The sequence below is a fragment of the Acipenser ruthenus genome, chromosome 53 (genome assembly GCF_902713425.1).
Source record: "Acipenser ruthenus chromosome 53, fAciRut3.2 maternal haplotype, whole genome shotgun sequence".
Lineage (NCBI taxonomy): Eukaryota > Metazoa > Chordata > Actinopteri > Acipenseriformes > Acipenseridae > Acipenser > Acipenser ruthenus.
This window is the reverse complement of record NC_081241.1, coordinates 5610243-5678243: the sequence shown is the minus strand read 5'-3', so window position 1 is coordinate 5678243 and position 68001 is coordinate 5610243. Positions and strand designations below refer to the sequence as shown.

The following is a 68001-nucleotide window of genomic DNA, read 5'->3' as shown; positions in this document are numbered from 1 at the left end:
GTACACAGAAAGAGTACTTGGAACTGCAAACGCAAGTCAAAAAGGAAGTTAGAAAGGCCAAAAGAAAGATAGAAATCAATATTGCTAAGGGTGCTAAAACCAATTCCAAAATGTTTTTGAAATATTATAACTGCAAGAGAACATTAAAAGAGGAGATTAAATGTCTAAGAGACACAAATGGCAAAATCATAGATGAAGAAAAAAAAATAGCAAATATATTAAATGATTACTTTTCACAGGTTTTTACAAAGGAGGACATGGACAACTTGCCCCACATGTCGACCTGTTCCTATCCAATTTTAAATAACTTTAGCATAAGAGAGGCAGAAGTGTTAAAGGGACTAGGAGCTCTTAAAATAAACAAATCCCCTGGGCCAGATGAGACCCTCCCAATAGTACTCAAAGAAATGAAAGTTATTTACAAACCACTAACCAAGATCATGCAACAGTCCCTTGACACAGGGGTTGTACCGACAGACTGGAAAATTTCAAATGTAATACTGATCCACAAAAAGGGAGACAAAACCGAACCAGGTAACTACAGACCAATAAGCCTGACTTCTATTATATATAAACTTATGGAAACTATAATAAGATCTAAAATGGAAAATTACCTATAGGGTAACAATATCCTGGGAGACAGTAAGCATGGTTTTAGGAAAGGGAGATCGTGTCTAACTAACCTGCTTGACTTTTTTGAGGATGCAACATTGACAATGGATAATTGCAAAGCATACGACATGGTTTATTTAGATTTCCAGAAAGCTTTTGACAAAGTCCTGCATAAAAGATTAATTCTCAAACTGAACACAGTAGGGATTCAAGGAAATGCATGCACATGAATTAGGGAGTGGTTAACATGTAGAAAACAGAAAGTACTGATTAGAGGAGAAACCTCAACATGGAACGAGGTAACCAGTGGTGTACCACAGGGATCAGTATTAGGTCCTCTGCTATTCCTAATCTACATTAATGATTTAGATTCTGGCATAGTTTAGGTATAGGACAGGTTTAGACAAGCAAGGGGAGCAGAAACTGCTGAATCAGTGTGAGAGGGTTGGACAGGAGAGAGTTGGAGGGGAGTTTCTACAGAAAGATAGCCAAGCAGACAGATCAAATGTTCTCTACATTTATGCATGCATAGACAGTTTGTTTGCTTGTTAATATTTGTGGCTGCCTGTTTTATCAGTTTATTACAGGTTCAGTCAGTCATGCGTTGGTCAGAGTCCATTGCAGAGATAATGGAGACGGTCACCATGGCAACCAGCACAGGGCCCCTCCTGTGGTGGAATGGCATCCAGCAGATGTTCCTGTTCCATGCTGCTAACATGGAGCCTCCCTCCCTGCTCTCAGTGTGTGTTTAAACAGGAGCAGTGAGTAATGTGGGAGGAGAGGATATGAACTCATGTTACCATTTAGAAAATATACATATTGAAATGAGTTTTCGAGCTGTGTTTTATTAGTTTTGTATTTCCATTTAAGGATAATAATCACTGTGACCTATTAGAATGTACAGTCATTATGAATAATAAAACATTCGCCATTCAAATATTCTAGCAGGACTTTGAGAGTGAATAGAGCAAGTGTTCATGGCATCAGAGCCTCATCTCTGCTTCTCTTATGTCATGAAAACTGATTCTCACTTAATTGAAAGAAGGCTTTGCACTCGAAACCCAGAAACAGAGAATATCACATGAAAAAAAAATGGCTTTTGAAACACATCAGAAATGCCGCTCCATTTCTGATTGATAGTTAGTCGTTATCTAGTGTTATAGAGACATCACATGTATTATTTCTATAGTAATAGAATATTATTGATATCATGATGAGACACGTTTGCCACAGCAGATAAAAAACAGAAATGAAATGGCAGCGAGCCAGCAAGGAGGGGTTAACTTGCAGAAGAAACTATTAATATTGCTTATGCCTTGGTAAAGTGATGTATACATCTATGCTCTAAAGAAAAGGTACCATAGATTTGAAAACGAGATTTAGGCTCAGATGTAGGGCTGTGCTGTGCGTTTTCGGATTTCAATTTGACCCTATTTCGATTTTAGATTCTTGTCATTTCTTTACATTTTCTTTAAAAATATGTAAGTATAATTTATTTTAAGAATAAGAACGATGTTGACAAAGTGCAACATGCTAGGCCAGCAGTGTGAAGTAGTGGTTAGGGCTCCGGACTCTTGACTGGAGGGTCGTGGGTTCAATCCCAGGTGGGGGACACTGTTGTGCTTTACCTCGATTGCTCCAGTAAAAACCCAACTGTATAAATGAATTGTATCTAAAAATAATGTGATATCTTGTAACAATTGTAAATTGCCCTGGATAAGGACGTCTGCTAATAAATAAAAAATAATAATAATCCTGTTTTAAACAGACCCAATTACTGTCTGTTTTTTTTTCTCATTCATGATGCTATTTGGGACAGAGAATGTTAAATTCTGACACAACTTTGTCTCCCTCCCAGAATTGTTCTGAAATGACGCCCCTGTTATCCAGTAATGAGTTGAGCTGTGGGTAAATCTGTTCCTTATCCAGTAATGAGTTGAGCTGTGTGTAAATCTGTTCCTTATCCCGTAATGAGTTGAGCTGTGTGTAAATCTGTTCCTTATCCAGTAATGAGCTGAGCTGTGTGTAAATCTGTTCCTTATCCAGTAATGAGCTGAGCTGTGTGTAAATCTGTTCCTTATCCAGTAATGAGCTGAGCTGTGTGTGAATCTGTTCCTTATCCAGTAATGAGTTGAGCTGTGTGTAAATCTGTTCCTTATCCAGTAATGAGTTGAGCTGTGTGTAAATCTGTTCCTTATCCAGTAATGAGTTGAGCTGTGTGTAAATCTGTTCCTTATCCAGTAATGAGTTGAGCTGTGTGTAAGTCTGTTCCTTATCCAGTAATGAGTTGAGCTGTGTGTGAATCTGTTCCTTATCCAGTAATGAGTTGAGCTGTGTGTAAATCTGTTCCTTATCCAGTAATGAGTTGAGCTGTGTGTAAATCTGTTCCTTATCCAGTAATGAGTTGAGCTGTGTGTAAATCTGTTCCTTATCCAGTAATGAGTTGAGCTGTGTGTAAATCTGTTCCTTATCCAGTAATGAGTTGAGCTGTGTGTAAATCTGTTCCTTATCCAGTAATGAGTTGAGCTGTGTGTAAATCTGTTCCTTATCCAGTAATGAGTTGAGCTGTGTTTAAGTCTGTTCCTTATCCAGTAATGAGTTGAGCTGTGTGTGAATCTGTTCCTTATCCAGTAATGAGTTGAGCTGTGTGTGAATCTGTTCCTTATCCAGTAATGAGTTGAGCTGTGTGTAAATCTGTTCCTTATCCAGTAATGAGTTGAGCTGTGTGTAAATCTGTTCCTTATCCAGTAATGAGTTGAGCTGTGTGTAAATCTGTTCCTTATCCAGTAATGAGTTGAGCTGTGTGTAAATCTGTTCCTTATCCAGTAATGAGTTGAGCTGTGTGTAAATCTGTTCCTTATCCAGTAATGAGTTGAGCTGTGTGTAAATCTGTTCCTTATCCAGTAATGAGTTGAGCTGTGTGTAAATCTGTTCCTTATCCAGTAATGAGTTGAGCTGTGTGTAAGTCTGTTCCTTATCCAGTAATGAGTTGAGCTGTGTGTAAGTCTGTTCCTTATCCAGTAATGAGTTGAGCTGTGTGTGAATCTGTTCCTTATCCAGTAATGAGTTGAGCTGTGTGTAAATCTGTTCCTTATCCAGTAATGAGTTGAGCTGTGTGTAAATCTGTTCCTTATACAGTAATGAGTTGAGCTGTGTGTAAATCTGTTCCTTATCCAGTAATGAGTTGAGCTGTGTGTAAATCTGTTCCTTATCCAGTAATGAGTTGAGCTGTGTGTAAATCTGTTCCTTATCCAGTAATGAGTTGAGCTGTGTGTAAATCTGTTCCTTATCCAGTAATGAGTTGAGCTGTGTGTAAATCTGTTCCTTATCCAGTAATGAGTTGAGCTGTGTGTGAATCTGTTCCTTATCCAGTAATGAGTTGAGCTGTGTGTAAATCTGTTCCTTATCCAGTAATGAGTTGAGCTGTGTGTGAATCTGTTCGTTATCCAGTAATGAGTTGAGCTGTGTGTAAATCTGTTCCTTATCCAGTAATGAGTTGAGCTGTGTGTAAATCTGTTCCTTATCCAGTAATGAGTTGAGCTGTGTGTAAATCTGTTCCTTATCCAGTAATGAGTTGAGCTGTGTGTAAATCTGTTCCTTATCCAGTAATGAGTTGAGCTGTGTGTAAATCTGTTCCTTATGCAGTAATGAGTTGAGCTGTGTGTAAATCTGCTCCTTATCCAGTAATGAGTTAAAAGAACTCACAAGCCTTGTTGGGATCTTATTGTTTTAAACACGACACTACATTTGAGTTCTGCATTTGGCTTACACAGCAAAAGACCCAGTTATTGTTCATTTATCAATCTGCCCCAATACTGGAGGGGAGCGTAGATTGATACAGACAGCAACACAGACAAGCAGACAGGTTGACGTTTTGCAAGTCTGTGCTTGTATGGAAAGCACCCTTATGTATTGTGATTGCTGGTTAGTGTTTATGGTGAAGTTTCTGCACTCTTACCTGTTGTATATTGTGTTATTGCTTATTTTGCAGGGCTGTCCTGATAAAGCCAACTAAGCTCATTTACGCTCCTTGTTTGAACTGGAGTGCCCAAGGTACAGTTCCTGTTTGTACGAGGTGAGGGTGCAGCAGCTGAGGAAAGAGGACTTTGAACTTTGTTTACTTTCTGACCACTGGAATTAGTCTCCGAATATCTTTCTATTTCCTTGTCATTCCTTATCCTCATGAAGCAAACCAAGCTAAATAAACACTATTGTTCCAAATGTTTCCAACGTGTGCTTTCATTGAACTGTTTCTCACTGATCTGTTCTGCAACCTGAATGCCTTTAAACGTGTCTGAACCAAGACATTCCAATCCTCTCATTACAGAACAACCTTCTCTTCTCTTTAGTGTTTCCAGCCTTGGCAGTACTTGGTTTGCTCTCCCCACTCACTGCCCTGCTGTGTTACAGGTAATAGGACCCCAGACCCCAGTGCAGGACTCAAGAGGGGTCCTGGTACAGGAAGAAACAAAGTGAAGGAGAGAGGTAACAAAGCACAGCTCTGTGGTACAATAACAAGGGGAAATAGTACCAGCATGTACTGGACCTGCTGTGCCAAATGGAAAGTTTACATTGCTCAATAAAATGATTCATATAATGAAATGAAAACTTTGAACACCTGTTGCAGCTGGAGAGTGTTTGTCAGCAATTCATCTGCAGCTTCAGAAAACCGTGCTGTCAAATCCCAGGCTGGGGTTACACATTGTTTATACATAGAATCTTAACAATAGATCTATGAAGAGATCTCTCCTGATCAGAACATTATTTTTGTTTTCCAGACTTGGTCGTACTTGGTTTCCTCTCCCAATTCAAGTGGGGACCCTATTACCTGTGACACAGGAAGGAAGTCAGTGGTGAGAGGAAACAAAGTAACATTCAGGACAGGATAAAAACTGGAAATACCAGCAGACCAGCCTATTTCATACAGTTCTTTGTAACTAAACTATACCAGCAGATCAGCCTATTTCATACAGGTCTTTGTAACTGAACAATACCAGCAGACCAGCCTATTTCATACAGGTCTTTGTAACTAAACAATACCAGCAGACCAGCCTGTTTCATACAGGTCTTTGTAACTAAACAATACCAGCAGACCAGCCTATTTCATACAGGTCTTTGTAACTAAACAATACCAGCAGACCAGCATATTTCATACAGGTCTATGTAACTAAACTATACCAGAAGACCACCCTATTTTATACAAGTCTTTATCAAGTGACTGCTGGGTCTGATGTACAGAGCGATTCAGCCTATTGTATCTTTCAAAGGTTTGCCTGCCAGTTGAAGGAGCCAATGATAGCAGGGTAATACTATTGAGAAGCTGCTCAAAGAACACTAATCCTCCCAGAAGCTGAGGGTGTGAAGTATAGAACAAATGAAATGTCCGCTCTGGATAGACAAACACCAGAAAGATAACAAAGTTACAAACTGAATGTAAGGAGGCAGTACAGTATTGTGGGATCAATTAAAAGCAGGTTTTTCACATCTTCAGCATGCCCAGCTGGCACAAGCCCATGAGGCTCTGTTCTCTTCAGAGCGCAAGCTCGGGTTCAAATGATTTCAGTGGGTTACCTACCGGGGAGCAGTGTGTTCATGAGCACTGAGATATACACCCCTTCCCTTTAGACCTCTCTCCCTCTCTCTTTCTCAAGCACTTAGCCTGGGTAGACTGGCTGCACAGGGCTTTCATGTGTTTTAAATTGGATGTTTTAGTCTTTCAGGAAGTGTCTGATAGCTTGATCTCAGAGTCAAGAAGCAACTGAAATCATTAAAATTTGAACTTGATTTGAACCGGGGACCTCCTGGTTACAAGCCCTTGTCTTTAACCACCGGACCACACAGCCTCCTATATACACACTTTAAAGAAAAAAAATATGTCAAAGGAATTAGGTATGGATCTGAAATATCACAGGTATCATAACTACAGTCATCTTTTCGTTTAGATTCACTTTGTATATCAAAGTTTGTGCTGCTATTAAAGCACCCACTGCCTCAATAGAGCTCTCACAGTGTTGTCTAACCTCTAAGTACATCAGATATACAAGAGGGTAACCCTAACCCTGCCCCCTCACAAAATCCATAGCATTCTGTGTTCAGTCATCATATAAAAGCCTGCAGACAGCAAACTGACCAAAACTGAAACAGTACTTTGTACCTTATTTCAGTCCTGTAAATCTACAGTGCCTATAGAAAGTCTACACCCCCTTGAACTTTTTTCACATTTTGTTGTGTCAGTGGCTGAGTTTCATGCATTTAAATGAGGATATTTTTCCACTTACCTACACACCATACTCCACACTGTTAAGGGGAAAAAGGTTTTATTGAGAAAGAAAATTATATATTAAAAATACAAAACTGAAACATCATAACTGGATAAGTCTCCACCTCCCTGAGTTAATACTTGGTGGAAGCACCTTTGGAAGCAATTACAGCTTTGAGTCTGTTGGGATAGGTCTCCATCAACTTTGCACACCTAGATTTGGCAATATTTGACCGTTCTTCTTTGCAAAACTGTTCAAGCTCTGTCAAGTTCCATGGGGAGCATTGATGGACAGCAATCTTCAAGTCATGCAATAAATTTTCGATTGGATTTAGGTCAGGGCTCTGACTGGGCCACTCAAGGACATTTACCTTTTTGTTCCTTAGCCACTCCAGTGTAGTTTTGGCTGTGTGCTTTGGGTCGTTGTCATGCTGAAAGGTGAACTTTTGTCCCAGTTTCAGTTTCAGCTTTCTTCCAGAGGGCAGCAGGTTTTCCTCAAGGACTTCTCTGTACTTTGCTCCATTCATTTTCCCTTCTATCCTGACAAGTGCCCCAGTCCCTGCCGATAAGAAACATCACCATAATATGATGCTGCCACCACCATGCTTCACAGTAGGGATGATGTTCTTTGGGTGATGCGCTGTGTTGGGTTTGCGTCAAACAAAACGCTTTGCATTTAGGCCAAAAAGTTCAATTTTAGTTTTGTCAGACCACAAAACTTTTTGCCACATGGCTACAGAATCTCCTGAGTGTTTTTTTGCATACTTCAAACGGGATTCAAGGTGGGCTTTCTTGAGTAATGGCTTCCTTCTTGCCACTCTACCACACAGGCCAGATTTGTGGAGTGCTTGGGATATTGTTGTCACATGCATACTTTGACCAGTCTTCGCCATAAAAGCCTGTAGCTCTTCCAAAGTTGCTATTGACCTCTTGGTAGCCTCTCTGATCAATGTCCTTCTTGCTCAGTCATCCAGTTTGGAGGGACGGCCTGATCTAGGCAGGGTCATGGTGGTGCCATACACCTTCCACTTCTTAATAATCATCTTGACCGTGCTCCAAGGGATATTCAAGGCCTTTGATATTTTTTTATACCCATCCCCTGATCTGTTCCTTTCAACAACTTTGTCCCGGAGTTCTTTTGAAAGCGCCTTGGTGCTCATGGTTGAGTCTTTGCTTTGAAATGCACTACCCAGCAGAGGGAACCTACAGGAACTGCTGAATTTATCCTGAAATCATGTGAATCACTACAATTTAAAACAGGTGGAGGCCGCTTAACTTGATGTGTGATTTTGAAAGCGATTGGTTACACCTGAGCTAATTTAGGATTGCTATTACAAGGGGGTGGATACTTATCCAACCAAGCTATTTCAGTTTTTATTTTTAATTATTTTTCTACAATTTTCTAGAATATTATTTTCACTTGGAAGTTGTGGGGTAGGATGTGTAGATAAATGAAAAAAAAAAAAATATATATATATATATATATATATATATATATATATATATATATATATATATATATATATATATATTTAAATGCATTTTAATTCCATGCTATAAGGCAACAAAAGGACTGTGTGTGTAGAATTTCTATCTTGTAAATAAAGCAGCCTGGCTGCAATCAAGCTGCTGCAGTGCTTGTCTGAGTGTTAGGCAGCCCCTTCTTCCCGGCTTTACTCCAGGATGAACCCCATGACTGCTGCTGCTCTGGTGCTGGCTGTGGCTGCTCATGCCTGGTACCAGCAGACGTTTGTACCCCAGTGCCTACTCTGTAGGGAGAGTGTCAGGGCTGCTACTGTGGCTTGGGTGGCCTCATGCCAGCCGTTGCAGTCGCAGTGAGGAAGGGCCCACTGCCTTGAACACGAGTCCCAATCTGGACCAGTCTTGGCCGACTGAAGAGGAGAATCCTGGGCACTCGAACCCAGGTCACAGCAGTCACGTTATGCCTGTGATTGAGCCACAACTCTGGGAACTGGATCAGGTGAGTTACAGCAAGACAGAGAGAGACAAGCTCCATGATGTATCTCTAAGCATGGTGTAGCTTAGAGATACATGGTGAAGCATAGGGAAGCATGGAGAGACATAGGGAAGCATGGAGAGAAATAGTGAAGCATGGAAAGACATCGGGAAGCATGGAAAGACATAGGTAAGCATGGCACAATCAGGATGAAGGGTCATGTTACAGCACAGCACAGGTGAGAAGAGTAAAGGTTAGGGGTGCATGGCAATAAACAGAGAGTGGCACTACAATGGTTCTGTATTACACTAAGGGGAACTGGGGTGAGGCTGGTAGAATGAGACCACAGTGTGCTAACTATACCCTAAATGGCAGACAGACAGCAGCACTGCAATTGCTTTGTATTACACTGAGGGGCAATGGTAGCACAAGTATAGGGCAGCTACAATGGGGTGTGGCTGGTAGAATGGGTAGAATGGTAGCACAAGTATAGGGCAGTTACTATAAGACTAGGCTGCTATTTGTAGAATGGTACTGCAGTATCCTAACTACATCCTTCTCAAATTATCTTCAGTGGTAATGCAGACAGAGTGGCACTGCAATATAATACTCTGTGCAATGTTGGTCACCTCACTACAAAAAATACATCATTGCACTGGAAAAAGTACAGAGAAGGGCAACTAGGCTGATCCCAGGACTGAATGACATGAGCTATGAGGACAGGTTAAAAAAAAGAGAAACAGAGGACTTGATTGAAGTCTTTAAAATCATAACTGGTCTAGATAATGTTAACCCAGGACACAACTTCACATTCAGCACAGAGAGGAGAACAAGAGGGCATAAGTGGAAGCTGAGTGAAAGTGAGTTTAAAACAGAAGGTAGGAAGCACTTTTTTTACACAGAGAGTTATAATTGCATGGAATAGCCTTCCAGGTGAAGAAGTAGGATCTAAAACCCTGGGAACATTAAAAAAAAAGATTGGATTCTGTGTTTTTAACAGATTCCCAAACTTTTATTATGTTCTCATGTTCTCAGGAACAATGGTTGTGGTAGCACCTTGTTGAATGGCTCCAGTTCTGATGGTATCACACTGGTATGAACTGCAGTACCACGGGTCCATATCATTACCTGACCAACTGACAAATAACTGACCATATCATTATCTGACAAACTGTCTGCCAGTGTCACTGTCAGGACTGCTGTGCATATATCGGTCCCAAATACAATGTGTTTCCATTGCTGGTAATGCCAGTGGTTTTGGTAAAGTATCTTCTTAGGTAATAGTGGGATGATAATAAGATGTATTCTGGTAAGAAGATTTATTCTGATAAGAAGATTTTGTTATTTTTCTTACTCTTTTAATTGTTCTATTTTTACAAACTATTTTTTTTTATCGTATTTTCTTTAATTTTACAATTAAAACCTAATTGTTTATCTATTTTTAGTTTTTTTATATATATATATTAGTCACAGCATCTATAATTGTCTGCTATACTTTCTGTTTTTCAAAGTCTTGGTAGGGCAACTTCTCTTACCCCATATAGTTCACATTGGGTAACACTTTACATTATTATTATTATTATTATTATTATTATTATTGATATTATGATGATGATGATGCATAGTTACAATGTACTTAACGTGTACATTTTTTTGCATGATATATTTAAGTACACAATTGTATCCGAAAAGGGAAAAGTTTAGAGTTAGGGTTATGGTTACAGCATGCAAAAAAAAAACTTACACATTAAGTACATTGTAACTATGCATAATAGCATTGTAATTATGTGTAAGTGCACATGTATTTACTAAGTAACTACACAGTAATTAGAGACACTTAATGTAGTGGTACCAAAAATAGTGACTGAAACAAACAATATTTATATTTTCTGTGTCTCTTATCTGGGAAAATGTGAGATATTTTACTTAATTGAATACGCTTTTTCCCCCTTTTTGCAAAGACAATATATGAGATTGACTGATATGCTATAGCAACTATGACATCATTATTCTTCTGAAGCCCTTTCTAAATGTCAAATACAGGTAGATGTCCTTTTCCCACACATGCACTGTTTTATTATTACTGCAATAAATCTGAGTGGTTATGAATTCCTTAAGAGTTGTAATAATATTTCTCAACATATCTTTTTACCAATGCATGGCAATCAGGATTCTTCAGCATGGCCAAAAGTTTTGCATCACCCTATAGAATGAACCAATTTTGCTTCATAAAGTCGAATGAAACCTGCTGAATAATGTTATGATAACAAATTGAATTGCATACCGCTTTGTAGTTTTCCAAATACTTAACAAAAAACTGACAATAATTAAAATACTGTACAACTATTATGGCTTCCGGTAGACTTTTGCAATATCATTTTGTAGTTTATTTGATTACATGATGTTAAATAAAATATCTAAATTATGTTCCTATCAGGGGGTTAAACCGAACCGGAATCGGAACAGTGAAGACGGTTGAAGATAGATCCAAGTTCGTTGTTCGTTGTTTGAATTACAAAAAGCGAACAAGGAACCAGTTTGTTTTTTGTTGTTCCTTTTTCAACTTTTGAAAATCAAAAAACGAACTGGTTCTGTTTTTGTTTTTCAGCTTTTGAATGAAGAAACATGAATAATGTGCCAGTTTGTTATTCAGGGGACTCTGGTGACGCGGGACTCAGGCGGCACTGGACCCTCCTTCTCCGGCGGCGCGGGTCAGTCTCTCATGGGCAGCGTGGGACACTCTCTCGCTGGTGACTGGGGAGCAGAGATATCTGGCGGTAGCTACGGGCTCTCTGGTGGCGTTTGTGGGCTCGCTCTCTGGGGTGGAACAGGACACTCTCTTGCTGGCTAGTGAGGGGCGGCGGTCTCTGCACAGCACCTGTGGAGGGAGAATACTGCTGACAGAGAACCCGCAGCTGCCGCCAGAGATCTCCACCCCTCAGCAGCCAGCGAGAGAGTGTCCTGCACTGCCCCAGAGAGCTTTTGAATGAGAAGACATGAATAAGGTGCTAGTTTGTTATTCAGCTTTTGAAAAACGAAAAACAAACTGGTTTTTCGTTTTTCAGCTTTTGAATAAGGACACATGAACAAGGTGCCAGTTTGTTATTCAGCTTTTTATACATTCCATTGGCTATGCAAACTTTTGACTACGACTGTATATACAAACATTTCTTCAAAAACGAGAGCATCTGCAATCTTGATACATTAAACATTAAATCGTATCACAGATTGTATTTTATCATTATTTGGTTTTCCTGTCCAAGATTAAGACAATGCAATGCATATCTCCAAACAAATCCAGTTGAAGAGCCTGTGAAGCAGTGATCTGTAAAATGAATACATGCACACATTAATTCATATTGAGGTGGATACTTTATATAGGTTTGCTACGCCTACAATACAGTAATCTTGGTAGGAGGCATGTTTAAATAAGGATTACATTAGGATACTGTAGGTTTAGGGGCATGTTCAATTAACACGCCCCTAATTCTCTATTCTATGGTGACACAGTACAAAAGGGAGCCAATAATTGAAACTGTATACAAACCATTCTCTATTGTTGCTGTCACTTGTCCCCCTTGATAATTAAGGGTAGAGTGGTGTATATCTCCAGCACAGTCAGATTGATAAGAAGGCCTTTTATCACAGCAGTCATGAACTGGTAAAAACAAATACATATGAAGGTATTCACTAGGGGTGTGCCTAAACCCGAATGCAGATTCCAGAAATGCCAGGGAAAGTGTTTCTTTATGTCAGTCTTTAAGTGCATCTATTGTTAGGGGAGACTCCTGGCTAACACTGTACATGAAGTGTCTCTAATTACTGTGTATTTACATAGTAGTTACTTAGTAAATACATGGGTACTTACACATAATTACAATGTTATTATGCATAGTTACAATGTACTTAATGTGTAAATCTTTTTGCATGATATAACCCTAATCCTAACCTCTACCCTTACCCTAACCCAAGCCTTAACTCTAAAACTAACCCTAACACTTTTCTGATACAATTGTGTACTTACATATATCGTCCAAGACATTTTACACATTAAATATATTGTAACTCTGAATAATAACACTGCAATTATGTGTAAGTACACATGTATTTACTAAGTAACCACTATGTAAATACATAGTAATTAAAGACACTTAATATAAAATGTGACTGAAGCTTCCACTTACACTTAGCTGATCCTCATTGCTGTATGAATTCCAAAAGAACATATCCACACAATACAAAACTATTCCGATCCCAGCAGAAAGAGAACTTCCTAAGCTCATTTTTAAACAGACCTGAGCAAAGAGGAAATAACATATTACTGTGACATTATTTTTATAGGAAAGTCCTACAACTGACCCAGACCTTTTTTGAAACAATTAAATGTGTTTGTTAACAGCACACTGATCAGAACATTATGAAGGACTGCCGTCCCATTAATACGGATAAGTAGTCAGTCAACTAGCAAGTATTATACTTAATGGATAAGTAGTTAAATCAATACTGAGACATGAATACGCTTGATATACATATTAGTATATTAGATTAGTGCACTGGTTTGATTTTTGAGTAGTGCCATTGTTAATATAATACTGGAGTGGAGTTATCTTTCTTGTATCTGTATACAGGTGTGCAGATTGTATTTTCATATGCCTCTGGGCTGCCGAGACTGTAATAATGCTTTTTAATCATTTCACTTTTGAAACACAGGCCCTCAGAGGTTTAAGTCATGAGGCACGTGAAACATAGGCCCTCAGAGGTTGAAGTGTGAAATTTCTTGCTGTGCCACCACTATTCATACCTAATAATCCACTTACCCATAATATTTTTGGATACTTTTCTACTGCAGCAGATAGAGATCCACACACCAAAAACTGCCAAGAAGAATACATGTATTTGTTCTATAATATTTTATTATGTATACAAATACAAGTAAAAATTTAGCTCACACACAAGCACTAATGTAGAAGTCAGCAGGAATTGTCCTGGCTGATTGTATTCTCTAACCTAAACATGATATTTTCAAACTCGAAATATACTTCATATGTACACATGTACACATGTGTTAAATCTGTAAAATACTACTACTAAGACTACTACTACTACTACTACTAATAATAATAATAATAATAATAATAGAGCATATCATTGAAAATAAGTTGCAGAGACTTAGAAAATGCATTAAAAAGTATTTAGAAGATATGGAAATTGTAATGGTCAAATTATAAATGCATTTGACAGCGATATTATGGACATATTTAGAAATAAGAATTGTATTTACCAAGAAACCAGTCAAAAAGGGTAATTTGATAATGATAACAAGTGAAGGAGGACACATCGCCAGAACGATGCCAAGTCCAATGGTTACCAACCCAATCATGATCTGAGCAGCCTTGAAGAGAAAGAACAAGCAATGCAATGAAGGGATGGAGACAGAGTACCAATGCTGAACCAGAAGGTAACCTGCTCTCCTGAGGGTCCCTGACATTAGAGACGTTCAATAAAACTCACAATAGCATATCATGTGATCCACTAAACCTATATGACTGTTTGAGAGCTGTGTGCAACTATTCAGCAACAGGGAAATCAGAAAGATCTCAGTGACTTCACAAGGGGCAACCAGCTCTTCCCTCAACACAGAGGCTGATTGACCAACTGATTAAAGTGTAGGGTGAAAATGTATTGGAAATATCATATGCAAGTAAAATGTATTGGGAATGTTAAACCAGTTTGCTGAAGTAGAACATGTTTAAAATGATTGAAGAGATAAGGCATGTGTGGAAATGTATGGAATGAAAGATGGTAAACAATTAACCACGGTAACCTTCTAAAGAGATTGATTAGTGGTTGGTTGCACTTGAATGAAGTAACAGCTAAAGGGCCTAATTCTACTGATAATTAGTAAGATAACAGAAACAGACTGTAGTCACGTATGTCCTAAGCCCATATGGTATAAATACCGGGCATGGAGGCAACACAGACAGAGAAGCTTCCAATACCTCCAGGATCATCGTGGACCACCGTGAATCGGTCTGAGGGCTCTCTCCAAGGGTTCAGGTAATCTGATCAATTGCCTCTCTGTTAATACTAGTGGCACGTATTGTATCTAAACAATAATGTTCAATGTAGAATGTAATGTGGGTATTTGGAAAAAATACATGGCAAACATTGTTAAAATTTGAAAATGATCTGGTCTCATCCTTATAGCAAAACAATGTAGTTAATTCCATGTTTACATTAATGCATAAACCTTACACTGGTGACTCTGACGTACCTTACAAAAGAATACCTTTTATTATATAAATATCTAACTTTAGAGAAATCAGAGTTCCATAGATCAGAACATGCTGAACACTCCCTCTAAACCCAAGAGTTACATAGATCAGAACGTGCTGAACACTCCCTCTAAACCCAGTCAAGAGTTACATAGATCAGAACCGTGCTGAACACTCCCTCTAAACCCAAGAGTTACATAGATCAGAACGTGCTGAACACTCCCTCTAAATCCAGTCAAGAGTTACATAGATCAGAACGTGCTGAACACTCCCTCTAAACCCAAGTTACATAGATCAGAACCATGCTGAACACTCCCTCTAAACCCATATAGTTAATACTGAATCCTAGCACTGCATTTATTGAGTAGATATGCAGAAGAACATATATTCCTTTTGCCATTACAGTCCGAAAGGTTTTTTGTGAATTTACCACAGTACCACAGATGTCAAACCAGATGTAATGACATTAAAGTCTTAAAGAGTTACATAGTAGTTACTTAGTAAATACACGTGTACTTGTAATGACAATGTTATTATGCATAGTTACAATTTACTTAATGTGTAAATATTTTTGCATAATATAACACTAACTCTAATCTTAACCCTAACCCTACTAACCCTAACACACAGAGAGGCAGAATCACTTTGATCCTTTAAGACCCGACCAAGAACTAAATAAGCTTAGATGCGCAGAATGACCTCCTCTTGTTCATAAATGTTCTTTATTTTTACAGTATGTTCTTATATTGAACCATGATCAGAGACTCAGCATGACCAGGATTTCAAGGAGTCAGCTCCTAACCCTATACACCAAGTCTGAATGGGAGCCAATGAGGACCCTCTAGACCATTTTAACATAATTTAAAAACAGTGTGCATCTTACACCCAAGGCTGCTGACTCCCTATTTAGAAATGTCCCCAATGGTGCTGGTTTCTTTGGAATCAAACAAGCTGGTTCATATCGTTTCAGTATGTTCTCAGAATCTTCTTCATCCTGGGTGGCAATAACGATGCTGCTGTCCATGGAACTCGCTATGATCTGAGAAAAGAGAACCCATTTTATTCTATTGTTATTTCATGAGCTCTCTGTTAATTCAGGTATCATGAAAAGTGAGGTGCATTTTTTTCTTTTACTCGTCTCATTATAGAAACCCACTTTGCTCAGTCCCCTGGCTAGAGACTTTATATTAAGGGCCTCATTTATGAAAGGGCTCTAAATTTGGAGTTAGCGCGCATGTAAAGTAGTGAGCCTAACATGCGTGATAAATCTAAATTTACTACCCGATTTATTATCAGAGAACGCATTAATTTACGTGCACAGAAATTGGCTAATTTACATTCCATACCGTGCACGCTACATGTATAGTGCATGATAATGTCCATGACTACCTTCATATAAAAAGCCCCAGCAGTCCAGGTGTATCTTTTGGTTAGTAGCGAAAGGTGGAGGTGGCTTACATTGACCGAAAATGAGCGATCAACAGACACAGCACTCAGCAGGGGACAGGCAGAGGTAAAGTAATGTGAAACTGCACTCCTCACGTTTTCATTTTAACATGCATTCGTTGTCTGATGTAAAAAAAAAAAGAAAGAAAAAAGCCCTTTTCCTTTCTCCTTAATGCCCATTAGTTTCTAAAATTGCATTGATGTACTGTATCATTTTGGAATTATTTTTTAAAACAACCCACCTCTTTAATACAACATGTGCAGTCTGCATTGTATGAGTGACATTCCCATTAAGCCAATCACAGCTCACATAGGTAGTAAAATAGCCAAGCAAATGACGCACAGGATCTGTTTCCTCACGCAAACGTGTAACATCTTTCTTTATACAAATATAAAAAGGTCTTGTATTTGTGGGATTTGAAACTATAACCTTCAGTTTGCAAGCATGTTGTGTTACTGTCAGTGCTACATGATTAATTGAGAAAACAAGCAGTATTTTGAAGGATGAAGTCAGCTAGCTGAGAATTCTCGGCTTATTTTTTACATTTTGGAGATTTCAAGTCTCTCTTCATCATCATCATCATCATCATCATTCTGAGATACTGACTTGATCTCTGAAAAATGTTTGGTTTCCTGTCAGTGTAAAGCTCATTGTTGTCCCTATTGGTGCAAGGAAGTACAGTTCCTCTTGATACTGGTTGATGAGAGTAACTCTATTTGTGGTCCCCACTCAACAAAAAGGAAAGTTAATTTCTGACAATTAGCTACATGCTGAAGGATATAGCCTATATATTTGGTAAAATAAATAAATACATCAATACATATTGAAATAAATGAATACATAAATCAGTACATCAGTACATTTCTTTCTTTATCTATCTTGATATTTATTTATTTATTTTTCAGATATAAACACTGTCATTTAATATTGTATGAAACGAAAATAAATATTCAAAAGTTCTTGTTGAATTGTATATTAGTGAAAATTTTTGTACATAAAGGTCGTCATGCTTTCAAATATTTTTACTTTCAAATTAAAAAATGTATTAACGACCTGGACAATTGCTTTGTTGCAGGACTTGTTGTTTGTTCAGTTTGTCTCGTCTGTCTTTTATATGTTACATGTATTGTAAGGGAACGGGTCACACTGTTACTTAGCATGGGAAGGGGGAGTGAGTGAATGAGTGGGGAGAATGTGTGCTGCTGTTTTTGGGGGTTGCAGAGCATGGATGTGACTGGTTGATGAGCTGGACAGTGTCAGGGAAACAACGGGAGTTAATATACTGGAGACAGTGCAGCGCTGAACTTGAATGAGAAACTGTGGGTGCGACTGAGCAAGTGAGCAACCGAAGAAAATATGCAGTGCAAGTGCCAAGACTAAGATGAAGGGTTATCATTTTGGTGCCGTGAATTCCGGCCCCTGACAGGAATTCTCTGTACTTTCAAATAAAACAAACATTTTGAGAATCTAACACGTCTCCCTGAGTATTACTTCCTAAACATGAAAATGTTACAATATACTAAATGAACGAATCAAGCTTATTATGATAGTTTGCAAAATCAGATGAAAGCTTTCAATACAATCGGGATAATACATAATCATTATTTACAAAATCTTATTTGTCTCGTTACTTGTTAAAAACTGTAACTTTACTGCTATACTACTTGCAAATGTGAAATGGAAAGACAAACTTTGTGGCGTGAAAGCTAGGGCCTCTGCATTGCAAGCTGTATTGGAAACATGTCTTGGGTTTGATTCCCACACAAGGTTTATATTGCAAACTTAAAAAAAATAAAATAATAAATGTATTTTATTTATGTGTAACAAACACATTTTTAATGTGAACATTTTTTAGTTGATATGAATGACACTTTCATTGAACATACATGCTTTTGCACACATAACTTTAACGTGCGTATATATATATATATATATATATATATATATATATATATACATGTGTATGTCACACGGGGTGACAAATGGGGCTGCAGCAATGGACCTGGAGGGGCTCAACGAGGGATCTGCTGAGGAACTTGGGGCATTGTTACAGGGGGAAGGGCTCTCTATACAGGAACAGGCTGAAGTTCAAACCCTCCTGGTAAAGCGGAGAGATGTGTTTGCGGCCCATGAGAATGATTATTGGAGAACTGGGATTGTACAGCACCAAATACCCACAGGTGAGGCTCCCCCTATACGAGAGCGCTATCGCCCTATACCACCCACCCTTCACCATGAGATGTGGTCTCTATTGCGGAGCATGCTTGATACCGGAGTAATTAAGGAAAGTAGTAGTTCATGGGCTGCCCTTGTGGTGCTGGTTCAAAAAAAAAGTGGAGCTTTGAGATTTTGTGTCGATTATCGCAAGTTAAACGCCATCACACATAAGAATGCCTATCCTCTCCCTAGGTTAGAGGAAGCTTTAACCAGCCTCACCTGTGCCCAGAGGTACTCTACTTTAGATTTGGCTAGTGGGTATTGGCAGGTGGAGGTGGACCCCCAAGACAAAGAAAAAACTGCTTTTAGTACTCCTATGGGGTTAAACGAGTTTGAACATATGCCATTTGGGCTATGTAATGCCCCGGCAACCTTTCAAAGGTTGATGCAGCACTGCCTGGGGGGTCTAGTTTCGGAATCTTTGCTTGTCTATGTTGATGATATCATTGTGTTCTCCACGGATTTCGAGACCCACTTGCAAAATCTGGAAGAGGTGTTCAAGAAGTTGCAGCATTGTGGCCTTAAATTGAGACCAGAGATGTGTAAGCTGTTCCAAAAAGAGGTAAAGATTCTGGGGCATGGAGGATTGGGTGCAGTGCTGTCGCAAGTTCAAGGAGGTCAAGAGCATGTAATTGCGTATGCCAGCCGCAGTTTATTATTATTATTATTATTTATTTCTTAGCAGACGCCCTTATCCAGGGCGACTTACAATTGTTACAAGATATTACATTACATTATTTTACATACAGTTACCCATTCATACAGTTGGGTTTTTACTGGAGCAATCTAGGTAAAGTACCTTGCTCAAGGGTACAACAGCAGTGCCCCCACTGGGGATTGAACCCACGACCCTCCGGTCAAGAGTCTAGAGCACTAACCACTACGCCACACTGCTGCCCTTTACATCCTGTAGAGAAAAACTATGCTAATTACAGCTATTAAATTGGAGTTGTTGGCTTTAAAGTGGGTGGTTACAGAGTGATTTAAAGATTACTTGTGGGGGGCTGAGTTGGTTATATTTACTGTTAATAACCCCCTTGTATATTTACAAACAGCTAGACTTGGGGCCGTGGAACAGCGCTAGGTATCGCAACTAGAAAACTTTAACTATACTATTAAGTGTCGTCCAGGATGGGTAAATGTTAATGCCAATGTGTTGTCGAGGTTGCCCTCAGGTGAACAAGATGACCCAGACCAAGCAACGCTCGATGTGGTTCCTGATGCAACCCACAACATGACCGGCCCTCAGACGGTGGCAGCGGTGACCTTGAACAGTGATACTGAAGAATGCCAGTGGGGTTGGGATCCTAAGAAGTGGAAGGCCCTACAGGAGCGAGAGGAAGTTCTCTCTAGAGTTCGGAGGTATGTGAAGGGGGACAGTTGCCTACAGCAGAAGATTGCAAGCAAGAGGGAGCAGAGGTGGTGAAGTGGCTTAGACATTGGACCCATTTGAAGCTACAGGATGGAGTCCTGGTGCAATGTAAACAAGATCCCAAGACGGGTGAGTTGTACCAGCAAACTCTTGTCCCCCAGAGTCAGTGGCGACAGTTGTGGGAGGAGTACCACACCCACTGTGGACATCTAGGTGTGGACAAGACTCTATCCATCCTGCACAGGAGCTTTTATTGGCCAGGGATGGCGACCGAAGCTCTGCCATGGTTAGCTGCCTGTGAGCGCTGTGTGATGAGGAAAACTAAACCAGTGAGTAACTCCACTTGTTCCCATTGTAACTAGTGCACCATTAGAGATATTGGGCATGGACTTCCTGAATTTAAGCCGGCCCACAGATTGTTATCAATATATACTAGTAGTTACAGATTTGTTTTCTAGGTTTGTTTGGGCAATTCCTACCAGAGATCAGACTGCACGGACAACTGCACAGGCTGTTTGGAATTGTGTGATTCAGCCATTTGGATGCCCAGAATGCTTCCACTCAGATCAAGGCCCTAATTTCGAGTCTACATTAATCCAGGAATTGTGCAAGTACTATGGCTGTAGCAAGAGCCAGACTACAGCTTACCATCCTCAGGGAAATGGGATGTGTGAATGATTTAATCAGACTCTGCTTGACCAGTTAGGCACCCTTGAGGTAGAGAAGCAGGCTAGGTGGGCTGAGTTCTTACCCGAGCTAATACAGGCATATCATAATGCAATACACGCATCTACCGGCTATGTACCATTTTATTTAATGTTCGGCCGGCATGCTCGATTGCCGGTTGATCCGATTACAGGCTCCCTGACTGGGCGTGAGGAGGTCACCAGAGATGAGTGGGTGCAGAAACACCATGAGCGGCTTACCTATGTTTTTGAGAAAGCAGGAGAACAGATGGGGAGGTCTTCTGAAAGAAGCAAAAAGCGGTATGACCAATCCATTAGAGATATGCCGCTGTTTGCAAGGGAGTGGGTGCTAGTCCAGACAGGATGCCGGAGGGGGCGGGGTAAGCTTGTAGATAAATGGGAATTCCAACCTTATGTGATAGATGGCCAGATAAACCCCACCATTCCAACATATAGAGTACGGCCTGAAGATGGGCCAGTTAGAGTTATCCATCGAAATCGCCTCCGAACCTGTGTCTTGGTTCTGGCTAACTTCTCTGGTAATGACCCACCAGCTAATCCCCAGTCCTCTGAAAATGATTTTTTTCCAGTTTCTTTGTGTTGGACACATATTTATGGTGTATTTTTGTTTATTTGTTACTTTGGCTCCCAGCTAACAGAGGGAGCCCCTTTCTCATTTATTTTGTTACTTTGCCTTCTAGCCAAGTGGTGGAGTCTTTATCTTGTATGTTTTACTGTTTTGTGCAATAAACCCATTTTTGTAATAACTTTTGAAAGCTGTCTCTTGCGCTCTTGCTTGGTTTGGTTTGGCAATGCTGCTCTAAGCTAGTCAGAATTTGAACCTGTGGTCGGAAGGGGATATAGTTTTAATATTGTTATTAAATTTGATCTAGGGTCCTAGTGCCCTGTAAACCACTGGTTGGCGTAGATCGGCAGACTACATTTGTTACAGTGACTACATTAGTTAGCCATTTTTTGCTAGGTTGGAGCTGGTGAGGAGTCTCACCCCGTCCCTTGTCTCATATACATATATATATATATATATATATATATATATATATATATATATATATAGTGAAAACAGAATTGATATTTGAAACAAAAACACATTGGAAATGTGAAAAAATCAAAAAGTTATCAAAAGTGCCCAGCCATTTAAAGTGGAGATATCAAAAACACAAGCCAAGTTTCAAGAAATAATTGGGGCAACCTTGCTCAGCATCAAGCAAATATGTACAACTGTAAAAACGGGGGGGGGGGGGGGGGGCGGGTCAAGGTTGCCCCAATTGTTTCTACTAACTTGGCTTGTGTTTTAACTAGGTGTTTTATCACGTTTCCAATGTGTTTTTATTTCAGATAGAATGTACAGGCTTTCTAGCTATAAATATATTATTCTCAAAAAGGAAGAGAATTCTTTGCAAAAAACTTCATTAAATGGAGGCTGTGTGGTCCAGTGTTTAAAGAAATGGGCTTGTAACCAGGAGGTCCCCAGTTCAAATCCCACCTCAGCAACTGACTCATTGTGTGACCCTGAGCAAGTTACTTAACCTCCTTGTGCTCCGTCTTTCAGGTGAGACGTAATTGTAAGTGACTCTGCAGCTGATGCATAGTTCACACACCCTCTGTAAGTTGCCTTGGAGAAAGGTGTTTGCTAAATAAACAAATAATGCATCAGTTATGGTTGATATTAAAACAACAAAAGTAGGGAAATGCAATGTTAGGGTTTTTAACTATAACTCTGCATTCCCTCCCACCCCTTTACAAACAGTGGAAAGGGTGAAGCAACACAAGAAACCACAGAAAGCCATCATCAGTGAAGATGAACAGCAAACAACTCTCTGCAGATAACACAGGAGACTTCCATCATCATAGTCCACTAGGTTTATGAGGTCTGCTGCCATGCCAGTGTGTTGGGGAGTCGTGTATATCTGGGCACTGCTAATGCAGGTCTAGTAGGAGACAGATGCATAATAGTGGCACCAACATCACACTGTACCTCTATGAATTCCACTGCCATGACCAATGTCTAGTGTTGCAGCCACATTTCTGATGTGCGTCAGTTGGTTGGGTGGGGGGTGGGGAACTGCATGCAGGGCAACATGAGGGGAAGTGTATATGTATGGTAAATCGTGAGACACAGGTGCATGACAGAAGGACTACCAATAGTGCGAAGAATAAGAACATAAGAAAGTTTACAAATGAGAGTAGACCATTCAGCCCATCTTGCTCGTTTGGTTGTTAGTAGCCTATTGATCCCAAAATCTCATCAAGCAGCTTCTTGAAGGATCCCAGGGTGTCAGTTTCAACAACATTACTGGGGAGTTGGTTCCAGACCCTCACAATTCTCTGCATACGACATGCCTTTTAAACCAGGGATAATTCTGGTTGCTCTTCTTTGCACTATTTCTAGAGCAGCAATATCCTTTTTGTAACGAGGTGATCAGAACTGAACACAATATTCTAGGTGAGGTCTTACTAATGCATTGTAAAGTTTTAACATTACTTCCCCTGATTTAAATTCAACACTTCTCACAATACATCTGAGCATCTTGTTGGACTTTTTTATAGCTTCCCCACATTGTCTAGATGAAGACATTTCTGAGTCAACATAAACTCCTAGGTCTTTTTCATAGATTCCTTATTCAATTTCAGTATCTCCCATATGATATTTATAATGCACATTTTTATTGTCTGTGTGCAGTACTTTACACATTTCTCTATTAAATGTAATTTGCCATGTGTCTGCCCAGTTCTGAATGCTGTCTAGATCATTTTGAATGACCTTTGCTGCTGCAACAGTGTTTGTCACTCCTCCTATTTTTGTGTCATCTGCAAATTTAACAAGTTTGCTTACTATACCAGAATCTAAATCATTAATGTAGATTAGGAATAGCAGAGGGCCTAACACTGATCCCTGTGGTACACCACTGGTTACCTCACTCCATTTTGAGGTTTCTCCTCTAATCAGTACCTGTTAACCATTCCCTAATCCATATGCATGCATTTCCTTGAATCCCTACTGCGTTCAGTTTGAGAATTAATCTTTTATGCGGGACTTTGTCAAAAGCTTTCTGGAAATCTAAATAGACCATGTCGTATGCTTTGCAGTTATCCAATGTTGCATCCACAAAAAAGTCAAGTAGGTTAGTTAGACATGATCTCCCTTTCCTAAAACCATGCTGGCTGTCTCCCAGGATATTGTTACCATATAGGTAATTTTCCATTTTAGATCTTATTATAGTTTCCATAAGTTTACATATAACAGAAGTCAGGTTTATTGGTCTGTAGTTACCTGGTTCGGTTTTGTCTCCCTTTTTGTGGATCGGTATTATGTTTGCAATTTTCCAGTCTGTCGGTACAACCCCTGTGTCAAGAGACTGTTGCTTGATCTTGGTTAGCGGTTTGTAAATAACTTCTATTTCCTATTTTTTTCTTCGTCTATGATTTTATCATTTGTGTCTCTTAGACATTTAACCTCCTCTTTGAATGTTCTCTTGCTGTTATAATATTGGAAAAACATTTTGGAATTGGTTTTAGCCCCCTTAGCAATACTGATTTCTATCTCTCTCTTGGCCTTTCTAACTTCCTTTTTGACTTGTGTTTGCAGTTCCAAGTACTCTTTCTGTGTACTTTGTTTTTGGTCCTTTTTAAACGCTCTGTAAAGTGTCTTTTTTCGCTGAATATTTTTTTTAATTGATCTATTAAACCATTTTGGCCATTTTGTTATAGATTTAGATTTGTCTACCTTTGGGATGTAATTGTTTTGCGCCTCTAGTACTACATTTTTAAAAAACAGCCATCCTTTTTCTGTGGATGTTTTCTCTATTTTACTCCAATCTACTTCTATTAGTCTCTGTTTCATACCTTCATAATTTGCTTTTCTAAAATTGTAAACCTTAGCTTTAATCATTACTTTTTGGGTTTTAAAAATCACTTCAAATGAGACTATGTTGTGGTCTGAGTTTGCCAATGGCTCTCCGACCTCTGTTTTATTTATTCTGTCTTCGTTATTTGAAAAGACTAAATCAAGGCATGCCTCCCCTCTAGTCCGTGCCTTGACAAATTGCATTAGGAAGCAGTCATTTGTCATTTCCACCATTTCAATTTCGTCCGTCGTGCCCCCCATCAGGTTTTCCTATTTTATACAGGGGAAGTTGAAATCCCCCATTAGTATGGCTTCTCTTTTTCTACACGCATTTAGAATGTCATTGTATAACAGATTATTTTGCTCAGCGTCTGAATTTGGCGGTCTATAGCATGCTCCTATTATTATGGCCTTTGAATTTTTGTCCATTATTCTGACTCATATTGATTCGGCATTGTTTTCTTTGTCCAGATTTAACCCCTGGGCTTCAAGACTATTTCTTATGTATAGCGCTACCCCTCCGCCTCTTCTGTCCTGCCTATCTTTCCTATACAGTGTGTACCCATTAATATTATATTCGTCTCCATCACTCTCAGACAACCAAGTTTCTGTAACACCTATCACATCGTAGTCACTTGTTAGTGCAGTAGCTTAAAGTTCTAACATTTTGTTTCTGAGACTTCTAGCATTAAGATAAATACATTTAATAGTTGTCTTATCTAAGTTGTTGCCTGTATGACACAGTGATATTGTCACCTGCAAAAATGGAAGTGTATCAGGTACACATGTCAGTTTGAGAGGGCAGCACCAACAACAGTGATTTACCAAGAGTTTTTCAGTGTCATACTGGATGAGCAACAGAATACAGTTTAATGGGAGGGATGGCCTCACCATCACAGTTGGGCTGTATAAGTTGTGCTGTAATACCAGTATGTTCTGTATTCTCCAGTGTTTTAGGACTATGTTGGAAGATAGCACACACATGCGTTCTGTAAATATTCATCCTTATGCAATGCAGATGGATGTCTCTTGTGCTATCTGTTGAGAGTTGTATGTTGTTCGTCTTAACTGATGCTGGCTGTCTGTGGTTGCTTGTGTTGCCTTGCCCCGATTGTTTTATTTTTAAATTGATAATTACTGCAGAAATGGATTTATGTGAATTAATAATCTGTGAAGTTACATCCATCCATGAGGTAGCACCACAGTCATCGTGAAGAATCTCCAGATATAATCGATTTATGAAACGGAATGTTTGCACAGGAAATTGGCCACTGTTGAAATCCCAGTGTTAACCATTAATGTTGATTTTAGGTGTTATATTTTCACATTTGACACCACATGATGTTGTTTCATATCTAACCCAAGGTATATTTCACAGTGTTAAATAAAGTACACTAATCCAGAGTCATAATATCAACATCTGGGATTTTAGTCAGCGGTTTCTGTAATGGCGCCGTGTCTGTCCGTGCTGGAGAAGTTCCAGGTAGGCTAATATATTGTAACGAAAATGACTGTACTGACTCACCATTGCCACCTGTTGGCGGATTGTGTGGTGTGCCCGGAGTAGTCCTCCAAAATATGTTAATCAGCAGCAGAGGACGCTGGGAGTGGGAAATAGGGTAAGGGAAATACTGTTGTTATTATTATAAATGTTGTGATTATTGTAAGTGCCGCTATTAGTTATTTTGCCATATCCTGTAACTGCTGAAACCTTCCTGTGTTTTTTATGCAATATGTGAATGTCACCTTGAGAGTATACACTGAAAGAGATGTAAATTTAACTCCCATAGTGTTAAATGTTTTACACTATGGAAGTGTGGAGTGTGGGGCCATATGTACGCTGGAAAAGTGTTAGATTTGACTCCTACAGAGTTGATTTAACGCTGGCCAATTTGCTGTGTGGCTGCTGCACGCTGATTGGCTGTTGAGGTTTTTTACCCTGCACTTAAATAATACAATGCAATTATTTTTGCCGAAGCGCAGTTCAATTAATACAATATCAACACACAACACATTAAACTCGCAAAAAATGCACACATTGGTGTGAGAGGTCTTTTGAAATTTTTAAAAATGAGTGACATTCCTTTTGTCACATAACAGTAGAATGGCCAGAATTACAAGAAACAAAACCTCTTGAAAAAAATACAATACAAAAGCAAGACACAAAGATTTAACAAGTCAACACTCCAGGGCTTGTGCGTTGTGTTACATTAACATAAGGCTTTGTTGGTTGAACTCAAACTACAGCTGTATGTTAATGCAACACAACGCCTGCCCTGTCATGTGTTATCCCTTACTTACAAGCTGCTGTGTTGAGTGCACATGAAAACACCAAGAATACATTTTAGACACTCCAAAATTATATATGATGAAAACTTTAGACCTTTTTTTAACTTGGAGATATTCTCCATGTATGCATTTCCTTCCTGCTTCTGTAGCTAATTTTTAAGGTCTCAAATTTTTAAAGTCTCAACTGTGCTGCTGCTTCCTTTCTGTAAATTATGTAACCTTTCCACGGACCACCTGAAGGGCGGCCCATCAGTGGTCCACAGACCACAGATTGAAAACCACTGTCTTAGATCATTATATATTCCACCAAAAAGAAAGCATCAGAATAACTAGCTAATTATGCATTTCATTTGTTTTGATGGTTGGCACTAGTTGTTTTATGACCTGAAAATAATGGGTAACACTTTACATTAAGTGTCTCTAATTACTGTGTATTTACATAGTATATATATAGTAATTACATTTGTACTTACACATAATTACAATGCTATTATGTAGTTAACCTGTAATTGTTTTTGAACGATATATGCAAGTACACAATTGTATCAGAAAAATGATAGGGTTAGGTGGTTAGAGTTAGGGGTAGGGTTAGGTTTAGGGGTAGGGATATGGTTAGACATAGGAATAGGGTTAGGCTTAGGGTTAGGGTTAGGGTTATATAATGCAAAGGTACATTGTAACTGCATAATAGCATTGCAATTATGTGTAAGTACACATGTATTTACTAACTTAACTTAAAACACAAACCATATTTACACCCAGGGCTGTTGGCTCCACCTTTAGACATTTCCCCAATGTTGCTGGTTTCTTTGGAACCAAACAAGCTGGTTCATATCGTTTCAGAATGTTCTGATAAACTTCTTCATCCTGGGTATCAATATCGATGCTGTTGTCCATAAAACTCGCCATGATCTGAGAAAAGAGAACCCATTTTATTATATTGTTATTTCATGATCTCTCTGTTCATTCAGGGGTCATGAAAAGTGAGGTGCATTTTTTTTTTACTTGTCTCATTATAGAAATCCAGTATTGCTAGTGACTTTATATTATATATCCAAAACTGTCTTAAAGGATTAAAGAATACATGTGTAAGGAATAAACAACACATCAATTCACCCCTTTGAGTTATTTACATGACTTAAAATGTTAAAGAACACTCTGCAAAGTTTACAAGAAATTAAATGTTACCTTTGCTGTGTTGTCTATATCACAGAATTATATTATATATATATATATATATATATATATATATATATATATATATATATATATATATATATAAATTTAGTGACCAATTATTATTTTTATTTATTTTCCCCCAATTCAGAATGCCCAATTATGTTTTTTCTCCTCACCACAGCGAGTCCCCACACAGCACAGATGTTCTGAGGGCGTGTGAGCGTCCTCTGATCTCAAAAGCCTAAAGCCAGAATAGCTTTTAAGACAAACAATCCAGAGTACAGGTGGGCGGGGCTACCAATCCCGGAGAACAGAGACCAGCCCACTTATCCACTCTGAATGTGCTCTGTACCTGACCAGTAGGGGTCGCTGTTGCGCGATGAGGAGAAGCAATCCCTGCCAACATTCCCATTCCCCACCCCGGGAGCATCAGAGCCAGTTTGGCCTCTTTGCACAGACTGGTTGTGAACTGGCACCATCCAAGCTGTGTGACTCATCCTGCGCTCCCAGTGGCGTCACTTTAACTGGATGAGCCACTCAGGGACCCCCTCAGAATTATATATTTAAAACATATTGCTGACCCGTTTTAATTTTATAATTAAAGCAGTGTGGAGTAGTGGTTAGGGCTCTGGACTCTTGACCAGAGGATTGTGGGTTCAATCCCTGGTAGGGGACAATGCTGCTGTACCCTTGAGCAAGGTACTTTACCTAGATTGCTCCAGTAAAAACCCAACTGTATAAAGGGGTAATTGAATGTAAAAATAATGTCATATCTTGTAACAATTGTAAGTCGCCCTGGATAAGGGCGTCAGCTAAGAAATAAATAATAATAATAATATTGTATAGAACTAGCGGTATAGTAACAACAGCTAAGTAGCATTTTATTAACCCAATTTGTTAATTAAATCAATCCATTAATGCATTGAAATTGAGTCAATGAGGTAGTTAATGAACGCATTTCTCGTTAAAAAGCTTAATTGTCACAGTTCACGTAATCACTGATTGTCTCAACGACTACATAAGGAGAACTTGTTAATTACAATGCATGTTAACGAGATCAAGAAAAATGAATGGAAGCAGAATTCGCTGTTATGGAAACTACTAGTGTACAGGGAGACAACTCTCCCACCAGCGAGCAGCAGCCAAATTGAAAAATAAGGGGAATATCTATTTTGTGTATAATTTGTAAACTTTTTTAAAATTGTATATTTTGTCATGGAGAATGTACATTTATTTACAATACTTCACAATAAAATGCTGATTTACGATTATCTGGCATGTGGGTAAAAATCAGATGGCATGGACAAAAAAAACAAAAAACAAAAACTTAAACCGCACTAGTCATTTCCCCTCATTCGGGGGGATATTTTGCCACAGCTTACTATATACAGCTCTTTTGATGTGCATTTTGCAATCTTTTTTTTTGGTTAAAAAGATTATTTTTTTATTGCGGCAGAGGTAAGCCATCTATGTACTGTATATTGTTGGAATTTATTTTCTTATTTTGACATCTCCTTTTGTCTATTTTAGTATGTATGATCGTAGGATGTAAATAAATATGTTTGAAGTGCCATTTGTGTTTACAGTTATTATACATGTATGCCATGTATGTAACACTTCATTATGTATTTATTAAGCTTTTAAATGTATCTAACCCATACATAATTTGTTTATAGTTAATTGTTCAGAGAATTCCTCTAATCGTGCACTCTCTCTGGTACTCTTGGCTTGCCTCTGCAATAAATAAACTCAACATGATTAGAAGCAGCCACTGAACACTTGGTGAAAGTGTACATTGTATATAAAGTGTGGGGGGAGTCTGACAATATTAGAAATACCTTCAGGCAAAATCCATGTCAATGATCTCGATCACATTCCTAGTGGATCGGTGTTTGTCCTTGTACGCCTGTTCTTCATTCTCGTGTGGATTAGACACAGGTATTAAAAGCCAAGGACACATTGCAAATCCGCAATCACCTAAGGAAACTATTGTAATATCTAAGTTGTTTTCTATACCAAGATTTCATTATTTGCAAATAATTCAAATAAAATCTACTAGCGGTCAGATGTCATATAATGTACGTATCCAGAATTCAAGTAGGCTAAAGTTGCATTGATCATTTCTTGATACATATAGTAACATTACACTGGGTGCAAATAACAGTATATCATTTTAGCAATACAACAAACGTCCCATAAGGTTACAAACGGTTAAAACAAGTAAATACATCTCATTCATAACCACGAGTATAGAAAAGGCTAAAATATTTTCATAACTACAAATATTGAATTATGTCGGTAGTCTGTAAGAAATTAACTCTGGTCCTGTACACTCTCTCTCTCTGTATTGTCAGCGTCACAGCCGCAGTCTGTTAAACTTCTGTTTCAGGTGAGTTGACGTTAGTGAAGTTAGCAAGCGGTTCGTAGTTCGCTATTCCAGCTCACGTTAATCTAGTTCGCTATTCCAGCTTGCTATTCGCTACTCCAGTTTGCTATTCATTTTTTCCAGCTTGATATTCGTTTCTACAGCTTGCTATTGATTTTTACAGATGGCTATTGGTTTCTACACCTTGCTATTGATTTTTACAGCTTGCTATCCTTTTCTTTGCTTTTTTGCAAATAAAAAAAAAACACGAATGGAGTTTTACCGCGGTTTGATGTTTGTTTGTAGATAAAAAAAAAAACTGAAAAATGAAAATAATAAACAATGTTTTCAGTTTTTCAATTTCTGAAAACGGTAAAATAATAATAATAATAATAATAATAATAATAGGGGGAGAAATGTAAAGCGCACAGTAAAAATAAATAAATAATAATCTATGGTGCAATGTGGCCGCGCTATTGCTGTGATGACGTCACGGACCAGGAAGAAGTAACAGTAAACAAAGGCAATGGATGGAATGATGGTGAAACTGAGCGCTACAGCGCTCAGCGTATTTATTAAATAATAAAATAAACAAAAGATTAAACAAACAACAAACAAACACCAAACTTGGCACGTGACATGTACTCGACGTCACCTACATTTCGGTACCATTCTTGTCGCTGTACCACCTATAGGGTCGCTGTTGCAAATAGCTAACCGAATAGCTAACTGGCTATTTTGACCTATTTCCCAACCGGCTAGAACACCAAACTTGGCACGTGACATGTACTCGACATCACCTACATTTCGGTACCATTCTTGTTGCTGTGCCACCTATAGGGGTGCTGTGGCGAATAGCTAACTTAATGACTAACTGGCATTTTTGACCTATTTTCCGACCAGCTAGAACCACCAAACTTGGCACATGGCATGTACTCGACGTCACCTACATTTCAGTTGGGGCACTGCAGCGAATTGCTGACCGTTTTGATTATCTCTTTATTTTAGCAGACGTCAGTAAGAGTGAGCACAAAGAGGTAAGTGACATGGTCACACAGCTGAGTTGGGATTTGAACCAGGGTCCTGCTGGTTACAAGCCTGTTTCTTTAACCACTGGACAACACAGCATCCTATTATATCTTTGTCCCATAAACTTACTGCATTTAAATATTGTTCTTGTATTGCCCTTTAACACTTGTAAGTAGCCTTGGATAAATGCATCGGCCAAATAATTAATAAGCAGAAGAAGAAGCAGCAGAAGAAGAAGAAGCAGAAGAAGAAGCAGAAGAAGATTTTCAAACCACTGAGGTCAACCAAATGTTATGCAAATGTCACTGCAAAATCTATAGATAAAACCAGTTAGTCTTCAAGAAGACAAACACTTTAAAACCTGTCTGCATACAACAGAAAAAAAAAACTGCAAATAAATGTTATGAATAATTATGTTCATACCATATTGATTTGGCCAGCTAAGCAAATAAATAAATAAATAAATAAATAAATAAATAAATAAACAACTTAAAGAATGAGCTTCAGCTACATGAAAGATCGTAATGACTACAAACTTGCCCAATCGTATCTGTTACATTCATGGAATCAGTCATACGTGTGACAGGAAGAATAGAGCCAGGGGGAGCTACACAGCAAACAACAAAGTGCAACCAAATTGTTCATAAACTGAAATGCCTCTATTTAAATGCAAGAAGCATTAGAAATACATTTGTAAAATTAGAAGCCGTAGTCAATGTGGATAGCTATGATATTATAGGGATAACAGAATCCTGGTCAACTCCAAACGATGGAGACGAGTTTAACATGGAAAGATATAGGTTAGTTAGGAAAGATAACAGAAAAATAGGTAAAGAAGGGGACACTCTAATTATGGGAGACTTTAACTTCTCAAACATAAACTGGGCCCACATGACCTCAGACAACAGTTCAGACATTGGAATGATAGAGTTAGTGTAAGATTGTTTGTTCACAAATGGTGAATGTCCTGACTAGATACAATTCATGTCTAGATTTAGTATTAACTAACAATGAAGGAACGATACACAGCTGACAGGTAATAGAACCACTTGGGATAAGTGACCTCAATATGATAGTTTGTGGCAAATAAATCAAGAGCAGTACATAAATCAAATACAACGGTTTACAATTTCAGGAGAGCATTTACAAAGGAATGCAACAGGAGCTTCTAAACATAGACTGGGCTATAATACTAATAGATAATGAAGCAGAAATCAATTGGATTACATTTAGGGATATAATCTTAGAAATGCAGGATACATTTATCCCAAAAATGAGAAAAGGTAAACTTAAGAAAAATAAACTACAACAGGTAAATCCATTTATTAAGCTTGGTATTAATAATTTAATAAAATGATATATTTCTATTAAATTAAATGGAGCAGTCTAACAAATAGAATACAGAGAGCCCTGTAGAGACCTTAAAAAGCAGACTAAGAGAGTGAAAAGGGAACTAGAGAGACAAGTAGCATTTTTTTCAACATGTTAATGCTAAAAGGAAACTGAAAGAGGAAGTCAGTATTTTTCACGACAGCAATGATAATTTAGCAACTAAAGACAACCAAATCACAGATGTACCTAATCAACACTTTGTACAAGTATTTACAAATGAGGATTTATACAATATACCAAGGTTACCAGAATGTACACACACATTTTACCAGTGTTTGTTATCACTGATTACAATATAGGAAGCAGAGAGTTATAATTAGAGGCCAGGCATCAAACTGGAGTAACGTAACAAGTGGGGTACCACAGGGATCAGTACTGGGACCATTGCTTCAATTATATAAATGATTTGGAGCAAGACATAATCAGTAAAGTATGCAAATTTGCAGATGAAACAAAGCTGGCAGGGGTAGCCAACTCTAATCAGCAACTTTAATAATGCAAAGAGATTTTGACAAGATTCAAGCTTGGGCTGAAATTTAATGTGAATAAATGCAAAGTCTTGCACATAGGGCGCAAAAACATTACAGGCAAGTACAGCATGAATAGTAACGAAATAGAGGAGGCTGTGCATGAAATGGACTTGGGGGTAGTAGTGGATGAATCACTTAAGCCAACTAGACAGTGCGGAGAAGCTATAAAAAAAGGCAAATAGAATGTTAGGTTATATATTCAAGACAGCTGAATTCAAATCTAGAGAAGTTATATTAAAATTATACAATGCACTGGTCCTACTACACTTAGAATATTGTGTCCAGTTGTGGTCCCCATATCATAAGAAAGACATTAAGGCAATGGAGAGAGTAGAAGAGAGCAACACAAGTAATTCCAGGATTGAAGGGCATGTCATATTATTATTATTATTATTATTTATTTCTTAGCAGACGCCCTTATCCAGGGCGACTTACAATGGTTACAAGATATCACATTATTTTTACATACAGTTACCCATTTATACAGTTGGGTTTTTTTACTGGAGCAATCTAGGTAAAGTACCTTGCTCAAGGGTACAGCAGCAGTGTCCCCACCGGGGATTGAACCCACGACCCTCCGGTCAAGAGTCCAGAGCCCTAACCACTACTCCACACTGCTGCCCTAGAAGATAGACTGAAATAGCTGAATCTATACAGCCTAGAAAGAAGGAGAGCCAGAGGCGACGTAATAGAGGTATTTAAAATTGTCAAGGGGTTTAACAAAGTAACTGTCCCACATTGTACTGGCGTGTGTGTAATGCATGTGGTTATTGCATCTCTGTGTTACTGTTGCAATACCCCCTCCCCAGGGCTCTGGCACATTATTCTGATGAGAATAAAAAAAAAACAGCATCCAGAACTGGGCACACACATGGCAAATTACATTTAACAGAGAAAAGTGTAAGGTACTGCACGCAGGCAATAAAAATGTGCGTTATAAATATCATATGGGAGATCCTGAAATTGAAGAAGGAATCTATGAAAAAGACCTAGGAGTTTATGTTGACTCAGAAATGTCTTCATCTAGACAATGTGGGGAAGCTATAAAAAAGGCCAACAAGATGCTCGGATATATTGTGAAAAGTGTTGAATTTAAATCAAGGGAAGTAATGTTAAAACTTTACAATGCATTAGTAAGACCTCATCTAGAATATTGTGTTCAGTTCTGGTCACCTCGTTACAAAAAGGATATTGCTGCTCTAGAAAGAGTGCAAAGAAGAGCAACCAGATTTATCCCGGGTTAAAAGCCATGTCATAAGCAGAAGGCTCAAAGAATTGAATCTATTCAGACAATATATTATATATGTTTTTATATAATTATCCTAGATGTGTCTCTACTTTTTTGTGATTGGGCACTGTACATAGCGAGTAGTTTACTGGTGCCCGCAAATCCTGTGCATTCAGCCAATAGGAAAGCTCGTGATTCCTGCAAACAGACAGGGAGCCTTCCCATTGGCTGTCTGGTGTGGAGCTGCCAGGGGGACTGCGCGGTCTGTAGCCTCAGTGACAGGCAAATTACTAGATGAGATAGAGGTGTCTAGTAAGAGGTGAGCTGCTCATCATTTCCACAATGTGTATTTATTTTTGTGCACAATAATTGTAAACTTAAGCAAAATCAAGAGTTCGTAATATTTGCACCATAGATTTTTTTTTTAACCGTGCGCTTTACATTCCCCCCCCCCCATTATTATTATTATTATTATTATTATTATTATTATTATTATTTTACCGCTTTCAGAAATTGAAAAACTGAAAATATTGTTTGTTCTTTTAATTTTTCAGTTTTTATTTTCATCTACAAACAAACATCTAACCGCGGTAAAACTCCACATTCGTGTTTTCTTTTTTATTTGCAAAAAAGCAAAAAAAAAAAAAAAAAAAATAGCAAGCTGTAAAAATGAATAGCAAGCTAGAAAAAATGAATAGCAAACTGGAGTAGCGAAAAGCAAGATGGAATAGCGAACTGCAGGCTGGAATAGCGAGCTGGATTAATGTGAGCTGGAATAGCGAACTGCGAACCGCTTGCTAACTTCACTAACGTGGTGAGACATAGTCTTTCATTAACTAAAACCCTTTTCCAAGTGCAAATTAACTCCAGATAAATTATAACAATTAACACATTTGCTTTTAAATCCCCACGCAAACAAAAGAAATAGTCGCAAGAAGACCTGCTCTTTGAGATATTAACATTATTTCATAAATCAATATAATTTTGGAAATCACATTAGCACGATTACCTATAAGGAAATAGGCACAACGACCACTTGAAAATGCCAAAATCAATGCTACATACCGATTTCTTGATTAACACCGGAGTTATCATTTATGACCTTTTGAAAATCCTGCCCTTGGGTCATAAATCAAATAGGCAATACATTTCTCAACATTTACTCACAAGCGTTTACCAGGAGAAAAAACAAAAAACAAAAACAAGAACAAAAAAAAAACTATTTTAAGGATCACAGTGTATCCAGATGGTGACCGGGATACACTGCAATGTGTAGAAGATCTTCCTCCTGGTGAATGTTCCTGAATACATGTTGAAAAAAGCAATTAAATAGTCAACAACACGGGATACAGCAAAGGTAAAACAATGTGTTTCTTGTAAAATATTGCAGGGAATTCTGGAACACTTTGAAACATTTCAAATTCAACTGATATTTATTCAAAATCTCATTGTCAAATTAGCAATTAATACCCCACGCTGCATTTTGCATTACAATCAGCAATTACATTTTGAATTGCGCGATGTTTATTTTTTATATCTCTTGAAGAGTAAGTAGCGGGTTTCCAAAAAATATAACGTTATATGTCCCTTTAAGTAACGTACCAGGAATGTTTTATTTTCAGTGTAAACATCCCGACAACGTTTTACACTTGTAACTTTAAAGTCTGTTTCAAAGCCCTTTTCAAAATGGCCACTGTTGTGCACTGCTAGATTATTGCCCACACTGTCAAACAGGTAACACAGCAAGAACAGAAAAGCCAGAGCACAGTGATTTAGAGGACATGTCTCAAACCCCAGTGAACTAGAGCGACCATTGTTTTTGAATACATGTATTTCATGTTTTAATATTCCACTCAGGGGTGAAATTCTCATCAAAGTGCAGGTACTCCTATGCACAGCTGGGTGTGTTTCTACTCATTTAAAAAATTGAGACAATTTGAATGCCAATGAATAAATACTTTTAAAATGTATACATATCGGTACACGATACATTTTTTGTAATACAAAATAAGCCTTCAAAAATAACCGATACATTATAACCAATTCACCATAAACAAAGAAGCTGAAAATACTGAAAGCTTGTATCACTGTCACGTACTGTAATACAACACTTAAGTTAAACCTTAAATAAGTATTAAGAAATATCACACTATGCAGGTGCTGCTGTAGAGAGGGAGTTTTGTTTCAAGATATCCTAAAAAAGGGGAGGATGTTATAAAAAATGGTATAAAAAAACAAATGTACTATGAACAAATTCAACAAAAAGGTCTGAGTCAAACAATGCACAATAGTGACTGAAATACCCCTGAAATATTCATTTTTTATGTAACAGGCACTACTCTTTAAAAATATTATCTACTTGACTTGGCCATGTTACTCTCCATAGTATTCTCTGAAAGCATCCACACACTTTTCAGTCCCTGCATACTCACCTACAACAGGACCTGGCCATGCTACAATGATAGCCTTGGATAAGAACATATATCCCTGTTATATTTTATAATTTTTACATATTACTTCTAATAATAAACTGGAGACAAAAATCAGGAGTTTCGCAAGATTTTGCTTATTATTATAGCTCTGACAACAGGTCAAACTTAATAGATGAATCAATCATATAAATTGATTGAAATTAATACAATACCTAAGCTTAAGTACATTACTTACGTACAGTGCCTTGCGAAAGTATTCGGCCCCCTTGAACTTTGCGACCTTTTGCCACATTTCAGGCTTCAAACATAAAGATATGAAACTGTAATTTTTTGTGAAGAATCAACAACAAGTGGGACACAATCATGAAGTGGAACGAAATTTATTGGATATTTCAAACTTTTTTAAACAAATAAAAAACTGAAAAATTGGGCGTGCAAAATTATTCAGCCCCACTGAATTAACTGTAAACAGTAGTTAAGGCTGAAAGAGTATAATATATATTTTTTTTAAAATCACTGTCATTATAATTTGTGGCAAAACCATATTTTTATAAAGTAATAGCATTACTGATCAGACCCAGGACACTGGACCCTCAGTGTTGATTTGTTCTGAATACTAATCAGAATCTGTAGCACAGTAAATACATGCCTTGTCTAGTCTTCAAGGTTTCTAAGTTGTACTGGACTGTACATGTGCAGGTTTGCAGTGACACCTCAACTAACCTGTGTGCACATTCAGTATCTTCAGCTATCAGCATGGGTCTACAAGGTCCTTCATAAGCAAGTCTACTGTGTGTTTTATTTCATGCTAATATAACCTTTTGATCCATAGATCACATTCCAGTATACAGCATGGACTCCAAGTACAATTGAGTATGACATCTCTGAGACTGGAGCAGAAAACACAAACTTGAAAAAACAGAACACTTACCAATTAGAAATTATATTCACAGGATCACTTCTTCTCTGTATCACAGCATATCGAACCTGCATACCAGAATCTATCAAACAACTGTACAGCAAACAGTAGAGCCGTGTGTAAAGAGGGAAGCTGGAGCTTATAAACCACAAGACAACCTCAATACACTATTTCAGTATGTCAGATACGGGTTAACAACTGCGAACTTTGAAATTGAACATCCTTATATCTGTTAATTATTTAAGTTACCTTTTTTCTGTTTGTTGTATTAATACATTGCAAAACAAAAGATTAAACTATCCACAGAAGTAAAGAAAATGCAACACTACACCTAACTCGTGGTATACCGTTTCACTGTTCTTTTGTAATATTAATGCCCTAGACACATTCACAGAGTACAATATACAATACAGTGAAGATTTATTAAACTCCTTCCGAGAAGCGATATACATTCTTAAAATGTCTTTAACCTTGATTTAAAATATATGTGCCGAGTCCTCTGGCCTTGGTTTGGGTTACCTATGTCAGTAAACTTGAATCTACAAAAACATCATCCAGTTGCAAAACAATAAATAAAAGCATGGACCAGGGTTCCAGCAGAGTCTAAATATATTTCCCATATGAGAAAAATACTATTGTGTAAACCAAAAGAGCAATAGGAAGGGTCAACCTAATCCCACCATTGATTAAATACATTTCAACCATTTAAACATGGGAAGTGAGAGAACAGGAATAATACTGTGTGTGTGTGTCAGTGTGTGTGTGTGTGTGTCTGTGTGTGTGTGTGTCTGTGTGAGTGTGTGTGTGTGTCAGTGTGTGTGTCAGTGTGTGTGTGTGTGTGTGTGTGTGTGTGTATGTATGAGTGTGTGTATGTGTGTGTGTGTGTTGCTGGTTTCTTGTAAACCTGATTCCAATGGAACAACATATTGTGTCTGTAATAACTAATAACCACATTAGAAATGACTGCCTAACATTGCCAATAGGATATAGGGCCCCCATGAGTATGCAGTATTGCATTGATGCAACATGACAAGGCTGCAGAATATGACATTGTTCTGGAGGAATATGTGACCATTCCTCAATAACTGTCACGTCTTATAACTTCATGTTGAGGATGGAAATCTAAAGCACGGGTCTGTTCTCCAGAATTATCTACACAGTCACACCTTTTGAGACATGTTTGCAGTGTGTTTGAACAGCCAGCACACAAATTCCCCTTTACACAGTGGTGTGCAAATGTATTAGAACACCCCATTGCTTCTGTTGTGCACATGAAATCAAACCACTGTAACTGAACATCTAGGAGTGCCAGTGTGAAAGGGGCTTAAGTAACCTCTAATATTAATATATTCAGTTTAAGGTTTGGTGATCCTTTATTCCAATGAAGAAGGCACTGGCCAGGATGTTTGTCTACTTGACTTAGTAGTAGTTTCACTGTAGAATCCTCTTTTGAAGGTTTTGAAGTTATGGATGAGGAAGACTTCTAGTTGTAACGTCTCTTATAATGTTGTATGTTTATTACTGCATATACAGTACCACCATGGCTTAGAGCATATGAAATAATTTCTTTATAGTTACTATGTAATTACATTATTACTGGAAAGTAAAATAAAGCATTATAATAAGTAGACCAAATTAAACCACTGGAACTGAAACATCAAAATAGGCAAATGAGTGATTGTCTAATTTAATTGATTACTTTAATAGGCCACACATGCAATTCATTTAAAATAGTAAGAGAAAAGGAACACATACCCACACATGGTAAAATGCAGGAGACTTTTTAGAAGTCGTAAGAAGCCTAATTAAAGCACAAAGTAGCTAACATTTCCACACACAAGGGCCTATTGTTTCTATATCACTGATTACTGATCGAAAAATGAAATTCTCCCAGAGGTTTTCATGCAGGTAGGTACTGTATATAAAGTATAGCAATGACAAATCTTGAGGTGTAAATAAATGTTGTGTAATAAATGTGCACACTACTGTATCAGATGTATTTTCCACCCTAGTTTTCCCTTTTGACAATTCATATGTAAAACAAACGTCTTGTTATAGGGTGTGGTTCACTGCATTCAGTTTGCATGAGTTTTTGTTTAATGTTGGTAATTAGACACATAACAATAATCTTCATACCTACACGGTAGCATTGCAGGTACTTTCTTTTTGTTTTACTTAATTGTAATTTAAAATAAATATTTTCTTCACAGACTTTTTTTTTGTTTTACTATTTAGTCGTTAGGGGTTGAAGCAGTTAAATATGGTCTTTATCTCAGCCCTGCAGCAAGAGTCACATTAACCACTAATAAGTTACAGCCTCGAAAATGTACACAGTGTGGTCACAGTGCATCCTGTCACACTCGGGAGACATCACTGTGAGGCTCTCTGCTCGCACGGTCAGTTCACCACACTGTGAGGCAGGGGCCTTGTGGTTTTTTGTGTGCAAAAACTACATCAAGAATCAGCACAAACAGCGCTTTGTCACAGGAAATATTCTTTAATATTTAATTTTAGCTGAATGTAGATTAATGATAGTTTTTTGTAGTTTATCCGTGACCTTAAACAATTCAAATATATTCTATAGCATTAAAAGCATGAGAAATATTTCATGAAAAAGTATTTGTAAAGTTGTAAATGCCATTCATGTTATATACAAGTTATAATAACAGATCATACAAACCTTGTGAATAGACCTTGTGAACTACTGTACATTGAGAAATACAGTAGGTAATACACTATTAAAATGTTAAACACTCAATCAAAAATATTCAGTATGTGTAGCACTAAAAATAAATAAATAGGTTAAGTTAAAATTAGACAAACGCTTCAATAATAAAATCCAGCAGACTGAGACTTTTAGCATAAAGCTTCTAATAATGTTACAATGGATTTAATTTAAAATTGAAACTATCCCTTCCCTAAAATAACAAGATGTCATCCAAGATTGATGTTTCACAGGGGCTGTGAAACCAGCCGTTCATTTTCCTTTTTTTAATCTAGCTTTTTTTTTTTGCGCACACAGAATACACAGATGCAAACACATTCCAATAGTGGTTTCATGGTTTGAATGAAATTCCACAGCGCTGTTTAAAATATCCTCTCTCTGGCATTCCCTTCCATTGGGATTCCAGATCGTGTTGTCCTGTGATAAAACAAACTCTAGCAAAAGAGCAAAAGAGCCAATGAATTGACTTTTATATAGAAAAACAGCACCTTCAAACCAAAGAGAGCGCATCAAGTTCATTGCAAACCCTCTTTATATATATATATATACATTTTTATTTTTATTTTTTTCTCATTCAGATAATGCTTTGGAAATCTTCCTCTAAGCTTGTTAATATGATGTGGGATTTAAATTGTAATTATTTTGTATTAATCGTGCTTTCAAGTTAATCGCACTTAACAAAAATGTACTTAATAGCGTTTTCTTTTTTTGTAAGTATCTTATTTCTTCTACTCATAAAAAGAAAACGCTATTAAATACAGTTTTGTTAAGTGAGATTAGCGGGTTGTCAAAGTTTTGATTTGGTCCCAGCCTACAATTTTCAGAAAACGTAACAGAAGGCCTAATTAATTAGGGAAAGATTTGAATACTTAGGAAACATCAAAATATGCAGTACTGAAAGCAAACAAAGACAAAATACCTGTTAAATAAATAGTTTAATGAAATATACTATTCATATTTTACGTGTTTAATGTATTAAACCAAATGAAGCTGTCATTGATATTTGTCATTTATATCCTTTATATATGTACCTGTATTTAAACCTTTGAGAATTTAATTTTGCAATCAGCGATATAGAATCAATAGGCACTCGTGTGTTGAAAATGTTAGACCACTTTGTGCTTTAATTTGGCATCTTAATCAACTTCTAAAAAGTCTCCTGCATTTTATCTTTTGTGGCTACAGCATGTGTTTTCTTTCTCGTACTATTTTAAATTAATTGCATGTGTGGTCTATTAAAGTCATCAATTACATTAGACAATCATTAATTTGCTTATTTTGACAATGTTCCCAGATTTTTTGTGACAGTGGTTTGATTTCATAAGCACAAAAAATGAAAACAAAAAAATCAATGGGGTGTTCTAATACATGTGCACCCTGCTGTATTATATACAGAAGCAATGGGGTGTTCTAATACATGTATTATTATTATTATTATTATTATTATTATTATTATTATTATTATTATTATTATTATTTATTTCTTAGCAGACGCCCTTATCCAGGGCGACTTACAATTGTTACAACATATCACATTATACATTATTTCACATTATACAGATATCACATTATTTTTTACATACAATTACCCATTAATACAGTTGGGTTTTTACTGGAGCAATCTAGGTAAAGTACCTTGCTCAAGGGTACAGCAGCAGTGTCCCCCACTGGGGATTGAACCCACAACCCTCCGGTCAAGAGTCCAGAACCCTAACCACTACTCCACACTGCTTATATACAGAAGCAATTATGGGGTGCCAAACAGGCAATATATCAACTTTGATATATATATATATATATATATGATTGATAATTGTTGATATATATACATCAATGTTTGATATATATGTATTGACTTGGGATAATAATAAATAAGCATTTTATTAATTATTATAATTATACAATTGTATGATGCACATGGTAATTAAGCACCATTATTCATTTTAGCAAAGGTGTAATGGTTAATTTACACATTAATTGCTTTCAGTTTAGGGACAAGTTTGAAATCCCGTTGTCTCAAAGCGACCAGTAAATCTGGAGCCAGGTAGTTTTATAGCTGAAAGCAAGATTGAAAAAGGACACGCTTTCTGCAAGCTGGAGTGATTTTAATGTGATGTGCTTCAGCACGAAAAATCACGGAAACATCGGAGGGCAAATTAAGCACAAATATATTATATTGTTTATTTGCACAGTAAGTTCCGATTTAAGGTATCGGTAAAATATACGTTTGGTATGGGTAGTGCATGAAGAGCAATAAGAAATGCAGCCGAACTACAATATGAAGATGTGTGTTCTAAACAGTTCAAAACAAAGTGAGCCTGTGCCGCATCATAAATGCATCTGTCTAATTCACGTAAATACTCTCATCTGCATTTTAGGAGCAATAATCAATTAAAGTATAATCTTAAACAGAGTTTTGGTAGTTGGGATCAGTAGACAGTTTTAAATTACAATAACTAATAACCCTGATGCAGAAAGGGTTTCCTGTCTCTGCGCTCGACAATAGAAGGACACTTTGTCCATCATTTTTTTATTTTATTATTTATTTATTTTTGGCTATGCAGCGGTTCATAAATACTGTACGCAACACTCCTATTATTCATTACAAATTAGGAGGTAAAGTCGACAGCCCCATAGTAGTCCAACGGAAAGCCTAATTCAAATATACCGGTATATATTAATTTATTATTTTTTTACAATTAAACATAGCATTTTAATAACACTTTGGTTAAAATTAATGTTAGGCTACATGTACTACAAAAGTAAGTATCAGGACCCCGCTGAGCTTACTAACAATGTGCCTGCTCCATGTCAATACATATTATTAATTTTTTAGCAGACGCCCTTATCCAGGGCGACTTACAGTCGTAAAACAAAAATACATTAAGAATCAGAAGTACAAGTATTAATACAAGTAAGAGCAATGTATATCAAACATGGACATATACTAACAATCATCAATCCATATATATAGCAAACATTGATGTATGTCACGAAGGACAATTAAAATCAGGGGTAAGTATATTTATTTTAATTGCTAAAGGTAGCCAAACTACGCCACATGGTGGAATATACGGGCAAGAGGGTCCCGGAATTTTAATACACTTTCATGATTAAATCTTATACTTAATAAACTTTTATCCAAATCGTTCTTCGCAGGTTCTTTTTTTTAATCCCAGCACCACACAAGATACTATTATAAATAGGCTTGATTTAGTACAGAAATGTCTTTAAAATATAAAAAAAACTTCAGTCACAACACACAGTATTATTCCTTTTTCTTGCTCATCTGGTTAACACAGGATAGCATGCTTCGTACACAATTTTAAAACACATCATTCAATAACGAGGGTATAGCAACTAAAAAGATAAGATCAATATTTGGCAGAACAGTTGAATAAAGTCCGCCAAATCGTGGTGCAACTACTTGTCTTAGTATGCAAAAGAAAAAAAAAAAATAGAAAATCAATCTTAATCTCACGAGTCTGTCCCGGTTCAGTTGATAGCTGAGAAAAGATCCAACTCGTTACACCCGTGCCTTCAGAGGACTCTAGAAAGAACAGTCCATGTTCAGCACAGCTCACTCTAGCCTCCAGGAACGCTTGCACAGTCTCCCGTGCAGCAATAACAGTTCCAGCAGGCAGCAAAGCTGATCCCGGCGCACACTCTAGCCTGAAAAATCAGTCTTAAACACAGCGTGTATAAGCACAGATTTCAGTGCCTAGACAGATTTACAGCATAGTCAAACTTCACTCAATTGGTCTATCGGGGGTGGGGATGGGGGGGTAATAGAAAGAAAACAGTCTTGGTTTATAACAAGCAATTCCACCTGGTTTATCACGAGAGGGGGTATAACAGTCAAAGTATTGAAATCACAAACATAACGCCTGTCAGCGTCTTAAGCAGCCAAACATGAGCACCAATACAGCTCTTTTCAGTATTGTACTTCCCTGTGTGCTGCCTGAGTCGCGTCTTTCTCAATCTTCGTCCACGAAATGTTGTTCTTTCCTTTCTACAGCTCTACTTAATCCATTAATATCGGGTCGATCTTGCGGGTCTATATTCCTCCTCCCTTGTCACCGTTCATTCTCTCCCCAGTTTGTGAGTCAAAGCACTATTGTCTGTGAGGGATAGATTAGGGCAGGTGAAAACACTAGAGATGATTAACTGTGGGAGTCGGGAGTCAGGGATCCCAAACTGGTTTCAGGTGTGGTGTTCAAGCATATAAAATTAACAATTAGTGACTACAACAAAAACAAGTGTGATAAAAAAAATAAATAAATCCACACACAATAAAAATCAAACAAATCATCATAATAAGACAGGCTGTGTGGTCCAGTGGTTAAAGAAAGGGGCTTGTAACCAGAAGGTCCCCGGTTCAAAACCCACCTCAGCCACTGACTTATTGTGTGACCCTGAGCAAGTCAACCTCCTTGTGCTCCGTGTTTCGGGTGAGACGTAATTGTAAGTGACTCTGCAGCTGATGCAGTTCACACACCCAGTCTCCGTAAGTCGCCTTGGATAAATGCGTCTGTTAAATAAATAAATAATAATGATAAAAATTAAACACATTAAAACCACGAATATATAAAAAAAAGATATTTAGTGCACACAATAACATCCACCCGCACCATTTTAACATTTATATATCAACTATCAATCCATATATAGCAACATGTGCACACTGCTGTAATTGTACATTAAAGGTCTCCATTAGCCATGCACCATTCCTGGACAGTATTGTGTGCATCTCAAAGAACCTCACCAATCAGTTCAGTGATATGGACAAAGAGAAGTATGCAATATATATATATATATATATATATATATATATATATATATATATATATATATAGTAAAAGACCTCACACCACTCACAGTTCTTTGGGGTTCAGTATTAATAGAACCTGTCCCTGTTCATGAGAAATGCATGTTGTGGGGTTCAGTATTAATAGAACCTGTCCCTGTTCATGAGAAATGCATGTTGTGGGGTTCAGTATTAATAGAACCTGTCCCTGTTCATGAGAAATGCATGCTGTGGGGTTCAGTATTAATAGAACCTGTCCCTGTTCATGAGAAATGCATGCTGTGGGGTTCAGTATTAATAGAACCTGTCCCTGTTCATGAGAAATGCATGCTGTGGGGTTCAGTATTAATAGAACCTGTCCCTGTTCATGATAAATGCATGCTGTGGGGTTCAGTATTAATAGAACCTGTCCCTGTTCATGAGAAATGCATGCTGTGGGGTTCAGTATTAATAGATCCTGTCCCTGTTCATGAGAAATGCATGCTGTGGGGTTCAGTATTAATAGATCCTGTCCCTGTTCATGAGAAATGCATGCTGTGGGGTTCAGTATTAATAGATCCTGTCCCTGTTCATGAGAAATGCATGCTGTGGGGTTCAGTATTAATAGATCCTGTCCCTGTTCATGAGAAATGCATGCTGTGGGGTTCAGTATTAATAGATCCTGTCCCTGTTCATGAGAAATGCATGCTGTGGGGTTCAGTATTAATAGATCCTGTCCCTGTTCATGAGAAATGCATGCTGTGGGGTTCAGTATTAATAGATCCTGTCCCTGTTCATGAGAAATGCATGCTGTGGGGTTCAGTATTAATAGAACCTGTCCCTGTTCATGAGAAATGCATGCTGTGGGGTTCAGTATTAATAGAACCTGTCCCTGTTCATGAGAAATGCATGCTGTGGGGTTCAGTATTAATAGAACCTGTCCCTGTTCATGAGAAATGCATGCTGTGGGGTTCAGTATTAATAGATCCTGTCCCTGTTCATGTGAAATGCATGCTGTGGGGTTCAGTATTAATAGAACCTGTCCCTGTTCATGAGAAATGCATGCTGTGGGGTTCAGTATTAATAGATCCTGTCCCTGTTCATGAGAAATGCATGTTGTGGGGTTCAGTATTAATAGGTGTTTTTAATGCAATATTACATTCAGGTTTTATGCAGAACTATGAAACACTGAGGAGGCATATCAATGATACTAAAATACAATTATAAAATTATAAATAAAAGTTACAACTAGAAGTCTTCCTCATCCATAGCTTCAAAACGCTCAATAAGAATTCTGCAGTAAAACTACTGAAACGACTCAGTCAAGCAGACACACATTCTGACCAGCGCCTTCTTCATTGGAATAAAGCACCAAACCTTTAGCTCAATATATTAATATTATAGGTTAGGGGTTCTGGAAATGACCTTGATATAATTAAAGTATTCAGTTGCTTCCCAAAATTAATTTGAGATAAAAAAATAAAATAAAAAAAATTCTATCTGCCAATAACAATATACACTATTTATGAATAAGATATTCTTCTGTCATTGTAAATGCTGTTTGTTCGTGTAAACACCATATTTTTTTTAGTTTGACTTATATACGTAATTCAGCTCTGCAGACACACACACACACAATAGGCGATCATTCTGAATACTTGAGTATTACATTATGATGCACTTTTTAAATTGTATTTTACATCCATATTACGTTTAAGAGATATGTTTAAGTTTATATATCGTATTGTGTAAAATATAACAAAAGAATATAAAATAAATACAAAAGTTCATATATCACATAGCATATATCACAACATAACAGCAGAGCTCAAGGAAGAGAGTCATTGTGCATCCCTGTCGACTGAATAGAATACCTGTTCACAATGGGACATCATTACAATAGAATAATGTCATTTAAGTGGTTGATTCTAACTTGTTTTTTCCCTGAACCTTTAATTAATGATGGATTATAGAAGAACTATTAAACAATCAACAGTGGTGAATGTTGAAATACTAAAATAACTTCAATTCAGTGACAAACGTTTCGACTATAGCAGTCTTTTTTACATTGAACGAAAAAGCAAATTTTAAAAAGGCTTTAAATAGTGTTGAAAATCCTGCTTCATAACAAGTAATTGAATATATAAGGATCTCAAGTCGAAATGTGATCCCGTCGGCTTGGAGTTCACAATGCAGAGCAAATGATCAGTATGCATTACAAATGTATTTTTCTGTACAGTTATATGGGAGTGCACTTGTAATAGCTCTGCAGTAATGAATGTATGCGTTTGGATAATGTTTCACATTTTTAATAATTCAGATTGGAAACTAACCCCTTAATCTGCTCCCTATTTTACTGCATTTAATCCTGTACTTTAGAGTACTATAATCTGTCACAAGTGTTATTTAATCTGTAGTATTTTGTATTTAATTATATCCTGATGTAATTATCACTGATATTGTTATCTGCTCTGATATTGATTTGTATTTTGTAATATACTTGTACTTGTTACAACCGAAGTAATATATATCAAGGCTGCATGATATGGGATCCAATTTGCTTAATGTTAAGGGCGATGCAAACCTATAGACTGTGTCACCATAATCAATTTGTGTTAAAAATACAAGCATTAGCCTTTTTTGTAACTGCAGAAAAATAAGATTTGAATCTATACAAAAAACCTAGCATGAATTTCATTTTTTTTTTTGCAAGATGGTCAATATGGGCCTTGAAATCAAGATTACTATCCAGCCAAATACCCAGATACTTATAGTTGTCAACTAACTCAATGGCGTTGTTATCTAAAGTAACTAAAGCTGAATCAATAGTAACATTTGTCCTTGTAGCAGAGAATACCATAGCTTTTGTCTTACTAGAAGGGGAGGGATTACATGAATATAAAATGGTATTATCTGCATAGAGATGGTACTTACAGTATTTAATGTTGTCACCGATATTAATATATAGAATAAACAATAACAGACCAATAATTGATCCTTGAGGACCACCCTTATTTAATAAATCAGGATTTGACATCAGATTTGCATGTTTAACAATCTGTGATCAATTAGTAAGAGGCTTGCAATCCAATACCAGCGCTCAATAACATTTTATTGAGTAGTGCATGATCAACCATATCAAAAGGCCATGTTGATTTCTTATCTAAAGCCATTTTGATGTCATCCATCACTTTCAATGTTGCAGTCACAGTAGTCTTAACCTAAAACCAAACTGCATAGTGTTGAAGATTGTATTTGCATCCAACTAGCATTTCAATTGTGGGCAGCAGTGTGGAGTAGTGGTTAGGGCTCTGGACTCTTGAGCGGAGGGTCATGGGTTCAATCCCAGGTGGGGGACACTGCTGCTATACCCTTGAGCAAGGTACTTTATCTAGATTGCTCCAGTAAAAACCCAACTGTATAAATGGGTAATTGTATGTAAAAATAATGTTTTTTTAAAAAATGAAATTGTACGTATAATGTAATTATTTGTAAAAAAAAACAACATCATATCTTGTAACAATTGTGAGTCACCCTGGATAAGGACGTCTGCTAAGAAATAAATAATAATAGCTCTTATCAGTAACAGTCCATTTGTTACAAATGTTTTTTTACAGTGTCTGTTCAGTCAAACAATTTGATTAATTCATTACATTAAGAACTTCTCAAAATGTTTGTAGACATCTGTGAATGGACAGTGTCTGTCAAGGATGGTGAATGTCAGGAAGCAGACACAGGAGACAGAAGCTGCAGTTTAAAAGGTGCTGCTGCACACTTTTATTTAACACCAAACAAAGAAAAAGGCACAGGGGCCAAAACAAAACACTCCTGTATAAACACTTGTCAGGCTGGGCATTCGCTTTCACTGACCAGTGCACAGCATATTCACAACACAGCACAGCATAGCATAGCATATTCACAATACAGCACAGTACAGCACAGCATATTCACAATACAGCATATTCACAACACGGCATATTCACAACACAGCATAGCATATTCACAACACAGCATAGCATATTCACAACACAGCATAGCATATTGACAATACAGCACAGCATAGCATAACATTCACAATACAGCACAGCATCAAGCTCTAGGGTGCCAGATAGTAATAAATATCCTATCAAATTATTTAACTTAACCACATTACCAGGACCAGAAAACCCATTATCCTATTCAAATCCTATATAGTCAACAAGAGTAAAATGGGACTATTAATTAATTGAATGACCAAACAAGTTGCTTATGAGGTTTTTATATATATATATATATATATATATATATATATATATATATATATATATATATATATATATTTAGATGGCTCCAGCTTTAAGTCCATTTACCCATAATAATGAAACCAAATTACAAAAGCAAAATAAAACACAAGTTTTACAGAAAAGAAACAAAACATGTACAAAACAAAATATTAATTAACCAAACAAAAATGACAGTTAATTGCTATGGTAATAACAAACAGTACAAGACAATGAAAAGCTTTTCATCCCTATTGGAAACCTGCTTTAAATACGGTCCTTCCCAGAGACAAACTAACTTTACCATCGTGTTACCAAAGACACCTCTTTAGTAATCAACGCCAGGGGTTGCGGGAATATACCCTCACGAGCCAATTTACACTATTAAACTGCAAGCCGGGTTTCAATAGTCTCAGCAAACACACACAACGCAATATACATACCCAACAATTAATCAACAAAGCAAAAGTTAATTAACAATTTACTAAAATAAAATACAGAAACAAAAAACACCAGTATACTATAAAGCAATATTTAAAATTATTTACTGGTCAAAACAAAATAAATAAATAGGAGGAAAATAATAAAGTAAGGAAAATAACACACGAGTCTGTAACACACAAGGATTGGCGGTAATACTATAGCAGTTCTGATAGACAGAGTAATGTTCATTTAATATGCTGCAAGTCAGTTATATTCGAATTATTTTCTCTTCCTTACAGGGACTGTATTGGATATTTAACCAGTCACAAAAATGTCAGATTCCCTTTAGCAATCGAAACAACGATGCGGGAATCCTTTCAATGACCTAAAACTACCCAATTCCAAAGCTGTACGACCTGTTCCGCTGGAACAAACAGGTTAGTTAACCTTGTTTGTTCATCTGGCCTCCGGCCCGTAGTTTGTTCCAAATACTTGGCAAGTAGTTTAGTTAACGTTTTCCTCATGCAGCCGCTGATAATATAGAAAACTTTTTCCCTTTCAAATTGTTTCGTTTGAACACACCATCACAGTCACAGCCCTCAACTCCAAACTTCCTGATGACATCACACAATGCCTTCCATCCCAGACTGCATAGCAAACAGGAACCGCCAACCTCCATACAGCACCCGTAGTGACCTCCAGCAAGCCTCCTCAACAAGCTAATTGTTCAGCTTTTATACGCAAGTGGTTCTCTGTTAAACGTACAGTATCGATATGTCATGTTTGCCACAGCATAGCATAGCATAGCATAGCATAGCATATTGACAGCACAGCACAGCATAGCACAATACAGCACAACACAACATAGCATAGCATAGCACAGCATAGCATATTCACAATACAGCATAACATAACATAACATAACATAACATAACATAACATAACATGCAAACTCCCTCTCCCAGACAAAGGGTTTCTCCTCTCCTATATGCCATGTGGCTTGAGCCTAATTAACCACCAGTCATTCAGTTAAGGCTCCAGCCACATTCTCACATGTATTCTGGCAGGGCTGAATTTAACCCCCTCCCTGCCAACCCACTATTCCACACACACACGCACACACACACACACACACACACACACACACACACACACACCAGCAGGGCTTCCACAACATCACACAAAGATTATGTAAGGGGACAGCACAGAAATGAAGAAACTTAATCTTCTATTGTACTAATTAGTGAGTGTGTAGTGTACCTTATAAAATCCAAAAACAATACATCTGCACAGTAATGTTACAGTTTCTACATGCGTTTCTGATACAATTGTGTGCTTACATATATCATGCAAAAAGATGTACACATTATATACATTGTAACTAAGCATAATAACATTGTAATGATGTGTAGGTACACATGTAATGACTAAACCCCAAAAGTAATGACTAAAGCTAAGGTTTACAATTTTAGAAAAGCAAACTACGAAGGTATGAAACAGAGACTAACAGAAGTAGATTGGAGTAAAATAGAGAAAACATCCACAGAAAAAGGGTGGCTGTTTTTTAAAAATGTAGTACTAGAGGCACAAAACAATTACATCCCAAAAGTAGACAAATCTAAATCTAAAACAAAATGGCCAAAATGGTTTAATAGATCAATTAAAAAAAATATTCAGCGAAAAAAGGCACTTTACAGAGCGTTTAAAAGGGACCAAAAACAAAGCACACAGAAAGAGTACTTGGAACTGCAAACACAAGTCAAAAAGGAAGTTAGAAAGGCCAAGAGAGAGATAGAAATCAATATTGCTAAGGGGGCTAAAACCAATTCCAAAATGTTTTTCCAATATTATAACAGCAAGAGAACATTCAAAGAGGAGGTTAAATGTCTAAGAGACACAAATGGCAAAATCATAGATGAAGAAAAAAAAATAGCAAATATATTAAATGATTACTTTTCACAGGTTTTTACAAAGGAGGACACGGACAACATGCCCCACATGTCGACCTGTTCCTATCCAGTTTTAAATAACTTTAGCATAACAGAGGCAGAAGTGTTAAAGGGACTGGGAGCTCTTAAAATAAACAAATCCCCTGGGCCAGATGAGATCCTCCCAATAGTACTCAAAGAAATGAAAGAAGTTATTTACAAACCGCTAACCAAGATCATGCAACAGTCTCTTGACACAGGGGTTGTACCAACAGACTGGAAAATAGCAAATGTAATACCAATCCACAAAAAGGGAGACAAAACCGAACCAGGTAACTACAGACCAATAAGCCTGACTTCTATTTTATGTAAACTTATGGAAACTATAATAAGATCCAAAATGGAAAATTACTTATATGGTAACAATATCCTGGGAGACAGCCAGCATGGTTTTAGGAAAGGGAGATTATGTCTAACTAACCTACTTGACTTTTTTGAGGATGCAACATTGAAAATGGATAACTGCAAAGCATACGACATGGTTTATTTAGATTTCCAGAAAGCTTTTGACAAAGTCCCGCATAAAAGATTAATTCTCAAACTGAACGCAGTAGGGATTCAAGGAAATGCATGCACATGGATTAGGGAGTGGTTAACAGGTAGAAAACAGAAAGTACTGATTAGAGGAGAAACCTCGAAATGGAGTGAGGTAACCAGTGGTGTACCACAGGGATCAGTATTAGGTCCTCTGCTATTCCTAATCTACATTAATGATTTAGATTCTGGTATAGTAAGCAAACTCGTTAAATTTGCAGACGACACAAAAATAGGAGGAGTGGCAGACACTGTTGAAGCAGCAAAGGTCATTCAAAATGATCTAGACAGCATTCAAAATTGGGCAGACACATGGCAAATGAAATTTAATAGAGAAAAGTGTAAAGTATTGCATGCGGGCAATAAAAATGTGCATTATAAATATCATATGGGAGATAGTGAAATTGAAGAAGGGAACTATGAAAAAGACCTAGGAGTTTATGTTGACTCAGAAATGTCTTCATCTAGACAATGTGGGGAAGCTATAAAAAAGGCTAACAAGATGCTTGGATATATTGTGAGAAGTGTTGAATTTAAATCAAGGGAAGTAATGTTAAAACTCTACAATGCATTAGTAAGACCTCACCTAGAATATTGTGTTCAGTTCTGGTCACCTCGTTACAAAAAGGATATTGCTGCTCTAGAAAGAGTGCAAAGAAGAGCAACCAGAATTATCCCAGGTTTAAAAGGCATGTCGTATGCAGACAGGCTAAAAGAATTGAATCTATTCAGTCTTGAACAAAGAAGACTACGCGGCGATCTGATTCAAACATTCAAAATCCTAAAAGGTATAGACAATGTCAACCCGGGGGACTTCTTTGACTTGAAAAAAGAAAAAAGGACCAGGGGTCATAAATGGAGATTAGATAAAGGGGCATTCAGAACAGAAAATAGGAGGCACTTTTTTACACAGAGAATTGTGAGGGTCTGGAACCAACTCCCCAGTAATGTTGTTGAAGCTGACACCCTGGGATCCTTCAAGAAGCTGCTTGATGAGATTCTGGGATCAATAAGCTACTAACAACCAAACGAGCAAGATGGGCTGAATGGCCTCCTCTCGTTTGTAAACTTTCTTATGTTCTTATGTTCTTATGTATTTTACTAAGTAACTACTATGTAAATACGCAGTAATTAGAAGCAATTCATTTAAAGTGTTACCCCATTCAATGCAATAACTCCTTTATATAAAAAAAAAACATTTCTATGATCTACAGATCGTAGAGATGCATCAGCAGCAGACTCTTAAACATGTAGAAATACAATTCGTGTTTGGATCTTATGTTTAGCTGAGTAACATTCTCTGTCCTTCATCAAGATGTGTAGTGTGGGTCAGTGGGCATCTCTGGTCTGTTTACCAAAACTAAAAAAACTAAATTGGAAATGAGAAACAGTAGAAAACCGCAGGTTCTTTTTCCCTGAGATTACTGTGCATACTGCACTCATACCCAATGAGGGACACACACAATAAGAACACGACACTAGGACAGGATTACTGGCATCTGCTGTGGACTGCCAGTGCTGACACCAAGGTGAATAAGCTGGGTCAGGAGTGATTGTTTTCTAGGAGATTCTCTCTGAAAAGCATTGACATTCTCTACTCTGGCCAGCAGATGTCATTGTCGTGTTATTTACAGCTTTTAACAAGAATGGAAATCAGTTACTACTGCATCAGCAGGTGAGAGCAGAAGCTCAAAGTAAATACTTACTCATAATTACAGTCTTATTATGCATAGTTACAATGTATTTAATGTATACATTTTTTGCATGATATAACACTAATTAAACCCTTAACCCTAACCCTAACCCTAACTCTATCCCTAACCCTAACTCTAAACCTAACCATAACCCTTTTCTGATACAATTGTATACTTACATATATCATGCCGACTGATTTACATGTTACATACCTTGTAACTATGCATAATAACATTGTAATTATGTGTGAGTGCACATGTATTTACTAAGTAACTACTATGTAATTAGAGACACACTATAAAGTGTTCCCCTTTCTTTGATTACATATTAACATATGTAGCCCTAATGGTTTATAAATTGATGAACTTCTATGAAGATAATGTGAACTTATGCATTGAACATTCCTGTTGTAAATTTACAATATGCTTATTTTTCATTCTTTTTGGGAGGTAAAGAATAAATTATTCACATGCTTTAATTATTCGCTAGATTGCTTTCTTCAGTACTGTTAAACTGATACACCTTTGGTACAGATATTCACACAGACAACACTTAAGCCATGTGCCTGCAAAATAACCAAGAAATCTGCTTTTAATTTACTTTGCACACACAAACCGCTGACTGTTTTGCATTAGCTTTTAAGAAGACGTATGTTTGTGCGTTTTGAGATAGGAGATCCAATAAGCAGCCATTAGACTAATACTGAAACTTTACACAAGCACCCCCATCACAATAAATACCTAAACCCCCAAATAACACTCACTTGTCTTCTCTGATTGATCTCATCACACTTTATGTACTGTACACAAGCACCCTCCTACCACAATAATCCCCAAAATAACTAGTAAATAAATACTAATAAATAATGACATCTTGCAGGGTTGTCTAAGTGGTCTACTTCACTCTGAACATGAATCACCACCCCATCACAGACATCCCAAGTGATAATAGTACAGTACAGGAGTCCCGTTTGAACTACATAGTGTGTTCTAGTTGATACATTGTTTGGGTGTATCTCTTGTATAACCACACACACAGCTTACACATTACAACAATAATTACACACAGGAAATGGTGTTGCTATCTGTTGTGATGACATGTACAAACACATTGTATAACTGTATGGGCTGGTTTCACAAACACTACGTTTCCTTAGCCTTACTCTTAGACTTACTTTACTATTACTGTTAAGTGGTCCAACATTATTGCCAATCAGGTTCTGTGAAATCAGCTAGACGCGACTTTTAAACAGACCATTTAAGCTCCTTTATTCAGTATTCATTTCATCACTAACCACTAGGGGGCAGTGAAGTGTCATGGTTCTGTTAAACTCCCACCAATGAAGTCATTTAAAGAAGGCGTTTGTCCACCAGTGTTAGGACCTCTAATAGTGTATGTGAGGCTCATTTGGTGTATTATTGTCAATACAAGGACAGTAAGTATAATGCGAGGGAGTGTACTCTATACATGATTGTAACATCTGATGTAGTTTATAGTGTAATGAGTATGCAATATAGATTTATTTCTGCATGTCTTGTAAAAGTGTTTGCATTTGATCATTTTGGTAAATTGAGTCATATCTAAATTGAACAAATGTTGTGGGACAATGGGATGTACAAAATGTTCTTGCAAGCAAAGTCTATCAATCCTGTGCTGCATAGTAAGAGTGTGACACAGTCAGACTGTACCCCCATTTTTCCACTAGTAAAAGTTACTGAAATCTGTTCATATCTGTCTGGCTCTTACTGTCTGCGTTCTCATCTCCCTGTTCTGGGAGTGGCAGGGTTTGCTATATCCTCTGCCATGGCTCTTACTGTCTACGTTCTCATCTCCCTGTTCTGGTAGTGGCAGGGTTTGCTATATCCTCTGCCATGGCTCTTACTGTCTACATTCTCATCTCCCTGTTCTGGGAGTGGCAGGGTTTGCTATATCCTCTGCCATGGCTCTTACTGTCTACGTTCTCATCTCCCTGTTCTGGGAGTGGCAGGGTTTGCTATATCCTCTGCCATGGCTCTTACTGTCTACGTTCTCATCTCCCTGTTCTGGGAGTGGCAGGGTTTGCTATATCCTCTGCCATGGCTCTTACTGTCTACGTTCTCATCTCCCTGTTCTGGTAGTGGCAGGGTTTGCTATAGCCTCGGGTGTTCTGTGTGTAGCCGCTATGTTGTGTAATAGAAAGTATTCTGAGGAGAGTATTACAGCACACCTGAATGGTAAACACATCTAAAACACAAGTACTTCATTACAATTCTCCTCTGCTTAACTGGAATTCTCCTCAGCCTCATTTCAACACACAATGCAATGTCAGATTAGGGGTTTTAATCATGACATTGTCTATTGATCGATTAATCATCCGATCTATGATCGATTACTCACACCTGTTTGCTTGTGATATGAAATTGTACTGAAAGACAATTACACGTAACACAACGTCTTAACACAATGTTATTTACTGTAAATGTTTCATAATGCCAGCTAATGTTTTATATACATATATTTACTTCCTTGTAATTTGACAGTTTGACAATATTTTCTTACCTGTAATTGGAAGATAGCCACAGTGAGTCATTTATTTATTTGTTTATTTATTTATTGCATTTATATAGCACTTTTTATACAAAAGTATCGCAAAGCACTGTACAGTGCATAGCACTGTAGGAGCTCTACAAGAAAAAGCCCTGCCTCCTGTGCTGCTTTTGTTGACCCTAGGAATAACCAGCATCCCCGCATCCTGTGATCTCAGAGTGTGGTTTGGAAGATACAGGGTTAGTAACTCCTGCAAATAACTAGGTGCTAATCCATTCAGGGTCTTGTAAGTTAACAGCAAAATCTTAAAATCAATTCTATACTGCACAGGGAGCAAGTGTAAAGAGGCCAGAACAGGGGTAATATGTTCACTTTTCCTGGTTTTAGTCAGAATTCTAGCGGCGGTATTCTGGACAAGCTGCAAGCGGGATACCACACGTTTTGGGACACCAGAAAAAAGTGCATTACAATAATCAATTCTAGATGTATCATTAGATACAGAAATAATTGGTCTAAGTTTGGTTATATTTCTCAAACGATAAAAAGATACTTTAGTAACTTCCCTAATATGAGTTTCAAATGATAGATCAGGACCAAAGATGACCCCCAAACTATTAATTTCCAGTTTAAGTTTTGATGCGCAACTGCAAGAGTCGAGCTCATGTAATCCTACATTTCCTTTTAGTTGGTTCTGTGAGCCCACTAGCATAACCTCAGCTGGTGTTTGTTGTTTCCAGCTGCCCTTTTGCCAAGGTCTTTAGAAGTACCCTTGGCCTTTTTTCAAGATTTCTTTTTGAAAGCAATGGTTGCTAGGTAGACAAGATTAATCGATCAATATTTTTTAAATCGATCAAAGCCCACAGATGTGATTAATCATTAATCTATTAAAACCCCTACTTTAGATCATATCCACTGTCACCTGTAAGACAAAAGCAAATGTGCTTTTTCTATATACAGTATTATTCAAATCAAGATTACCTAGTGAGCATGCATCTACAGCACACTTCAATAAAGATTTCAACATTACCTAGAGAGCATGCATCTACAGCAGACTTCAATAAAGATTTCAACATGACCTAGTTAGCATGCATCTACAGCACACTTCAATAAAGATTTCAACACTACCTAGACAGCATGCATCTACAGCACACTTCAATAAAGATTTCAACATTACCTAGTGAGCACGCATCTACAGCACACTTCAATAAAGATTTCAACTCTGATTTATTGATATGATTTTATGTTACAAAGTAAATGATTAAAAATTACAAAGGCGGTACGCACACCAATAAAGTAGTGAGGTGACGGTTTACAAGGCAGTGCCAAAACGAAATGTTAAAAAAAGAAAATAAACCGCACACTCAAAAGGCAATCCCTCTAAAATAAAATCATTTTGTTTTATTAACCAACGTTCTGGTACGAAGTACCTTCATAAGGGTAAAGAAACAAACACTTGCAGGTGTTTAAATAGAAGTGATAGGAAGATAATTGATGCTTAATTACTTACCAATTGAATAATTATATAGATAAACATCATACATCATTAAAATACGTTAGCAACCCTAGGAGCTGGGGTTGACCCTCTTCGTGGCCGCTGTGGCCGGGCAGTTTTCCCCTGTGCGCCGCTCAGCAGCACATGCAGGGGCTGCTGAGGACCACTAGCATCCTGTCCTGGTCCTTCTGGAGACAAAGTGGAGACAAGGGTAGCTCCTGCTACTCTGCTTCTGGCAGTGGGGCAGCAGAGGCAGAGGCAGCTCCTGCTCCTTTCCTCCAGGTGGCGAAGGCGGCAGGGGCTCCTCCCCTTCTGGCTGTGAAGGCGATAGGGGCTCCTCCCCTTCTGGCTGTGAAGGCGATAGGGGCTCCTCCCCTTCTGTCGGTGAAGGCAGCATTTCCTTTCTCCTTTCTCCTTTCTCCTCTCACTCTCACCTCTCACTCTCCCGTACTCTCCTCTGTACACCCACCACGAGTGCAGAGAGCTGCAGGCTTATATGCAGGTGACCATCTCCCGATTAGGAACAATTAAACAATTAATTAACTCGGGAGATGGTCACCTTCTGCACAAGGTTTTTAATACAATACATACGGCTCTTCGCTGTCACATATACAAATAATAAATCGTAATAACATTATTATTTATTTCTTTAGCCGACGCCGTTATCCAGGGTGACTTACAATTGTTACAAGATATCACATTATTTTTACATACATTTACCCATTTATACAGTTGGGTTTTTACTGGAGCAATCTAGGTAAAGTACCTTGCTCAAGGGTACAGCAGCAGTATCCCCCACCTGGGATTGAACCCACGACCCTCCAGTCAAGAATCCAGAGCCCTAACCACTATTCCACACTGCTGTCCTGTTTGTTGGTGTAATAATACAACAACAAAACAAATACAAAATAATAAATTGCACAGGGGCGGAGGGGTACCCCGTTCTAAAATAGACCATTACTTTTATGACAGTGCTTTGCCCTGCCCCCTTTTCATGTGCAGGGCTCCTTGCCCGGTCACACGGCAGTATTAACATGTTTGTTTTTATAACCTCTATTTTCAAATCCAACCCTCATATCAGAAAGATTTTCTTCAAAATCAGACTTGCGTTTACAGTTTCTCCTAATTCTGCAGAACTGACTATAAGGTAGACTGTTCTTGAGGTGTAGTGGGTGAAAACTATCTGCTCGTAACAATGTATTATGATCAGTAGGTTTTCTTTACAAGGTGGTATACAGATAGTCCCCATCTTTAATGATCCATAGATCCAAGAAATTAATCCGCTCATAATCATGTTGCATGATAAATTTGAGGTGTTCATTGCAAGAATTTAACAAAAGGTGAAATTGCTGAAGCTCTTGCACATTTCCTTTCCATAGAATATAGGGGTGGGATTAAAACCCCCTAAACTAATCCCTGTACCTCAACACCAGGATCTCAGTTAACACATGTGGGGGCCTCTAGAACTCAATAAATCAATGAATGCCTGGCCACATTCCACACTTGTTCTAACCGGGGCTGGGATCCTAACTCCAGACCTGCCATATCTAGCACAAACTGAAAAATGTGAACAAACTTTATTTATAAAGAAACAACAAATATTTATACACCTGTGTATAAATATTGTTTCAGTGACAACATCATTTTGCTTGCATCAATAAATAAGGCCACTCAAACACACCAGCTTCATACTGCTTTCATTAAAAATGGTTACTGCACATTCGGAGGGATACTCACTGGTACTACACAGCCATCGAGAAGAATGAGGAAACAGAGATTCTCTGAAGCCCCAAACCCCAGGAGCAGTTTTGTCTGGTCAAAGATAGCCAGAACAGTGTGCTGTTGGGTTAATGGCATGGCATAACTTCATGGCATAACCTCAACAGGGACTGTGTGGGAGCAAGTTGAAGATGAAAAAGTGTAAAGGCAGTCTCTCATGTAAAGATAATTTGCAGTTTGACAAAATATGTAAAAATTGTGTTATGCGACTCATAAGTATTATAACAAGACTCATAGCAAGTCTTTATAAAACCTAAAGATGGGTAAAAAATAAACAGTGACAACATCATTAATGATACACTGATGTTCAAAGCTGTGAAATGAAGCTCTGGTGTGTTTATCTTGTATCCGAAAAAAAACAAAGGAATTAGCAACAGTTATTTACAGGCTGCTGTATGTTATTCCTTATCATTTGAATTATTAGTATCTGTTCATTCATTCTTTACAATAAGTTCACTCTCTTTAAGCTGATGCAGATGAACAATACATTGAGGTTATAAAGAAAACACAACTACCTGGTCTTTAGATGACGACAATGAGAGGCTTTGATGGACCAAAACTATTTGTGTATTGCTCTTGATCTTTGGTTACTTTAATAGTCAACTTTTACATGTGTAACGGAAACACTTGTTCAGTGAGGGAGGGTGCTGTTGTATGTGCATTACTGTATTGATCTAATCATTTTCACTGTCATATTTAGTTGTGTTACAAACAGAGGAACTTCATACTGGTAGTTTCAGAAAGTAATTTGACAGCTTGCCAATATGCCTTGGGGTATTCATTCAATCATGCTGTGTAAGTATAATTTATTTGATAAATATTTGAGTAAATTTGAAAATTTGCTTTTCTTATTTGTAAAATGATGAATTTGTTTTTCAGTTTTTGCACTTGGAGACGTGCTGCTGGTTTTAACAGGTATGTGTGTCTCTGACACGTTCACCTAATAAGATACAATGATTTAATGCTTGATTACATTAGAGATGAATAACATTTAGAGTGAAATTCACAAACATTTACTCTGAAGAATCTTTAGCACCATTATTCCTGTTAGAATAAACACACACAATGAAGTTACTCAACCTGAAATAAACAACTCAGGCATTGAATTCTTAGATATTCTTATGATGTTTATTTCTAGTTTTCTAACATTAATGGGTGTCTTTCTCTTTTCAGAAAGAAGTGCAAATGATAGCTTGGAGTAAAGGGCTTTCTAAATTGTACACTTGTGTTTCTTTTCCAAAATAACAAATAAGCCAGTTTCAGATAACTACATTCCGTAAACATGTGTTTATGAAATGAATGATAAATGTATTAACATTTGTGAAGGTGACTTTTTTCTTGTATTGTCAAACTGATAAATCTGTTTTTGAGAGAACACTTAATTAAAACTTTGTCTTGTATTGAATTACTCAACATCTTCACCTTTTATACACTTCTTATATAACATCTATAATACAAAGACACATAACCATAACAACAAATAAATAAAATAAAATAAAACAAATGTATCTAAACTCTTCTCCAGGTTACATTTTACTGATAATTTGTATGCCTTCATGAAACAGAATGGATTAAATGTTTCAAATCAAGTGAAAACAGAAAAGTGGAGTTTTCAGAGAACAAATGGTCTTATTGAATTTTCTGAAAACTGCATGTTTCAAACAGATTGGTATGCACTGAATGTCCAGTGTCTATAAGAAGTTTAATCTCACTTCATTACGTGTCCATATATCCATGTTCTTAATTGCTTAACAGATTGGTCTCTCATGGTATTTTAAAACTGTTTAAATCATTTTTACAGAGCTACTCCGTACAACAATGATTCAAATTGGGAAAACATCTGTAGTGGAAGGGGAGAAGGTTGAAATCAAATGTGTGATATCAGCTGTGCATGGAGAACAACCAGAGAACAAGGAGAATTGGTTCCATTTATATAAAAACAGAGAGAAGATCAGCTCACTGCTGAAGCCCGGAGGAATGGCAGCTGTCACATTTATAAAACAAGACATCAGAAAGAATGACGCTGGAAACTATACCTGCATGTATGGAAATAAGAATCCAGGAGATGTGAAACACATCAGCTATGGTTCTTCAGTTTACCTCAATGTACAAGGTAAGTACAGCACCAAACAATGAGGAAACACCTGAATGTCACATTTCTATTAAGGAAATTAACAAATTTAAATATACAAAATATAGCAAAAACACATGTGAAAATGCTTGGCTTTGTTCTTTAATAGATGTGCTATTTTGTTGTATACATTTTTGTTACAAATACTTCTAGACCCCAGGGGCAGTATTTTCAAAAGGTCGTAAATTATAACCAGTGTTAATCAACAAATCGGTATGTAGCATTGATTTTAGCATTTTCAAGCGTTGTTATGTCTATTCCGTAATTATATAATGTGATTTCCGAAATTATGTTGATTTATGAAATAATGTTAATATCTTAACGAGCAGGGCTTCTTGCGACAACTTCTTTTGTTTGCGTGGGAATTTAAAAGGAAATCCGTGTTAAATGTTATAATTTATCAGGAGTTAATTTGCACTTTGAAAGGAGGGTTTTAATTAATTAAAAAGTATATAACTCACCTTGAAGCAGAAATGTAACAGACCGCGGCTGTGGCGCTGACGATACAGAAAGAGCAGAGAGAGAGTGTACAGGACCAGGGTTAAATTCTTACAGACTACCTACATAATCCAATATTTGTAGTTATGAAAATATTTAAGCCTTTTCTATACTTGTGGATATGAATGAGATTTATTCACTTGTTTAACCATTTGTAACCTTAATCATTTGTTGTATTGCTAAACTGATATACTGTTATTTGCACCTAGTATATTGTTACAGAAATGATCAAAGCAACTGTATCTGAACTCTGACTACATACATTATATGACAACTGACCTGTACTGTAGATTTTATTTGCATTATACAAATAAAAAACTAAGAGTAAATAATTAAATGTTGGTATAAAAAATGGCATAATAGATATTATAATAAAGTTGCCTGAAAGGAATGGATTTTGCCTAAATGTATTTGTAATGTTGTCAGACCCCATACCCCCCCCCCCACACACACACACACACTTTATGTACAATGTACACTTTCATCTTCACATGTTTGTATGCGTATAAAATGTTCTTATATTACTGTAAGTGGCTACTTCTAATCATGTTGAGTTTATTTATCGCAGAGGCGTGCAAAGAGTACCAGAGAAAATGCATGATTAGAGGATTCATTAATAATAAACAAATTATGTATTGGGTTAGAGAGTTCTATCATAATTTTAAAAGCTTAACAAATATATAATGAAGTGTTACATACATGGTATACATGTATAATATGTAACAACTACAAACACAAATAGCACTTCAAACATATTTATTTATATCCTACAATCGTACATGCTAAAAATACAGACAAAAGTAGATGTCCACATAAGAAAATAAATTCCAAGCAAGCCTAGATGGCTTACAGTATTATTGTTATTTTTTAACTAAAAAAAGACTGTGAAATGCACATTAAAAGAGTTGTATATAGTAAGCTGTGGAAAAATATCCCCCAGGATGAGGGGAAATGACTAATGGGGTTTAATTATTATTATTTTTTTAATATGTGTCGTCCGATTTTTACCCACATGCCAGATAATCGTAAATCAGCATTTTATATGTGAAGTGTTCTAAAGAAATGTATATTCTGGATGTCAAAATGCACAATTTTAAATTAAGTTTACAAATTATACACAACATAGATATTCCCAATATTTTTTCCATTTGGCTGCTGCTCGCTGGTGGGAGAGCCGTCTCCTGTACGCTAGTAGTTTCCATAACAGCGGATTCTGCTTCCATTCATTTTTCTTGACCTTGTCAACATGCATTTTGATTAAAATACTGTTTTTGGAGAATCCCCTCTAAATCAACTAATGTTATTTCCAAGTTTCAGTCAATTGAATCTATGAAATTCTATTTAAATTATTTAAACAACATTTCCCATACACTAGACTCCCACTAACCCAAACCATGCTATGATAATTAAATGCTTGCTGATATCGGCTGAAGAAAGTTCAATCTCATAATTATGTGAGAATGTATAAAATAGCTGTCTCTGAATGATTAATTAAAATGGTTATTATTAATTTATCATTTGCTATAACTTAGAAAATTTCAAAAAATTGGACTAGATAAGGTGTTTCTAATATAATACTGTGGTAGGGCAGAGCTCTGCGTGTAGATATGTGTGTTATTATGATATGATATTATTATGATTTAAATGTATTGTTTTGTGTTTGTTTGGGAACAAGTGATTTTGTTGTTGTTTGGCAGCAAAAAGTTAAAGCTCATCCCTCTAAATGTGTGCATAATTTGTCCATCTCCGAATTGATTAAGTGCTTACTAATTTGGAGATGGTCACAGCTGGGGGGGTTGCTCTGAGTGGAGAGCAGGAACGAGAGAGAAAGAAGGAGGTAACAGATTGAAAACATTTTCTATGCATGCTGGGTTAAGACCAGCACAATAATTGTTTTGGTTTTGTTTGAAGCCTTGTGTCTGTTAGTTTTGGCCACTGTGTCATTTTCTTTTCTAAAGATGTTTCGTTTCGTTTAAAACTTTTATTTGTTTGTTTAAATAAAATATAAGAGCAGATTGGCAACTCACCTGCACTCTGCCATCAAACCACTAATCTGAACAGGGTTTGGATTAGTAAGAGTCTACTGTCTATTCTTGCATATTTTAGCTGCACTCAGAAGGCATATTTTTTAACACTTTATACTGTATTTTCAGAGTCCACCTATCAGCTCACACTTCAGCTAGACAAACAGAGCGCAGTTGAAGGAATGGATGTATCATTTCAATGTATAATACCAGTTGAATTCAGAGAAGCAACAGGAAAAGAGGATGTTTTCCATCTATATAAAGATGGAAGCCTTGTCGATTCACAAGCCGATCCCAAAGGCGTATCAGCTGTCAAGTTTTCCATTAAAAAGGTTAAGAGGAGTGATACTGGAAACTACACCTGTGTGTATGGAAAAGAGAAGCTTCTGAACTCAGCAAACAGCAAACGCAGTCGCCCAGTCTACCTTCATGTGACAGGTAAGGACTGAGCTGAATACTTTGTGACTCAGTACAGTCGATTCAGTTGATCTAAACTATGACACATACAGCCTCCATATTTTAATTACGCCGTGTAACAATTTTTTTTTTTTTTGGTTCCTGGGTAGTAAGTGTTATTTCCTAATTGCTTATGCCTCAAAAGTATAGAAAATGGCTATTATTCCCCACAAACTTTGTTTTTGTGACCAGGACAGTGATATTTTGAAATTTACCTATTTTCCAGAACATTCCAGATAGATTCAGTGCTGAGTAAACTTGGAGTAACTTCTAGAACTTTCTAGAACTTTCCAGTAATATAAATAGTAGTATAAATACAGGGGCCTTAAGCCCACCAGTTCAGTTTAGTTCCAGCTGCCTAAGTGGATACATATCTGCACTTTTCTGAGATGGCATCAAGGTCATAGGAGACTTCAAAATGGTGGCATTCCTGATGGGTCTCCAAGGCGGTTTTACCAAGTTTCCCTGCTATCTTTGCCTTTGGGACAGCAGGGACACCAAGGTGCACTACCACAGGCGGGACTGGCCACAGCGGACAGAGTTCTCTGTGGGGAGGAACAACGTCAAGTGGGAGCCACTGGTGGACCCCCGAAAGGTGCTGATGCCACCACTGCACATCAAATTGGGCCTTATGAAACAATTTGTCAGAGCTCTAGATAAGGAGTCGGCAGCCTTCAAGTACCTTCAAGACTTCTTCCCTAAGCTGTCTGAGGCAAAGGTCAAAGCCGGTGTCTGCGTCGGACCACAGATAAAGAAGATCCTGGAGTGCAATGAATTCCCCAAGAAGCTCACTAGTAAGGAGAAAGCGGCTTGGAACAGCTTTGTCGTAGTGGTTCGGGGCTTCCTGGGCAATCACAAGGCCGAAAACTATGTGGAGCTGGTTGAGACTCTGGTGAAGAACTACGGCACAATGGGCTGTAGGATGTCCCTCAAAGTCCATATGCTTGATGCTCATCTTGATAAATTCAAGGAGAACATGGGAGCGTACTCGGAGGAGCAAGGCGAGCGCTTCCACCAGGATATACTGGACTTTGAACGCCGCTACCAAGGACAGTATAACGAGAACATGATGGGAGACTACATTTGGGGGCTGATTCGTGAAAGTGATTTACAGTATAATCGTAAATCTCGAAAAACTACTCGCTTCTAAATCGTTTGTAGTCATTTTTGTATTACTTTAGTAAAAATACATGTTAATTTGGATTCATATGTTGTTTTTTTCTGACTTTACGTGAACGAAAAGACACAAATTTGCCCGTTTTCTCATTGGAAATAGGTAAATTTCAAAATATCACTGTCTGGTCACAAAAGCAGTTTGTGGGGAATAATAGCCATTTTCTATACTTTTGAGGCATAAGCAATTAGGAAATAACACTTACTACCCAGGAACAAAAATTGTGTTACATAGTGTTATCAGATGAGGGGTCTTTGTGAAAACCAACTTCTGTAATGGTGTCTTCTTTTCAGTATTGTTAGTAAGATGAAACAAACAAGAAATGTCCCTGGTTGGGCTATACTACAATGGTAAAGATTAAAATAATATAAAATGCATTTGGGGCATATGGTATAGTAAAATGCATATAATAAAATACTGTTTGCCATGCACAACATAATGAGCCTTCTCATATTACTCATTACTGTAATTTACAAATAGTTTGTTTTATTTATTTACTTGTTTCAATGTTTGCTGCACAGCACTGCAAAGACCATCATGTAATAGTCTATGATATATTCTAACGCTGGTATGGGGATGGAGGATAGAACTGAATCTCCTTTAATGTTTGTCTGTTTGATGACGTGTTAACTATCATGTGGTTTCAATTAGACATTCAACTGCTTTGAAGTGTTGCAAAAATCAATTTCCATGCAGTTCATGAATCTGAAGAGATCATCAGAATCCCTCGGTTTAATAACACTGTGTAACAAATTTTTATTTTTTTTTTGGTTCCTGGGTAGTAAGTGTTATTTCCTAATTGCTTATGCCTCAAAAGTATAGAAAATGGCTATTATTCCCCACAAACTTTGCTTTTGTGACCAGGACAGTGATATTTTGAAATTTACCTATTTCCAATGTGTCTTTTCGTTCACAACAAGTCAGAAAAAAACAACATATGAATCCAAATTAACATGTATTTATACTAAAGTAATACAAAAATGACTACAAAAGATTTAGAAGTGAGTAGTTTTTCGAGAATTACGATTATACTGTAAATCACTTTCACGAATCAGCCCCCAAATGTATTCTCCCATCATGTTCTCGTTATACTGTCCTTGGTAGCGGCGTTCAAGGTCCAGTATATCCTGGTGGAAGCGCTCGTCTTGCTCCTCCGAGTACGCTCCCATGTTCTCCTTGAATTTATCAAGATGAGCATCAAGGATATGGACTTTGAGGGACATCCTACAGCCCATTGTGCCGTAGTTCTTCACCAGAGTCTCAACCAGCTCCACATAGTTTTCGGCCTTGTGATTGCCCAGGAAGCCCCGAACCACTGCGAGAAAACTGTTCCAAGCCGCTTTCTCCTTACTAGTGAGCTTCTTGGGGAATTCATTGCACTCCAGGATCTTCTTTATCTGTGGTCCGACGAAGACACCGGCTTTGACCTTTGCCTCAGACAGCTTAGGGAAGAAGTCT

General features: G+C 37.4%; 1 protein-coding gene across 3 annotated transcripts; it reads right to left on the bottom strand.

Moving 5' to 3' along the window:
• Positions 1–11979: 11979 nt before the first annotated feature.
• Positions 11980–38139, bottom strand: LOC117972133 (membrane-spanning 4-domains subfamily A member 8-like). Of its 3 annotated transcripts, XM_059016394.1 has the most exons (8): positions 38066–38139; positions 27727–27891; positions 15987–16142; positions 14110–14220; positions 13646–13702; positions 13013–13123; positions 12376–12486; positions 11980–12153 (listed from the first exon to the last, which is right to left on the bottom strand). In XM_059016394.1, exons 2-7 carry the CDS (start codon positions 27886–27888, stop codon positions 12394–12396), a joined length of 690 nt encoding a protein of 229 aa, XP_058872377.1. In that variant the 5' UTR covers positions 27889–27891; positions 38066–38139; the 3' UTR covers positions 11980–12153; positions 12376–12393. The 3 variants fall into 3 exon arrangements, with proteins under 3 accessions (XP_058872377.1, XP_034776358.2, XP_058872378.1); XM_034920467.2 differs by lacking the exon at positions 38066–38139 and having other exon boundaries at positions 27736–28121; XM_059016395.1 differs by lacking the exons at positions 13646–13702; positions 38066–38139 and having other exon boundaries at positions 27727–28121.
• Between the last annotated feature and the right edge of the window lie 29862 nt (positions 38140–68001).

What these genes read in the sequence shown, in the direction of transcription:
- LOC117972133 (XM_059016394.1), bottom strand. Translation starts at nt 27,888, where the DNA reads ATGGCGAGTTTTATGGACAACAGCATCGATATTGATACCCAGGATGAA. An exon ending in CAGCCCTGGGTGTAAATATG is followed by an intron (nt 16,143 to 27,726) that starts GTTTGTGTTTTA and finishes CTCTTTTCTCAG; the next exon opens with ATCATAGCGAGTTCCATGGA. An exon ending in CCTTTTTGACTGGTTTCTTG is followed by an intron (nt 13,703 to 14,109) that starts GTAAATACAATT and finishes TCTTCTTGGCAG; the next exon opens with TTTTTGGTGTGTGGATCTCT.